At 45.7% G+C, this 72089-nt stretch overlaps 2 protein-coding genes across 2 annotated transcripts in view; both read left to right on the forward strand.

Annotated features, from left to right (window-relative positions):
• The first annotated feature begins 20303 nt into the window (after nucleotides 1-20303).
• Nucleotides 20304-25253, forward strand: LOC121291434 (zinc finger protein 271-like). Its single transcript, XM_041212598.1, has 2 exons — nucleotides 20304-20342; nucleotides 20898-25253. Exon 2 carries the CDS (start codon nucleotides 21376-21378, stop codon nucleotides 22240-22242), a length of 867 nt encoding a protein of 288 aa, XP_041068532.1. The 5' UTR covers nucleotides 20304-20342; nucleotides 20898-21375; the 3' UTR covers nucleotides 22243-25253.
• A 44208-nt stretch (nucleotides 25254-69461) lies between these two features.
• The window catches only part of LOC121291749 (zinc finger protein 271-like), an 8942-nt gene continuing 6314 nt past the window's right edge, over nucleotides 69462-72089 (forward strand). The window contains exon 1 of the mRNA XM_041213266.1: nucleotides 69462-69590. The gene's annotated coding sequence lies outside the window, so the exon portion shown is untranslated. The remainder of the gene's footprint in view (nucleotides 69591-72089) is intronic.

Raw genomic sequence — 72089 nt, forward strand, 5'->3', positions numbered from 1 at the left:
GGAAAAGGAAAATCTTTATAATTTATTGGAAAAAAAAGGAAGGGGGAAACAGAAAGGGGGTGGGGATGGGGGAGGGAGCTCACGAACTAAAGTTGTTGAATTCAATATTCAGCCCGGAAGGCTGTAAAGTGCCTAGTTGGAAGATGAGGTGTTGTTCCTCCAGTTTGCGTTGGGCTTCACTGGAACAATGCAGCAAGCCAAGGACAGACATGTGGGCAAGAGAGCAGGGTGGAGTGTTAAAATGGCAAGCGACAGGGAGGTTTGGGTCATTCTTGCGGACAGACCGCAGGTGTTCTGCAAAGCGGTCGCCCAGTTTACGTTTGGTCTCTCCAATGTAGAGGAGACCACATTGGAGCAACGAATGCAGTAGACTAAGTTGGGGGAAATGCAAGTGAAATGCTGCTTCACTTGAAAGGAGTGTTTGGGTCCTTGGACGGTGAGGAGAGAGGAAGTGAAGGGGCAGGTGTTGCATCTTTTGCGTGGGCATGGGGTGGTGCCATAGGAGGGGGTTGAGGAGAAGGGGGTGATGGAGGAGTGGACCAGGGTGTCCCGGAGGGAGCGATCCCTACGGAATGCCGATAGGAGGGGTGAAGGGAAGATGTGTTTGGTGGTGGCATCATGCTGGAGTTGGCGGAAATGGCGGAGGATGATCCTTTGAATGCGGAGGCTGGTGGGGTGATAAGTGAGGACAAGGGGGACCCTATCATGTTTCTGGGAGGGAGGAGAAGGCGTGAGGGCGGATGCGCGGGAGATGGGCCGGACACGGTTGAGGGCCCTGTCAACGACCGTGGGTGGAAAACCTCGGTTAAGGAAGAAGGAGGACATGTCAGAGGAACTGTTTTTGAAGGTAGCATCATCGGAACAGATGCGACGGAGGCGAAGGCACTGAGAGAATGGGATGGAGTCCTTACAGGAAGCGGGGTGTGAGGAGCTGTAGTCGAGATAGCTGTGGGAGTCGGTGGGTTTGTAATGGATATTGGTGGACAGTCTATCACCAGAGATTGAGACAGAGAGGTCAAGGAAGGGAAGGGAAGTGTCAGAGATGGACCACGTGAAAATGATGGAGGGGTGGAGATTGGAAGCAAAATTAATAAATTTTTCCAAGTCCTGACGAGAGCATGAAGCGGCACCGAAGTAATCATCGATGTACCGGAGAAAGAGTTGTGGAAGAGGGCCGGAGTAGGACTGGAACAAGGAATGTTCCACTTACCCCATAAAGAGATAGGCATAGCTGGGGCCCATGCGGGTACCCATAGCCACACCTTTTATTTGGAGGAAGTGAGAGGAGTTGAAGGAGAAATTGTTCAGCGTGAGAACAAGTTCAGCCAGACGGAGGAGAGTAGTGGTGGATGGGGATTGTTTGGGCCTCAGTTCGAGGAAGGAGCTAAGGGCCCTCAGACCATCCTGGTGGGGGATGGAGGTGTAGAGGGATTGGACGTCCATGGTGAAGAGGAAGTGGTTGGGACCAGGGAACTGGAAATTGTTGATGTGACGTAAGGTGTCAGAGGAATCACGGATGTAGGTGGGAAGGGACTGGACAAGGGGAGAGAGAAGGGAGTCAAGATAACGAGAAATGAGTTCTGTGGGGCAGGAGCAAGCTGAGACGATCGGTCTACCGAGGCAGTTCTGTTTGTGGATTTTGGGTAGGAGATAGAAGCGGGCCTTCTGATGTTGGGCGACTGTCAGGTTGGAAGCTGTGGGAGGGAGATCCCCAGAGGAGATGAGGTCAGTGACAATCCTGGAAACAATGGCTTGATGTTCAGTGGTGGGGTCATGGTCCAGGGAGAGGTAGGAGGAAGTGTCTGCGAGTTGACGCTCAGCCTCCGCGAGGTAGAGGTCAATGCGCCAGACAACAACAGCACCACCCTTGTCAGCGGGTTTGATGACAATGTCAGGGTTGGACCTGAGAGAATGGAGTGCAGTAAGTTCAGAGAGAGACAGGTTAGAATGGGTGAGAGGAGCAGAGAAATTGAGACGACTAATGTCGCGCCGACAGTTCTCAATGAAAAGATCAAGTGAAGGTAAGAATCCAGAGGGAGGGGTCCAGGTGGAGGGAGAATATTGGAGATGGGTAAAAGGATCCATTGAACTGGGAGAGGACTCCTGCCCAAAGAAGTGAGCCCGGAGACAAAGACAGCGGAAGAAGAGTTCAGCATCATGCCGAGCCCGAAATTCATTGAGGTGAGGGCGTAAGAGTATGAAACTAAGTCCTTTGCTAAGCACTGAACGTTCAGCGTTTGACAGGGGAAGGTGAGGGGGTATAGTGAATACACGGCTGGGGTTGCGATTGGAAGAAAGGGTGGGGACGGAGGGACAGGCAGGAGTGGAGGGTCCTAGATGGGTGTTGGTGTCGATGAGTTGTTGGAGCTTGCGTTCCTTAGCACTTGAGAGAAAGAGGAAAAGTTTCTTGTTGAGGCGTCGGATGAGCCGAAGGATAAAATGAAACTGGGGGCACGCGCAGCTTTGAAAAAGGGTATGGCGGTGCTGCTGGAGGGAGAGGTCGAGTGTGTTCATATGGCGGCGCATGGCACTGAGTGTGGATTTCAGAATGTGACGGGAACAGCAGTCCGAGAAACGTTTTATGTCCCGGAGATACCTGTAATCCTGGGTGGGTTCGAAACATGAGGGGTGGAATTTCAGTTGAAATCCACGTGGGGTAATTCGGAGACGGAGACAGTCACTGAGAAAGGAGATATGGCTCTCTCTCTCCGCCCCCCACACACACACCTTAAACCAGCTTATATTTCAACTCTTTCTTGGACTCGAACTCAAGTTCTGTCGAAGGGTCATGAGGACTCGAAACGTCAACTCTTTTCTTCTCCGCCGATGCTGCCAGACCTGCTGAGTTTTTCCAGGGAATTCTGTTTTTGTTTTTGTTTTGGATTTCCAGCATCCGCAGTTTTTTTGTTTTTATCTCTGTGTTTAATTGACTGCCACTGCTCTTCAAGAAATGCCTACCTCCTTGAAGAAGTTCTGTTCTTTTCTGCGACAAGATTTCCGTTCCTCTCTTTTGCCCTGCTCACCTTCCTTGCTTTCCATTTCCCTCCTGGTGTTTGACAAGGTGTTTAATTTTTTTTAAAAAGAACACCCCCACTAGAGCTATACCTTGAGTGCCCTACCATCCATTCTTAATTAGCACATTCATTTAGATAATATCACCAATTTTAACTTTAACATCTATGTGTTCTTTTGTACCATTGTTGCTGACATCTTTTGATGATCTGCTTCTATCACTGCTTGTTTGTCCCTACAACCACACCACCCCCCCTCCACCTCTCTCTCTCTCTCTCTCTCTCCGCCCCCCACACACACACACCTTAAACCAGCTTATATTTCAACTCTTTCTTGGACTCGAACTCAAGTTCTGTCGAAGGGTCATGAGGACTCGAAACGTCAACTCTTTTCTTCTCCGCTGATGCTGCCAGACCTGCTGAGTTTTTCCAGGTAATTCTGTTTTTGTTTTTGTATTGGATTTCCAGCATCCGCAGTTTTTTTGTTTTTATCTCTGTGTTTAATTGACTGCCACTGCTCTTCAAGAAATGCCTACCTCCTTGAAGAAGTTCTGTTCTTTTCTGCGACAAGATTTCCATTCCTCTCTTTTGCCCTGCTCACCTTCCTTGCTTTCCATTTCCCTCCTGGTGTTTGACAAGGTGTTTACTAAAACCCGCTTTCACAGCCATATCTCCTTTCTCAGTGACTGTCTCCGTCTCCGAATTACCCCACGTGGATTTCAACTGAAATTCCACCCCTCATGTTTCGAACCCACCCAGGATTACAGGTATCTCTGGGACATAAAACGTTTCTCGGACTGCTGTTCCCGTCACATTCGGAAATCCACACTCAGTGCCATGCGCCGCCATATGAACACACTCGACCTCTCCCTCCAGCAGCACCGCCGTACCCTTTTTCAAAGCTGCGCGTGCCCCGTTTCATTTTATCCTTCGGCTCATCCGACGCCTCAACAAGAAACTTTTTCTCTTTCTCTCAAGTGCTAAGGAACGCAAGCTCCAACAACTCATCAACACCAACACCCTTCTAGGACCCTCCACCCCTGCCTGTCCCTCCGTCCCCACCCTTTCTTCCAATCCCAACGCCAGCCGTGTATTCACTATACCCCCTGACCTTCCCCTCTCCGATGCTGAACGTTCAGTGCTCAGCAAAGGACTTAGTTTCATACCCTTACGCTCTCACCTCAATGAATTTCGGGCTCGGCATGATGCTGAACTCTTCTTCCGCCATCTTCGTCTCCGGGCTCACTTCTTTGGGCAGGAGTCCTCTCCCAGTTCAATGGATCCTTTTACCCATCTCCAATATTCTCCCTCCACCTGGACCCCTCCCTCTAGATTCTTACCTTCTCTTGATCTTTTCATTGAGAACTGTCGGCGCGACATTAGTCGTCTCAATTTCTCTGCTCCTCTCACCCATTCTAACCTGTCTCTCTCTGAACTTACTGCACTCCATTCTCTCAGGTCCAACCCTGACATTGTCATCAAACCCGCTGACAGGTGTGGTGCTGTTGTTGTCTGGTGCATTGACCTCTACCTCGCGGAGGCTGAGCGTCAACTCGCAGACACTTCCTCCTACCTCTCCCTGGACCATGACCCCACCACTGAACATCAAGCCATTGTTTCCAGGACTGTCGCTGACCTCATCTCCTCTGGGGATCTCCCTGCCACAGCTTCCAACCTGATAGTCGCCCAACCTCGGACGGCCCGCTTCTATCTCCTACCCAAAATCCACAAACAGAACTGCCCCGGTAGACCGATCGTCTCAGCTTGCTCCTGCCCCACAGAACTCATTTCTCGTTATCTTGACTCCCTTCTCTCTCCCCTTGTCCAGTCCCTTCCCACCTACATCCGTGATTCCTCTGACACCTTACGTCACATCAACAATTTCCAGTTCCCTGGCCCCAACCGCTTCCTCTTCACCATGGACGTCCAATCCCTCTACACCTCCATCCCCCACCAGGATGGTCTGAGGGCCCTTAGCTTCTTCCTCGAACAGAGGCCCAAACAATCCCCATCCACCACTACTCTCCTCCGTCTGGCTGAACTTGTTCTCACGCTGAACAATTTCTCCTTCAACTCCTCTCACTTCCTCCAAATAAAAGGTGTGGCTATGGGTACCCGCATGGGCCCCAGCTATGCCTGTCTCTTTATGGGGTATGTGGAACATTCCTTCTTCCAGTCCTTCTCCGGCCCCCTTCCACAACTCTTTCTCCGGTACATCGATGATTACTTCGGTCCTGCTTCATGCTCTCGTCGGGACTTGGAAAAATTTATTAATTTTGCTTCCAATCTCCACCCCTCCATCATTTTCACGTGGTCCATCTCTGACACTTCCCTTCCTTGACCTCTCTGTCTCAATCTCTGGTGATAGACTGTCCACCAATATCCATTACAAACCCACCGACTCCCACAGCTATCTCGACTACAGCTCCTCACACCCTGCTTCCTGTAAGGACTCCATCCCATTCTCTCAGTGCCTTCGCCTCCGTCACATCTGTTCTGATGATGCTACCTTCCAAAACTGTTCCTCTGACATGTCCTCCTTCTTCCTTAACCAAGGTTTTCCACCCACGGTCGTTGACAGGGCCCTCAACTGTGTCCGGCCCATCTCCCGCACATCCGCCCTCACGCCTTCTCCTCCCTCCCAGAAACATGATAGGGTCCCCCTTGTCCTCACTTATCACCCCACCAGCCTCCGCATTCAAAGGATCATCCTCCGCCATTTCCGCCAACTCCAGCATGATGCCACCACCAAACACATCTTCCCTTCACCCCTCCTATCGGCATTCCATAGGGATCGCTCCCTCCGGGACACCCTGGTCCACTCCTCCATCACCCCCTACTCCTCAACCCCCTCCTATGGCACCACCCCATGCCCACGCAAAAGATGCAACACCTGCCCCTTCACTTCCTCTCTCCTCACCATCCAAGGACCCAAACACTCCTTTCAAGCGAAGCAGCATTTCACTTGCATTTCCCCTAACTTAGTCTACTGCGTTCGTTGCTCCCAATGTGGTCTCCTCTACATTGGAGAGACCAAACGTAAACTGGGCGACCGCTTTGCAGAACACCTGCGGTCTGTCCGCAAGAATGACCCAAACCTCCCTGTCGCTTGCCATTTTAACACTCCACCCTGCTCTCTTGCCCACATGTCTGTCCTTGGCTTGCTGCATTGTTCCAGTGAAGCCCAACGCAAACTGGAGGAACAACACCTCATCTTCCGACTAGGCACTTTACAGCCTTCCGGACTGAATATTGAATTCAACAACTTTAGGTCGTGAGCTCCTTCCCCCATCCCCACCCCCTTTCTGTTTCCCCCTTCCTTTTTTTTCCAAAAAATTATAAAGATTTTCTTTTTCCCACCTATTTCCATTATTTTTTAAAAAAAACACCCCCACTAGAGCTATACCTTGAGTGCCCTACCATCCATTCTTAATTAGCACATTCGTTTAGATAATATCACCAACTTTAACTTTAACATCTATGTGTTCTTTTGTACCATTGTTGCTGACATCTTTTGATGATCTGCTTCTATCACTGCTTGTTTGTCCCTACAACCACACTCCGCCTCCACCTCTCTCTCTCTCTCTCTCCGCCCCCCACACGCACACCTTAAACCAGCTTATATTTCAACTCTTTCTTGGACTCGAACTCAAGTTCTGTCGAAGGGTCATGAGGACTCGAAACGTCAACTCTTTTCTTCTCCGCAGATGCTGCCAGACCTGCTGAGTTTTTCCAGGTAATTCTGTTTTTGTTTTTGTTCTGCTCATTCTCTCCTCTTCATCCTCCACAGCTGGTTCACTTCCTGTAGGGACTGAAAACTAAGTGAGGAAACTGAGTGAAGGAACAGAATTTATAATAATTACATCACATAATATCCACACTAATGTTCAGGCAGTCTGACTATCCTGTGGGGAATCAGGTGTGAAAATGCCCCTTATGCTGTGTGAGAAGATCCAGCTGAGAGAGCTTTTTACTCGGTGCTTTGTGCTGAACTGTTTGACTGGAGCTGTGTGTTGGATATTGAGTGCTTATTGGAAGCATTTCCCTTCTGGCTTACAGGCTGAGTTTTGTTGCTGGGTCATTACTGAATATGAGAAGGTGAGGTGTAATTATCTGGGAGGTGCAGAGTGTCTGAGGATTCTTACTGATTTCCTATTGTTGAGTTCTGGGTGTGTGTGTATTTGTGTGTGTGTTATTATCTTGTGGACTGTGAATCATCAGTTCTGTCTGTGTGTTGGGATCTGGACTTTTCCTATCTTTTCAAACGCCTCGAACACCTCCCACCCCACTATCTCTGTAACCTCCTCAGAAAAGAAATAAAGAAAGATGTCCCGGAACACATACAGCCAATGAAGTACTTTTGAAGTGTGGTCACTGATGTAATGCAGGAAATGTGGCAGCCAATGTGCGCACAGCAAGCTCCCAAATTATGCCTACTATATTGCAAAGCACCGAGGGACATTGAACTGTGTTAGCGGTGCTATATAAATACAAGTTGTTCTTGTCTATCGTTGTTGTGTAAAAAGTCAGAAAGTGACCAGGCTGTAGGAGCAGCGTGATTTCCCTCATGGTTCACTATCCTACTGACCCTCACTGTGAATCAGTCTCCCAGTGAGGGGGCAGACTCATTGTAAAGGGAGATCGGGTTATAACCTATAACTGGCAGCAGAGCAGGGTAGGAATGGCTGCACACTAGCTCAAACTCAGTGTGTCAAGGAGCACTGAAGGTTGCACCTTCAGGCTGCAGTCCCCCTCACTGCATGGATGGGGTGGGGTGGGGTGGGGCGGGGGTGGGGGGGGGCGGTGTGGTTTTGAGGGTAGTTCCTGATCTCAGCCCAGATAGAGAGGAGGCAGGGGGCAGAGAAGCAAGTGGCAGAGAGGGAGCCAATGCTGCTTCTGACATGTCTATCTACTAGTTTGATGATAATCATGGAATGAGGGATCTGCTGGGCTGTGAGATTGTGATGGAATACAATCCTGTTGCTGCTGATAGTTCACAGCACCTCATGGATACCCAGTTTTGGGATCTGTCCTTAGTCTCCTTCCCTAGTGATGATTAACACGGTGAAGTACTCATTCATCAGTTGGGAGGGTAGTTTTCCTTGAACTTGTTTGATCTGAAGCCATGAGACTCCATGGAGTCAATATTGAGACTTCCCCATCTGCCAGTGGGATGGGACATACTCAGGAATAGTGACGGAGGAGTCTGAGATATTTCCAGATTGATACGATTCAGTGAGTATCACTGCTACTTGACCAGTCTGTGGGGCAGCTCTCCTCACATGGGCACTTGTCCCTCAGATCTTGGTAAGAGAGACTTTCTAGATTTCACTGAGCTGAGATCACCTTAATCTTATTCTGAAACAATGCCAGGATTGTGTGGATCCACCTGATTTTCCCCTTATTACTGGACTTTATAGTGATTGTTTATCATCGTTTGCAAGGCCACTTCAGAGGGCAGTTCAAAGTCAACCATGTTGTGTGGGACTGTAGCAGATTCCCTTTCCTGAAGGATAATGATTGGGTTTTTAGAACAACCTGAAAATTTTCATGTTTTTATTTTATTCTATTCCTCAAATTCCAAAACTTATTAAATTCAGTTTCACAACGTGGAGTGGTTGAGGTGAAAGACATAGATGCTTTTAAGGGGAAACTAGATAAGCACATGAGGGAGAAAGGAACAGAAGGATATGCTGATAGAATGAGATGAAGACGGTGAGAGAGGCTCGTTTGAAGGATAAACACCAGCATGGTGAAATTATGCCAAATGACCTATTTCTGCACTGTAATTCTATGTATGCAACTTTCCACAGCTGGATTTGAACTCTCAATCTCTGGATTGTTAATCCAGCAACAGAGCAATTCGGCTGCCACACCTGGAGACACATTTATTGGAATGTCTTTTAATGCCTTCTTTAAAGATTTTACCTGAAGGCCTCGGCTTTTTCCAAAAGCCTGGGCTTGGATTTGATAGTTTTGCCCAGTGCTGTGGCTGATAGCTGAATTTGGGATGTGCAGTCTGAGCGAGTGCAGTGTATCTAATTTCCCAGGATAAACCAGAATGTTTCAATCAGCCACACTGAAGCAATATTTTCCTTGGCTTCTAGCACTTCCTGCCCAGCGTGTCTTCTCCAAATAATTTTGGGAAATAAGGGTAGGAATTTCAAACTTTCCATTGAATCAACATTTCTCCTGAGTGTTTTTTATGTTAAACACATATTCTAAAGGTAAAACTGGTCTTCACCAGCACAAATCGAGCTCATAATGAATTGATAGCCCATTTTACACTCCACCCAACCGTCTTTTCTATTGTCCTTATGGCGCCTGGGAAAATGGGGGTGCTGGGTGGAGGAAAGAAAGTAGCCATGTTGTCTGCTCCTGGTCACTATCCAGTGTCCCTACTGGAAACAAGGTGTGGGACAGTTAAGTTAGGAACTTAATCAGACTTGCATCTGATCCCCACACAGGGGAATAGCAGACTGGTACTCACTGTGGAACAGTCTCTAACTGAGGAGTCAGCCCCTTCAGCAAAGGAGGAGAGGGAGATGGAGGAAATCATGTTTCCTTTTCCTGTTTTACAGAAGGATTGCACCGTACTACAGAGAACTATTCCGTACTATTCTCTGTACAGAGAATACAGAGAGGATAGACACCACAGATAAATTCTGACCATCACCCAAGGCACAACTGTGGGAATACATCCAGTCCCTTCACAGCATTGCTCAACACAAGAGAAGGTTGGGCAGTGAAACCATCATCTGGAAATCGGTTGGATCAGGGGAGTTTTGACATATCATCAGATCTGAAATTGGTCAGTAGAGTGGAACCTTCCATCAGAATCAACCTCTCCGAAGGTTTGGCTGTGGGCGATCGGTCCAGGTGAGGCTGGGCAGAAGTGTGAGTGGGGTCCAAGTGTGGTGAGAGCTTCAATCATTCATCAAGCCTCATGAACCACTGACTCATTCCTACAGGTGAGAGGCTGTTCAAGTGTGAGGTGTGTGAGGAGGTCTTTACAGGCTCATAAGATCTTCTAACATGTGAGGTGCAACTGTTGTCCAATATTTCACACAAGGACAACTTCACGGAAGAGAAAGCATTCAACTGTGAGGTCTGCGATCAAGCCTTAGCACATTCATCAACACTCGTGAAATATAAACACATTCACACTGGGGAGAAGCCATTCAAGTGTGAGGCATGTGACAAGAGCTTTGCACAATCATCATGTCTGATGTATCATCGACGCATTCATACAGGAAAAACTGTTCAAATGTGAGGTGTGTGCGAAAACATTCTCACACTCACCTGACTTCAAGACACCAATGCATGCACACTGGGAAGAAACTGTTCAAGGATTTGGACAGGTTAAGAGAATGGGCAAAGAACTGGCAGATGGAATACAACGTGGGGAAGTGTGAGATCATGCTCTTTGGTAGGAAGAATAGAGGCATAGACTATTTTCTAAATGGGGAGAGAATTCAGAAATCTGGAGTGCAAAGGGACTTGGGAGTTCTAGTCCAGGATTCTCTTAAGGTTAACTTGCAGGTTGAGTCGGTAGATAGGAAGGCAAATGCAATGTTGGCATTTATTTCGAGAGGACTAGAATATAAAAGCAGGGATGTGCTGCTGAGGCTTTATAAGGCTCTGGTCAGACCACATTTAGAATATTGTGAGCAATTTTGGGCCCCATATCTCAGGAAAGATGTTCTGGCCCTGGAGTGGGTCCAGAGGAGGTTCACGAGAACGATCCCAGGAATGAAAGGCTTAACAAATGAGAATGTTTGAGGACTCTGGGTCTATACTCGATGGAGTTTAGAAGGATTAGGGGGGATCTGATTGAAACTTATAGAACACTGAAAGGCCTGGATAGAGTGGACATGAGGAAGATGTTTCCATTAGTAGGAGAGACTAGGACCCGAGGGCATAGCCTCAGAGTAAAGGGAAGACCTTTTAGAACATAGCTGAGGAGAAACTTTTTTAGCCAGTGAGTGGTGAATCTATGGAATTCATTGCCACAGAAGGCTGTGGAGGACAGGTCATTGAGTGTATTTAAAACCAAGATAGATAGGTTCTTGATTGGTAAGGGGATCAAAGGTTACGGGGAGAAGGCAGGAGAATGGGGTTGAGAAACTTATCAGCCATGATCGAATGGCGGAGCAGACTTGATGGGCCGAATGGCCTAATTTCTGCTCCTATGTCTTATGGTCTAAGTGTGTGTTGTGTGACAAAGCCTTCACAAACTCTTCGACTCTCCTGAATCACCAGCGCATTCACACAGGGGTTAAGCTGTTCAAATGTGAGGTGTGTAACAAGAAATTTGCATGATTATTGACCCTGGTGAATCACCAATGCTCTCATACAGGAGAGAAACCATTCAAGTGTGAGGTGTGCAGCAAAACATTCTCACAGTTACCGAACCTCTGCACTCATTAACGGGTTCACACAAGGGAGAAGCCATTCAGGTGTGAGGATTGTGATAAGGCTTTCAACTGATCCGCTGATCTCCTGAGACACCAGAGGATTCAGAGGGGAGAAACCCTTCAAATGTGAGGTTTGTGACCAAACCTTCACACAGCCATCGACACTGCTGCAACACCAACGTGTTCACACAGGAGAGAAACCATTCAAGTGAGAGGTGTGTGGTAAGGGCTTTGCAAAATTATCAGGATTGGTGTATTAGCAACGCCGTACCCTTTTTCAAAGCTGCGCGTGCCCCCAGTTTCATTTTATTCTTTGTCTCATCCAACGTCTCAACAAGAAACTTTTTCTCTTTCTCTCAAATGCTAAGGAACGCAAGCTCCAACAACTCATTGATACCAACACCCATCTAGGACCCTCCACCCCTGCCTGTCCCTCCGTCCCCAACCCATCTTCCAATCCCAGCCCCAGCCGTGTATTCACTATACCCCCTGACCTTCCCCTCTCCGATGCTGAACGTTCAATGCTCAGCAAAGGACTTAGTTTCATACCCCTACGCCCTCACCTTAATGAATTTCGGGCTCGGCACGATGCTGAACTCTTCTTCTGCCGTCTTCGTCTCCGGGCTCACTTCTTTGGGCAGGAGTCCTCTCCCCGTTCAACGGATCCTTTTACCCACCTCCAATATTATCCCTCCACCTGGACCCCTCCCTCTGGATTCTTACCTTCTCTTGATCTTGTCGGGGCGACATTAGTCGTCTCAATTTCTCTGCTCCTCTCACCCATTCTAATCTTTCTCTTGCTGAACTTACTGCACTCCATTCTCTCAGGTCCAACCCTGACATCGTCATCAAACCCGCTCACAAGGGTGGTGCTGTTGTTGTCTGGTGCACTGACCTCTACCTCGCGGAGGCTGAGCGTCAACTCGCAGACACTTCCTCCTACCTCTCCCTGGACCATGACCCCACCACTGAACATCAAGCCATTGTTTCCAGGACTGTCACTGACCTCATCTCCTCTGCGGATCTTCCTCCCACAGCTTCCAACCTGATAGTCGCCCAACCTCGGACGGCCCGCTTCTAACTCCTACCAAAATACACAAACAGAACTGTCCGGGTAGACCGATCGTGTCAACTTGCTCCTGCCCCACAGAACTCATTTCTCATTATCTTGACTCCCTCCTCTCTCCCCTTGTCCAGTCCCTTCCCACCTACATCCGTGATTCCTCTGACACCTTACGTCACATCAACAATTTCCAGTTCCCTGGCCCCAACCGCTTGCTCTTCACCATGGACGTCCAATCCCTCTACACCTCCATCCCCCACCAGGATGGTCTGAGGGCCCTTAGCTTCTTCCTCGAACAGAGGCCCAAACAATCCCCATCCACCACTACTCTCCTCCGTCTGGCTGAACTTATTCTCACACTGAACAATTTCTCCTTCAACTCCTCTCACTTCCTCCAAATAAAAGGTGTGGCTATGGGTACCCGCATGGGCCCCAGCTATGCCTGTCTCTTTATGGGGTATGTGGAACATTCCTTGTTCCAGTCCTACTCCGGCCCCCTTCCACAACTCTTTCTCCGGTACCTCGATGATTACTTCGGTGCTGCTTCGTGCTCTTGTCGGGACTTGGAAAAATTTATTAATTTTGCTTCCAATCTCCACCCCTCCATCATTTTCACGTGGTCCATCTCTGACACTTCCCTTCCCTTCCTTGACCTCGCTGTCTCAATCTCTGGTGATAGACTGTCCACCAGTATCCATTACAAGCCTACTGACTCCCACAGCTACCTTGACTACAGCTCCTCACACCCCGCTTCCTGTAAGGACTCCATCCCATTCTCTCAGTTCCTTCGCCTCCATCGCATCTGTTCCGATGATGCTACCTTCAAAAACAGTTCCTCTGACATGTCCTCCTTCTTCCTTAACCGAGGTTTTCCACCCACGGTCGTTGACAGGGCCCTCAACCGTGTCCGGCCCATCTCCCGCGCATCCGCCCTCACGCCTTCTCCTCCCTCCCAGAAACATGATAGGGTCCCCCTTGTCCTCACTTATCACCCCATCAGCCTCCACATTCAAAGGATCATCCTCCGCCATTTCCGCCAACTCCAGCATGATGCCACTACCAAACACATCTTCCCTTCAACCCCACTGTCGGCATTCCGTAGGGATCATTCCCTCCAGGACACCCTGGTCCACTCCTCCATCACCCCCTACTCCTCAACCCCCACCTATGGCACCACCCCATGCCCACACAAAAGATGTAACACCTACCCCTTCACTTCCTCTCTCCTCACCATCCAAGGGCCCAAACACTCCTTTCAAGTGAAGCAACATTTCACTTGCATTTCCCCCAACTTAGTCTACTGCATTCGTTGCTTCCAATGCGGTCTCCTCTACATTGGAGAGACCAAACGTAAACTGGGCGACCGCTTTGCAGAACACCTGCAGTCTGTCCGCAAGAATGACCCAAACCTCCCTGTCGCTTGCCATTTCAACACTCCACCCTGCTCTCTTGCCCGCATGTCTGTCCTTGGCTTGCTGCATTGTTCCAGTGAAGTCCAACACAAACTGGAGGAACAACACCTCATCTTCCGACTAGGGACTTCACAGCCTTCCGGACTGAATATTGAATTCAACAACTTTAGGTCTTGACCTCCCTCCTCCAACCCCACCCCCTTTCTGTTTCTTCCCCTTCCTTTTGTTTTTTTCCAATAAATTATATAGATTTTTCTTTTTCCCATCTATTTCCATTATTTTTAAATATTTTTAAATATTTTATGCTCCCCCCACGCCCACTAGAGCTATACCTTGAGTGCCCTACCATCCATTCTTAATTAGCACATTCGTTTAGATAATATCACCAACTTCAACACCTCTTTGTTCTTTTGTTCTGTTGTCTGTGACATCTTTTGATGATCTGCTTCTATCACTGCTTGTTTGTCCCTACAACCGCACCACCCCTCCACTTCTCTCCTCCCACCCAACCCACCCACCTTAAACCAGCTTATATTTCACCCCTTCCTTGGATTCACCTAGTTCTGTCGAAGGGTCACGAGGACTCAAAACGTCAACTCTTTTCTTCTCCGCCGATGCTGCCAGACCTGCTGAGTTTTTCAGGTAATTCTGTTTTTGTTTAGGATTGGTGTATTGTTGGCGCATTCACGAGAGAAACCGTTAAAGCGTGAGGTGTGCGACCAAATATTTGTAAACTTATCAATCATGAAACACTGACACATCCACCATGAGGAAAAGATGTTCAAGTGTGAGGTGTGTGACAAAGCCTTCACAAAGTCCACGTTCTTCCTAATAGACCAGACCATTCACACAGGGGAGAATCCCTTAATGTGTGAGGTTTGTTGGAAGGCTTTCACACAGCCATCTGATCTCTTCAGGCACCAGAGGATCCACACAGGGGAGAAACTATTCAGATGTGAGATTTACATTAAAGCTTTGGTGATGTCTTCAACCCTCATGGGGCACTAGAGGATTCACACAGGGGAGAAACTCTTCAGATGTGACTTTGTGACAAAGCTTTCACACAGTCAGTGTCTCTCCTGGTCCATCAATGTACTCACAGAGAGGAGAAATCGTATTGGTGCGAGTTCTGTAATAAAACCTTCACACGTTTTTTGGTATTTTAAACAAACTTCCATTTGGAATATTTGTGTAGTTTTTGTGTTAGTAAAGTGAGCCAGCTCTCAGGAGTGGGTATAGGGTAGAATCAGACCCTGCTTTAATTGGTGCTGTGAATTATAGACAGATCCTCTTCAGGTGATGGGTGTTTGACTAATACCATGGGGAATGTTTGTACTCTCCTGTCTGGGAGGACTACTATCCTGAGTATGGTGAGGGAGTCGGGGTGAGTCTCTACAGGCCTGAGTTCCCTCAGCCCATCATACCTCAACGTAATAACAGTGTGATTTGTTCACCTTACACTCTTCCAAGATTCATTTCATGTTCTGGGAAAGATTTTGAGTCATTTTCAAATGTTTTGTTATTTTGGTCAATTCAAAGTTTGGTGTAAGCCGAATATTATATTGTTTGTCTGCTGTTTTATCAACCTTCTATATAGATTTATAACTGAAAGTAAATTTATTTTTTAGTCAGCATGGTGTGTTCCTATTCATTGAGACACTCAGGAGCCTACAGTAAGAGTCCTATACACAATATATTGGTGAATGTCACTGTGAGCTGGTATACCTTCTCCATCAATGGGTTTATCATTTCCAGTTCAAACAAAGCATAATGTTTCCCTCAAAGAAAGACCTGCATTTATATATCAACTTCCAGAATCTCAGGTTGTCCGTAAGCACTTTACAGTCAATGTAGTGTTTTTTGCTCTATTGTTGTAATATAGGAAACGTGTTAGCCAATGTGTGCACAGCAAACTCCCTCAAACATCAATGTGATAATGACCAGATAACCTGTTTTTGTGTCATTGAATGCAGGATCCATTGGCCAGGTCATCAGGGCTTAAACTTATTGTCTCATCCATACTAATAATTCCTCAGGCTCTGGGCTTCCTGTATAAACCTCTACCATCATTTATTAAAACACAAACATGTTGTAAAATGAGTGAAGAAATTATCCTGTAGATGTTTACACACAGCATTGATCATGAAGCTAATCAGGTCACAATGTACCGCCCTTCAGTAAAACAGCTTCAATTGGTCACACAATTTTTTTTTCTAAGTTTACTTCAGTAAAACGAAAGCAAAATACAGTGGATGCTGGAGATCAGCAATAAAAAACAGAAAGTGCTGGGGAAAACTCAGATCCGGCAGCATTTGCGAAAAGAGAATCAATGTTCCAAATTCAACATGACTCTTCTTCGGAACATGTTGGACTCAAAACAATTCTGAGATTCTCACAATTTGGAAAATGCCCTGACTTACTTTTCTGAGGTTCAAAATAAATAATCTCCCACTTCCCCACATTGAACTCGTTGTTGCAGCTTCGTCCCTCACTTAATCTATCAATGTCCCTTTGCAATTTTCCACTCCCATCGATATGACTTACTGTGTCACCTAACTTACTGTCATCAGTAAACTACCCCATCCTATTCCTCCAACAAAGTTATTGATCAATATAATGAAAAGCTGAGTCTCCTGCACAGATCCCTAGGGATCACCACTGGGCACATCCTGACAATCAGAGAGCATCCCCTTTATCCCTACTCTCTGTCTCCTATCTCCCAAACACATTATCAACCCATGTCACAAGGTTCCCTCCAATTCCCTGCACATTTATCTTGTGAATGATCTCATGTGCAGAACATGATCAAATACCTTATGGAAGTCCAGTTAGACAAACCTCCATCTATCTTGTCCAGCATGTTAATGATCTCCTCAAAATGTTTTATAAAATTGATCATGTTGGTTACAATGACTTGCTGTACAAGAATGCAGTAACAGCTATAACGACCCAGAGAACATGATGAAGATAAGAAATTAGAGCAGGAGTAAGCCATTTGGCCCCTGTTAGCTGCTGCACCATTCAATACGACCAGGGCTAATCTACTACCTCAATCCCAACTTCCCACACTATCCCCATATCCCTTATTCCCTCAGCATCCAGAAATCCATCAATCTCAGTCTTGAACATATTCAATGACTGAGCATCCACAGCTCCCTGGGGGAGAGAATTCCAAAGATTCACAACTCTTTCAGTGAAGACATCTCTCATCTCAATCCTCATTGGCTGACCTCAAATTCTGAAGCTTGAAACAAACCTTTTACAGCAACAAACTTCCAAGCGTCAGCTAGTGAGTGATATTTCCATTGTCACAGTCAGTGCAGTTCCCTTTCCTTCACTCAAACTGGTTGTGCAGTCTCCTGCATCAAACTGAACCCGTTTATAAACTATTGTGATGTCTGATCTCACTGGGATGTACGGTGTGAGGGTGAGGCTTGTCCTGTGATCACACGGTTTGACCCATCCGGTTAAAGGGTCTTCACTTTGATTAAACAGAGCTTGTCAAACCCTTTGGCTTCATTTCAGTGACAATGACTTATCGTGCTTGAATACAATAACAGGTTTCCACTCAGTTACAACCCAGGAACAGGGCACACAGGTGATGGACAGGGATGGGATTGTTTGTCTCCTACCAATGATGTTACATTGTTGTACACATTTACAGCAACAGGAGGAGGCCATTCAGCCCCTTGATCCAGGTCCCTATTTAATTCCACGATGACTGTTCTGTATCTCAAATCCAATACGCTGTCTTTTAATGCTGATCCACTGATAAACTTAGGAACATCAGAATAGGAGGAGGCCATTCAGCCCCTCAAGTCTGTTCCACCATTCAATTCGATTATGGCTGATTAGTATATTAACCCCATCCACCCCACCTGGCTCCATTTTCCTTAATACTATTCCTAACATGAATCTCTCAATATAATTTTACATTTACATTTCAAAGTAGTAATTGGGGTGTTGGGTAAACTGAAGACAGGAGTTAAAGGGACAATATTTGCCTGGAAAGTGGAGGTGACATTGTTCCCTGAGTGTCGGGTTGGTGCAGAGCTTGGGAGAAACATTGCATTTGTTTGTATCAGTGTAAAGCCAGTGTCAGAGTGAGAAGGAGGCTGAACAGGAACTGCCCAAATTGGTTGAGAAGTTAAACAGAAAGCTCCCTGACTGTCACAGAATGTGACACTGTCTGGAGAAAGAGTTTTGACATTTGTTTCTGGACCAAACTTTACTCCACCCCAGATGAGACTTGGACACACAATCCCTGGCTTAGGAGGCCAGTGCCTTATCCATTAGGCCAATGTGGCTGGACATGATGGGGTTTGGTGACCTTAACTTTGACCCTTTGTCTCGATGTAATCGCTGCCAAATTTGGTGCCTTTTTGTGGGCTGGCCCTTTCTTTTCATCCACAACCAGATTGGATCAATTCCAAACATTCCAGTAATGAGCTGACAGGATCGAGATTTGCTTTTTGTGTGTCAGTAATTAATACTGGCAAAGTGTAGATTGTATGTGAGAAACAGTTGTCTTTCCTGAGGTTTCCTTGCTAGCCCTGATTACGATGTTGTAGTGATTTCCCCAACCCAGCTTCCCGGTCACCTCCTTGACCTCACTGTCTCACCTGGTCTCACTACTCTCATTGTACCAATCACAGAGAAGGCCATCTCTGATCACTTCCATGTGTTACTCAGCACCCACAACCCCCTCCCACATTCCAGCTCTACCTCCTTCTGTATCTGTCCCTCAAAAAAACTATTCCTCAAATCACTAACAACTGCACTCTCCAAATCCCAACTGTCTCGGCCTTTGGGCCTCCATGCACCACAACATTTCTGCAGCTCCTGATTTACTCAACCCCACCCTCACCTCCACCTGAGATGCCCGAGGCCCCGATAAAACCATTCCCCTCTCTCACGCTGGCCCTTTCCCCATATCCACTCCCTTAAATCCAAGAGACACAGACTTGAAAGGTTATGGTGGACCATCCACTGCCAGTGGACATCCAGGGACAGTTTAGATGGAGCTTGACTCTGTATCTAACCTGTGCTGTACCTTCTCTGTGAGTGTTTAATGGGACAGTGTCAATGTGGAGAAGTTATTCCTTCAAGTTCATATCCCAGTGTTTTTTAAATGTGATGAGGGTTTCTGCCTCTATCACTCTTTCAGACAGTGAGTTCCAGACCCTCACCACACTCTGGGTGAAATAATTCCTCCTCAACTCCCTTCTAATCCTTCCATCAATGACTTTAAATCTCTGCTCCCTGGTTATTGACCTCTCTGCTCAGGGAAATAAGATTGAAACAATGCCATAGCTGCCTCTGCCACTTTACTCCCTTCCACAAGCCCGCCTGGTCAAACTTCCAGTAATGCTCCCCCTGTCCAAGCCCTGAACTCACATATTTCCCTAGTGTCTCTCCTAACTCCCCTCATGCCTTCCCTGAGCTCATCTTGTCCATGAGACCCACCCTCGAACCTATTTTCACTAAACTGATCACCCGACTTCCCCTCCTGGTCCCCATGTTTGTTGATTTTGTTCACGGTTCCCCCTCATCAGATGTTGTCCCTCTCTCCTTTATATCTGCTGTTATCACCCTCTCTTCAAAGAAACCAACACTTGACCCTTCCTTCCTTGCAAAGTATCGTCCCATCCCCAACCTCCCTTTCCTCTCCAAAGTCCTTGAACATGTTTTCATCTCCCAAAACCTGGGAAGGAAAATGGGGTCAGCTGACAGGTGAGAGGCAGAGCGAGGGGTCAGGCAGGGTGGGATGACATCAGGCAATGGGCGAGAGGCCTCTAGAAAGGTCTGACAAAGACTGAGAAATCACTCCCCTTGTCATTCCCTCAGTCACAGAGTCAATCCCTGAGTACCAGTCCCTCCAAGCACAGGGCATGGCCTGAGCACCGAATCACTCGCTGAGCCTTCTTTCCTGTGTCCCTCTCTCCTGTGCTCCCTCTTTCCGGCTCCCTCACTCCTGTTCCTCCCTCTTCTATGTGCTGATCCCACCACTGCACCCCATTGCTGCCTTGGATGCTGTGGGTCTTCCTCTTCTGATCTGTTGTCAAACACATTCGAGGCTGCACATCCCACACTGATGTTGTCAGTTTGAAAGCCTCCGAAGATAAAGAATGTTATTCCCACACTAGAAATCTCTGTCTAATGTTTACCAGGAGGAACTGAAACAGCAGCTGCAATAAGTGAGGTTTTATTCAGATGGGACAATGACAAGTTTAAATCCCCACCTGATCTGCTGCTCAAAGTCATCCCCGTTTCACTGATCAGTTTCCCAAACTTCAGGAAACTCATGTTACTCCAGAAATATTTGGATTGGCTGTGAGAGACGTCATTCAGAGAGCCCACCCACTCTGCCCATTCTCTCCTCTTCCTCTTCCACAGCTGGTTCACTTCCTGTAGGGACTGAAAACCAAGTGAGGAGATGGTGAGTGAAGGAACAGAATTTATAATAATTACATCACATAATATCCACACTAATGTTCAGGCAGTCTGACTATCCTGTGGGGAATCAGGTGTGGAAATGCCCCTTATGCTGTGTGAGAAGATCCAGATGAGAGAGCTGTTTACTGGGTGTTTTGTGCTGAACTGTTTGGCTGGAGCTGTGTGTTGGATATTGTGTGTTTATTGGAAGCTTTTCCCTTCTGATTTACAGGCTGAGTTTTGTTGATGGGTCATTACTGAATATGAGAAGCTGGATCTGTGTGGGGGCTGCAGACGGTGCTGATCAATGGGGCCTGTGCCTAAAGGGGTTCCTCGATTCATTGGCCAATAGTCTGTCAATCAGGACAGTCATTGTCAAAGCAGCCAATCTGGTGCACAGACTATCCTGATTGACAGTCTACCTGGCTAATGATTGCTCTTATTCTGAACAACAGCTAATCAGGGGCTGCATTGGAGCTACCAGATTGGCCAGTCAGGCCCTTCAGCAAGGGAGGAGAGGGAATTGGAGGAAATCATGTTTCCTTTTCCTGTTTTACAGAAGAATTGCACCGTATTACACCAGAGAATACAGAGAGGATAGACACCGCAGATAGTTCCTAACCATCACCCAAGTAACAACTGCACAACTGTGGGCAGACAGCCAGTCCCTTCACAGCAACGTCCAGCACAGAGAAGGTTGGGCAGTGAAACCATCGTCTGGAAATTGGTTGGGTCAGGGGAGCTTTGACATATCATCAGATCTGAAACTGGTCAATGGTGTGGAGCCTTCCATCAGAATCAGCCTTTCCGAAGGTTCGGCTGTGGGCGATCGGTCAGGGTGAGATTGGGAAGAAGTGTGAGCGGCTCCAAGTATGGTGAGAGCTTCAATCATTCATCGAGCCTCATGAACCACTGACTCATTCCTACAGGTGAGAGGCTGTTCAAGTCTGAGGTGTGAGGAGAGCTCCAAAGGCTCATAAGATCTCCTAACACAAAAGGTGCATCTATTTAACAACTGTTACCACAAGGGTAGCTTCATGGAAGAGAAACCATTCAAGTGTGAGTTGTGTGATCGAGCTTTCGCACAGTCATCGACGCTTGTGAATCACCGGCGCATTCACACAGGGGAGAAGCCGTTCAAGTGTGAGCTGTGTGACCAGGGCTTTGCACAATTATCAGGCCTGGTGAATCACCGGCCCATTCACACAGGGGAAAAACCATTCATGTGCGAGCTGTGTGACAAATCCTTCTCGCAGTCATCGACCCTCCTCGTGCACAAACGCATTCACACAGGGGAGAAACCATTCAGATGCAAAGTGTGTATCAAATCATTCTCTGATTCATCAACCCTACGCCGACACCAACGCATTCATACAGGGGAGAAACCATTCACATGTCAGGTGTGTGACAAATCATTCTCATCGTCATCAGATCTCCGTATACACCAACGGATTCACACAGGGGAGAAACCGTTCATGTGTGAGGTGTGTGACAAGTCTTTCTCATCATCATCGGATCTCCGCGTACACCAACGCATTCACACCGGGGAGAAACCATTCAAGTGTGAGGTGTGTGACAAATCATTCTCGCAGTCAGGGAACCTCCGCACACACCACCGCACCCACACAGGGGAGAAACTGTTCAAGTGCAAGGTGTGTGACAAATCATTTTCTGACTCAACGAGACTCCTGCTTCATCAGAGGATTCACACAGGGGAGAAACCATTCATGTGCAAGGTGTGTGGCAAGTCATTCTCAGTGTCATCGAGCCTCCGTGTACACCACCGCACTCACACTGGGGAGAAACCATTCACATGCAATGTGTGCAAGAAATCGTTCTCGAGGTCATGCAACCTCCGTGTCCATCAAAGGATCCATACAAGGGGAGTAACCCTTGACGTGTAAGGTTTGTGATGAAACTTTCATGCCTCTTTAACCATCCAGGACACCAGAGGATTCACACATGGGAGAAATTCGTTAGGGGCAATGTTTGTGACAAGGCTTCCACCCACTCTTCTGATCTCCTGAAGCACAAGTGAAACCACACTGGTGAGAAACCATTTGGCTGTGAGGTATCTCCTGGTCCATCAACACCATTCAGACAGGGAGAAACCCTATCAGTGTGAGACCTGTAATAAAGTCTTCACTGCTGTTTGACCTTCTGGAACACCTTTGAGCCTACACCTAATAAAGTTACTCCCAATTTGTTGTCAGAATGTGAATCTCAACACAATCTCACTGCAAAGGGTGTTCAGTGATATTGGGGCACAGAACAAGATGCAACTTTCACTCACATCAAACAACTCGTGTCAACAACGCCAATGCTGAGGTACTGTGATGTCATTGATGAAGTCATCCTGCAGTGAGATGCCAGTGAAGCAGGACTTGGAGCAATTCTCATGCAGCAAGGACAATCAGTTGTGTTTTTATTCAATCATTAACACAAACTGAAGCACCCAGATTGAGAAAGAGAGCCTGGCTATTGTCTTTGCTACTGAGCATTTCAACTGGTACCTGTTTGGGAGTGAGAAAATGATTATAGAGTTTGACCACAAGTCATTTCGAAGCATCTTTCTCAAACTATCTGCTCCAAAGTGTTTATAAAGATTGTTACTTCGTTTGCAGAGATATCATTTGGAAGTGAAGTACAAGCAAGGGAAACAGATGTACTTCACCGACATGCTGTCGAGAGCTGCACTCTCTCTGAAGGAAACTGATGATGCTGGTACAGAGTGTGAAATCTTCCAGATTCAACAAGAAGCAATAGCACGGATCTGGAAGTTATCAACCCAGCAGAGACATTGAATCTGACAGACAAGCGTCTTGCTCAGATCAAGAAAACTACACGATGAGATGCAACTCTTCAAATGTTACAGGAAGTTGTGATGAAAGGATGGCCTGAAACCATCAAGGATACACCTGTTGCTGTAAGAGTGTATTGGGCAGACAGAGATGAAGTGATCACACAAGATGGCATCTTGTACAAAGGGACTAGGGTCATTATCCCTAAAGAGATGAGAAAAGTCTGAGGAAGACAAGAGAAGTGCTCTACGAGAAAAGCAAAATAGCAACTGCTCTACTGGCCAAACATGAGCAATGAGATTAAGGACCACATCAGCCAGTGCTGTGTTTGTAATGAACATCAAGCTAAGCAAGATAAAGAGCTGCTCATGACTCATGACCTCCCAGACAGACCATGGATGAAGCTTGGATTAGACCTCTTCACTCTCACTAGAATTGATTATCCCGTCACAGTCGACTACTATTCAGACTTCTGGGAGTTAGACCAGCTGATGTCAACGACTACCAGTGAGATTGTAGAATGCCTGAAAGCACACGTCAGTCATCATGGTATTCCTGACATTGTGATGAGTGACAATGGCCCTGAATTCATGAGTGAAGAGTTCAGGCACTTGATGAATGACCGGGAAATTCAACGCTACACATCATCTCCACACTGTCCCCTGTCAAATGGAAAGGCAGAGGCAGCGATGAAAACTGCCAAAGGATCATCAAATCATCAACTAGACCCAGCACAGATGTGTACAAGGCAATCTTACATTGGAGAAACACACCTACTGAAGGCATGGAAAGTTGTCCAGTCCAGTGACTAATGTCACGCTGCACCCAGACTACTCTTCCAACAGCTAAAAAACTAGAGGCCAGAAGTAGTAACAGGGAGTGATTGACAAGATCAAAGTGAAGCGACAGAAAGATAAATTTCACTTTGATGAAGCTGCCAAATTGTTGCCAGAGCTGAGAGTTGGAGAGCTAGTCAGAGTGAAAACTTTCAATGCACTCAACAAAAGTCAGCTCACTTGACTCGTGTAGAGAAGTTGTCACCTCGATCGTACACGGTGAAAGTGAACAACCAGATCTATCATCACAACCGCAGACATCTACGTGCAACCGGAGAAGCTGCTCCTTCACAGCAGACAGCTGATGAGGCAGATCTGATTTCACCATCTGAGCAAGGAACTGAACGACCATCAGTCCCAGAGGTCAACTGTTCCCCAACAAATGCAATGGATCTGCAGCAAAAATTACCACAGCAACAACACTCGCCACGGCAACAACATTCCCCAGAGAGACAACGTCACTTCAGGAACCAGCAGACACCGGATGAACAGCCAACAACAACTCACACACGTACCATAAGAAGACCTGAACAAATTAAAGATTGTGTATGTAGGGAGAGACAAAATCGGACAAAGTTTTGTGTTCATGTATGATCATTTTCTTCATGGGCTATGTATGTGGAGTAACTTGTAAATGACAATGCATGCAATGTTTTTTCTTTTTCTGAAAAGGGGATGTCTGGATAAATCCCTTTTTACGCTGTGGCTTCTCATATTGATGTGAACACTGATGTCATCACATGCAAATCAAGGTTTGAGAGCAGGAGCCATTTTACACACTACATGGAACATTGTTTAAAATTCACTAATTTTTCCAAAACCACTTCATCCAATTCAGCGTCATGAGGACTAGCAGCCTAACCCAACAGGCAATGGGTGCTAGGCCAAGACAGGACGCAGTCCATCACAGGGCACATATTCACATGCACATACACACACGTGGGGACAATTTACTGTAGCCGATCCACCTAATCAGCATGTCTTTGGATAGGGGAAGATAACCGGAGTACCCGGAAGAAACCCACGTGGACATGGGAAGAATGTGCAAACCCCACACAGACAGACACCTGAGGTCAGAATCAAACCTGGGTCCCTGGAGCTGTAAGGCAGCACTAACTGTGCCCCTGCACTGCCTTTGTTTAAAATTCATATGGCTCCAAATATTTAGTTTTCTGAAGCTTGGGAAACTGACCAGTGAATTGGAGGTGACTTTGAGCAGCAGATTAGTTGGGGATTTCAACTTGTCATTGTCCCATCTGAATAAAACCTCACTTATTGCAGCTGCTGTCTCAGTTCTCCTGGCAAATGTTTGACAGAAATTCCTAGTGTGTGAATAGCATTCTTCATCCTCGGAGGCTTTCAAACTGACAACATGAGTGTGAGATGTGTAGCCTCGGAATCGGATCAGAAGAGGAAGACTGACAGCACCCAAGGCAGTGAAGTTGTGTAGTGTCGGGATCGGCACATGCACAGGAGAGAGGGGCACAAGAGGGAGGACTATGGGAGGGAGGATCAGGGAAGACAGTGGAGAGAATATTGAGTTGGTGCTTGGGAGTAATTCTGTTTCTCGGGGAGTGACTGATTCGGTGAGTAACATTATGACGGGGTGTAACTCTGTTACTCAGGAGTGACTCTGGGACTAGTGGAATTACTCTAACTTGGGGTGTAACACTGTGACTTGTGGAGCGATTCTGCTCAGAGTTGAAACTGTAGGGAGTTGTTCCTCTTGGAGAGTGACTGTGACTCAGGGATTGACTCCAGGGTGACCAGCTCTGAGGAGATAAAATAAGGGACACTTTGACTATGGGATCTTGGGGGGAAGGGGCGGGCCAGTGCCTGACCTGCTGAGCATTTCCAGCATTTTTTGTTTTGATTCTAGCTTTTAAAGCACAGAAACAGACCATTAAGCCCATCTGCCTTCTTCTGGTTCTCATTCTCCACATGAGTTTCTCCCTCCCTATTTTATCTCACCCGATCGGCAGATCCTTCTATCCCTTTCTCCCTCATGTACTTCCTGGCCTCCCATCAAATACATCAAAACCATTTGCCTCAACCATTCGCTGTGGGAGCAAGTTCCACATTCTAATCATTCTCTTGGGAAAGAGGTTTCTCCTGAATTCCCCATTGGATTTATCATTATATTTCTGCCCCTAGTTTTGGAATCCCTTACACAAGTGGGAACATCTCTCTATTTACCCCCAAATTTTTAATTTAATAATTCTTTAATTTTTACTTTAAAGGTTTCCATTGTGTCACCCCCTCAGCCTTCTCTTTTCTAGGGAAAAGAGTGCTAGCTTGTTCAGTTTTTCCTGACAGTTACAATCTCTCAATTCTCAACATCATCCTTATAATTGCTTTTTGTATCTTCTCCAGTTCCTTTATGTCCTTTTTCAATCTGGAGATCAGTACTGTGCACAGCTCTCCAAGTGTGGTCTAACCAAGGTTCTGTACAAGTTCAACATAACTTCTCTGCTTTGCAATTCTATTCCTCGAAAAATGGACCCCAGTAACATTGTTCTATTTTATTAAGAATGACCTTGTTGACCTGCTTTGCTACTTTTAATGATTGATGAATTTGTAGTTCTGCTCTTGCACAACTTGTAAATATGACATTTGGTCCTCCCTAACCTATTCAATTGAATAATTTACCCACAAAAAGGAACAAAAACTGTTGTTACTTAAAACATCTCAATCGCACCATTGTCTACGCTTCCCTAAAGTGCACACACCCAGCTCTCCGAATACAATGGCAAAATACTGTGAATGCTGGAAATCTGATATATATTCAGAAAATGCTGGAAAGACTCAGTTCAGGCAACACTTGTGGAGAGAGAAACAACCTCTCTGCTGCCTTTGACATGCTATCCTCTTCCTCCAACTCTTCTCTGTTGTCCAGTGAGTGGGACTATCACTTGGCCCACTTTTGCCTCTTCAGTTGAAGCCAGAGAATCTCCTGCAATGGTTAATCTTCCCACCCCCATCGCTCTGGAATCTGACCAAGGGTCTATCTTCAGCCACCATCTATTTCTCATCCACACGCTGCCCTTGTGTAAAACCATCTGGTGACCTGATGTCAGATTCACAGAGGTTCTCTTACAACCTACCCAATTTTAAGTTGAGTCAGAAAGAAATGTCACACCACCAGACAAAACAGAAAACTATTAGTAAAGGAATGGCAAGCAGAAAGCTTCAAGAGGGAGAGAAATGATTTGAGGACCATGACATGAAGCGGCGCACCTTAGATCTACAATCTTAACTGGGGCAGGAGCCCTTCAGCAACAGTAAGGGAGATGGATTCAAAACTGGGAGTGTCAAACTTTTATACTTTTACTCCACAGTCTGGAGAAAACAGTCTCTCACCAGTCACAGAAAACCAATGTAGAACGTAGTCCCATGCTATTCATTTAACCATGTTGATGGGTGTCAGAAATGGGGGTGAAAGATGGGGGTTGAAGTAGAGGGGATGGTGGTGAAGGAGGGGGGAATGGGAGGTTAAGGAACAGTGGAACAGGAGTAGGCCATTCAGCCCATCAAGCCTGTGCACCATTCAGTCAGATCATGGCTGATCACCAACCTCAATTTCACTTTCCCAGACTAGCTCCATATCCCTTGATGTCATTGGTCTCCTGAAATCTATCGATATGTCTTGAACATGCTCAATGGTTGAGCTTCCACAGCCCTTGAGGGTAGCAAATTCCAAAGATTTATACCCTCTGAGTGAAGAAATTCCTCCTCATCTCAGACTTAAATGGCTTATCCCTTATTCTGAGATTATTTCGATTCGTTTTAGACTCTCCAGCCAGGTCACAGATTTTATCTACATGTGTCCTGTGAGAATTTTGTAAGTTTCAATTGAGTCACCTTTCATTCTTAGAACCTGGGGAATATAGACCCAGTCTCCTCAATCTCTCTTCATAAAACAATCCTGCCATCCCTGGGATTAATCTGGTGAACCTCAGAGTCACAGAATCACACTGCAGTAGAGGGCCTTTATCCCATCGAGTCTGCACCGACACGTGAGAAACACCTGACCTACCTACTTTATCCCATTTACCAGCAATTGGCCCATAGCTTTGAATGTTATGACATGCCAAGGGCTCATCCAGGTACTTTTTAAAGGAAGTGAGGCAACCTGCCTCCACCACCCTCCCAGGCAGTGCATTCCAAACCGTCACCACCCTCTGGGTAAAAATGTTTTTCCTCACATCCCCCCTAAACCTCCTGCCCATCACTTTGAACTTATGCCCCCTTGTGACTGACCCTTCAACTAACGGGAACAGCTGCTTCCTATCCACCCTGTCCATGCCTCTCAATCTTGTACACCTCGATCAGGTTGCCCCTTAGTCTTCTCTGCTCCAACGAAAACAACTCAAGTCTATCCAACCTCTCTTCATAAATTAAATGTTTCATCCCAGGCAACATCCTGGTGAATCTCCTCTACACCTCCTCCAGTGCAATCACATCCTTCCTATAATGTGATGACCAGAACTGCACACAGTACTCCAGCTGTGGCCTCACCAAGGTTCTATGCAACTCCAACATGACCTCCCTACTTTTGTAATCTATGCCTCGATTGATAAAGGCACTCCTTCTATGGCAAGTATATCCTTCCTTAGATAAGGGGAACAAAGCTATGCACAATACTCCAAGGCACTATATAACTGCAGCAAGACATCTTTGCACTTGTACACAAATCTCCTTGGAATGAAGTGAACAGGGTAATCTGTTTTGGTCAGTAGTGAGGGGCAGGAGGATGTGACTGTCAGTGAGGCAGGTAATGGAACTGAGCAGACAGTAATGGAGGAGACACAGACTTTGCAAATATCAAACAGGTTTGAGGTGCTTACAACCTGTGTGGATGAAAGCAAAATCTGCAAGGTGGGTGAGCTTCCTGGCCATGGCACTGTGGTACAGGAAGCCATTCAACCGGAGAGCAAAAAAGGAATGTAGTGGTAGTAGGGGATAGTATAGTGAGGGGGATTGACACTGTTCTCTGCAGCAAAGAGCGAGAGTCCAGACGACTGTATTGCCTGCCCAGTGCCAGGGTTCAGGACATCTGCTCAGGGCTGGAGAGGAACTTGCAATGGGAAGGGGCGGATCAGGTGTCGTGGTTTATGTAGGCACCAATGACAAAGGTAGGACTAGGAAAGAGGTTCTGCAAAGTCAGTATGAGGAGCTGGGTAACAAATTAAGCAGAACCTCAAAGGTAATATCTCTGGATTATTACCTGAGCCACATGCAAATTTTCATAGGGCAAATAAGATTAGAGAGATAAATGCATGGCTCAAAGACTGGTGTGGGAGAAATGGGTTCTGGTTTGTGGGGCATTGGCATCAGTACTGGGGAAAGTGGGAGCTGTACCATTGGGAAGGCTTGCACCTGAGCCGTGCTGGGACGAGTGTCCTCGCAAATCACAAAACTAGGGAAGTAGAGGGGGCTTTAAACTAAACAAGAGGGGTGAGGGATCAAGCTTGGGTAGAGGGAGAAATTCAAGGTGTAGAGCCAAGATAGGAGAGCAAAATAATAATATGAGAAATGAGGGTCAGAAAATGGCAGGAAGGGACAGAGAGAAAAACCTAAGAATACAACAACAGTCAAGATGAGATATTACAAAGGTAACAAAAAGACAAAACTGAAAGCTCTCTATCTGAATGCATGCAGCATTATGAACAAAGCCCACACGAAAGTAAATAAATATGATCTGATAGCAATTACGAAGATGTGGCTGCAGGACAACAAAGATTGGGTCCTTAATATTGAGGGTTACGTGACATTCAAGAAGAATAGTTGTTAATCAAAGAGGGTATTGGTGCAATAGTTTGAGATGACCTTAGTTCAGGAGGTCAGAATGTAGCATTGGTTTGGATGGAGGTGAGGAATAGGAGGGGAAATAAATCATTAGTGGGAATGCTTTACACGCCTCCTAACAGTAGCCATGGTGTAGGACAAAGTATTCAAAAGAAAATATTGTATGCTTGTGATAAAGGGATGGTAATAATTATGGTGATTTTAATCTACACATAAACTGGAAAAATCAGATTGGCAGTAGTGGCCTGGATGAAGAGTTCTTAGAATGCTTTCGAGATAGTTTCTTAGAGCAGCATGCTCCGGAGCCAAACAGAGAGCAGGTTATATTAGACTTGGTATTGTGTAACATGATAGGATTAACTAATGACCTCAGAGTAAAGGCACCGCTATGTAGCTGTGATCACAATATGATTGAATTTTACATCCAGTTAGAAGTGTGGGTCTAAGACTAGTATCTTAAACTTAAATAAGGGCAACTATGTGGGGAGGAAAGCTGAGCTAGCTGAAGTGAACTGGGAAACTAGGCTGGAGGATGGATCAATAGAGAAGCAGTGGCAGACATTTAAAAGGATATTTCAGAGTATTCAGAATAAGTATATTCCTACTATGAAGAAAAATTCTAAGGGGAGGACTTACCATCTGTGCGAAGTAGATGTGCTGGTACATCCATGTTAACTAAAGAAGTTAAGGAAAACATCAAACTGAAGGAAAAAGTATAGAACTCTGCAAAAGTGAGGTTTGGACAGAATATAAAGAACAGCAGAGAATGGCTAAAAGGGTAATCAGGAGAAAGAAATTAGAGTCTGAGAGGAAGCTAGCTAGAAATGTAAAAACGAATAGCAAGACTTTCTACAGGTATTTAAAAAGGAAAAGAGTAAGTAAAGTGGGTATTGGTCCTCTGGAGGTTGACAGTGGAGAGTTAATAGTAAATAATAAGGAAATGGCAGAAGAAATGAACAAATATTTTGTTTCTGTGTTCACTATAGAGGATACAAAAAACATTCCAGTAATAGCCGCAAATTAGGAGGTGAAAGGAACTTGGTGAAATTGAAATTACTGGGAAAATGATATTGAGAAAATTGATGGAGCTGCAGGCTGGCAAGTCTCCAGGTCCCGATGGACTATATCCAAGGGACTTAACAGAGGTGGCTGATGACGTCAATGTGCTGGTGTTAATTTTCCAAAATTCGCTAGATTCTGGAAAGGTTCCATCAGATTGGAATGTAGCAAATATAACCCCTCTATTGAAGAAGAGAGGGAGGCAGAAAACAGGAAACTATAGGTCAGTTACCTTGATGTCTGTCGTGGGGACATTATTAGAATTGATCATTAAGGAGCTTATAGCTGGGCACTTAGAAGAGCTCAAGGCAATCCAGAAGAGTCAGCATGGTTTTGTGAAAGGAAAATTTATTAGAGTTGTTCGAAGGAGTAACATGCACAGTGGATAGAAGGAAGCCTGTTGATGTACTGCACTTGGATTTCCAGAAGGCGTTTGATAAGGTGTCACATCAAAGATTATTATGCAAAATAGAAGCGCATGGTGTAGGGGGTAACATATTAGCATGGATAGAAGATTGGCTGGCTGGTAGAAAGCAGAGTATGCATAAATGGATCTTTTTCTGATTGGCAGGATGTGATGAATGGAGTTCCACAGTGGTCGGTACTGGGGCCTCAACTTTTTATGATTTACATCAATGAGGGGAGTGAAAACATGGTAGCTAAATTTGCAGATGACATAAAGATAGGTAAGAAAGTATGTTGTGAAGAGGACATGAAGAGGTTGCAGACAGATATAGTTAGGTTCAGTGAGTGGGCAAAGATCTTGCAAATGGTGTTTAATGTGGGAAAATGTGAAGTTATTCACTTTGGCAGGAAGAACAAAAAAGCAGAGAAAAATGCAGAAGAATCTAGGTGTTCTAGTACATGAGTCACAAAAAGTTAGTATGCAGGTACAGCAGAGTAATTAAGAAGGTTAATGGAATGCTATCCTTTATTATGAGAGGGATTGAACATAAAAGTAAGGATGTTATGCTTCAGTTATATAGGGCATTGGTGAGACTGCACCTTGAAAACTGTGCAGTTTTGGTCTCCTTATTTAAGGAAGGACGTAAAAAAAAAAAAAATGTATTGGAGGCGGTTCAAAGGAGGTTTACGTGATCGATACCAGGAATGAGTGGGTTGTCTTATGAGGAAAGGTTGGACAGACTGGGCTTGTTTCCACTGGAGTTTAGAAGAGTGAGGGGTGACTTGATTGAAGCATACAAGATCCTGAATAGTCTTGACAAGGTAGACATGAAAAGGATGTTTCCTCTTGTGGGTGAGGTCAGAACTAGAGGCACTTTTTTAAAATTAGGGATCGCCCTTTTAGGATAGAGATTAGGAGAATTTTTTTTCCCTGAGAGGGTTGTGCGACTTTGGAACTCTCTGTCTCAGAAGGTGGCGGAGGCGAGGTCATTGAATATTTTTAAGGCAGAGATGGATAGATTCTTGCTAGGCAAGACAATCAAAGGTTATTGGGTTAGATGGGAATGTGGAAATCGAAACACAAGAAGATCAGCCATGATCTTATTGAATGGCGGAGCAGGTTCATGGGGCCGAATGGTCTACTCCTGTTCCTATTTCTTATGTTCTTATGAAGGAGGGGGATGGGGGGTGAAGGGGGGGTGGGTGGTGCAGCGGGGGTGGATGGGGTGTGATGGTGTAGAGGAAAGTTAAACGGCTACGAACCTAGGGCTGGGATTTACAGGTGCGCACCTCCAATTCCAGCCCCGCCCACGTGACAGCCGCTTGGGCTCGCGCTTTCGCAAATTCGAACTCCCAAACACTGGGCGCCAGCCACTGCTGTGCGTGCCAGAACTACAGCTCCCATCAGGTTCCGCGAGTGCATGCGCAGATTCCACATTGCCGCTTGTCACTGCGCAGGCGTGTATCGATAATATAATTCCGACTGGGTGAAAGGCTGTCCCCAATGCACCTGTGCAGAACTGGGAGCAGCCGTGAATCAGTGATGTCCCATCCCTTCGGGGTGATTGGATGACCAGATTGATCGACATGTTGATTGTGGGAGAGATTTCAAATTATTCATGTCATCGATTGGCTGTGAGGGACATCAATAAGAGAGCCAGTCCCTCTGTCCATTTCCTCTTCTGCCTCTTCCTTTTTTAAATTCATTTATGGGATATGGGCTTCGCTGGATGGGCTCATCCCTAGTTGCCCTTGAGAAGGTAGTGGTGAGCTGCCTTCTTGAACTGCTGCAGTCCATGTGGTGTCGGTATACCCACAGTGCTGTTAGGAAGGGAGCTCCAGGATTTTGACCCAGCGACAGTGATATATTTCCAAGTCAGGATGGTGAGTGACTTGGAGGGGAACCTACAGGTGGTTGTGTTCCCATCTACCTGCTGCCCTTGTCTTTCTAGATGGTGGTGGGCGTGGGTTTGGAAGGTGCTGCCGAAGGAGACTTGGTGAATTCCTGCAGTGCTTCTTGTAGATGTTATGCACTGCTGCTACCGTGCATCAGTGGAGGAGGGAGTGAATGTTTGTGGATGTGGTGCCAATCAAGCAGGCTACTTTGTCCTGGATGGTGTCAAGCAACTAGAGTGTTGTGGGAGCTGCACTCATCCAATCAAGTGGAAAGTATTCCATCATACTCCTGACTTATGCCTTGTAGATGGTGGACAGGCTTTGGGGACTCAGGAGGTGAGTTACTCATCACATGATTTCTAGCCTCTGACCTACTCTTGTAGCCACAGTATTGATATGGCTAGTCCAGTTTCAGTTTCTGGTAACCCAAGGATGTTGATAGTGGGGGATTCAGTGATAGTAATACCATTGAATTTCAAGGACAATCGTTGGATTCTCTCTTGTTGGAGATGGTCATTGCCTGACACATGTGTGGCATGAATGTTACTTTCCACTTGTCAGCCCCAAGCCTGGATATTGTCCAGGTCTTGCTGCATTTGGACATGGGCTGCTTCAATATCTGAGGAGTCGTGAATGGCGCTGAACATTGTGCAATCATCAGTGAACATCTCCACTTCTGACCTCATGATGGAAACAAGGTCATTGATGAAGCAGCTGAAGATGGTTGGGCCTCAAACACTACCCTGAGGAACTCCTGCAGTGACATCCTGGAGCTGAGATGACTGACCTCCAACAACCACAACCATCTTCCTTTGTGCTAGGTATGACTCCAACCAGTGAAGTTTTCCCCCTGATTCCCATTGACTCCAGTTTTGCTAGTGCTCCTTAATGCCACGCTTGGTCAAATGCTGCCATGATGTCAAGAGCAGTCACTGTCACTTCACCTTGGGAGTTCAGCTCTTTTATCCATGTTTGAACGAAAGCTGTATTGAGGTCAGGAGCTGGGTGGCTTTGGCGGAATCCAAACTGGGCATCAGTGAGCAGGTTGTTGCTAAGCAAATGCTGCTTGACAGCACTGTTGATGACCCCTTCCGTTACTTTACTGGTGATTGAGAGTAGACTGATGGGGCGGTAATTGGCCTGGTTGGATTTGTCCTGCTGTTTGAGTCCAGGACATACCTGGGCAATTTTCAACACAGCCAGGTAGATGCCAGTGTTGTAGCTGTACTGGAACAGCTTGGCTAGGGGCGCAGCAAGTTCTGGAGCATAAGTCTTCAGTACTATTGCCGGAATATTGTCAGGGCCCATAGCCTTTGCAGTATCCGGTGCCCTTCAGCTGTTTCTTGATATCACGTGGAGTGAATCAAATTGGCTGAAGACTGGCATCTGTGATGCTGGGGACCTCCAGAGGAAGCCAAGATGGATCATCCACTCGGCACATCTGGCTGAAGGTTATAGCAAATGCTTCAGCTTTATCTTTTGCACTGATGCGCTACACTCCTCCATCATTGAGGATGGGGATATTTATGGAGCCTCCTCCTCCAGTGAGTTGTTTAATTGTCTACCACTATTCACGACTGGATATGGTAGGACTGCAGAGCTTAGATCTGATCCATTGGTTGTGGAATCCCTTACCCCTGTCTATCACTTGCTGCTTATGCTGTTTGGCACTGTGGTCCTGTGTTATAGCTTCACCAGGTTGATATTTCATTTTTAGGTATGACTGGTGCTGCTCCTGGCATGCCCTCCTGTACTCTTCATTGCACCAGGGTTGATCCCCTAACTTAAGAATAATGGTAGAGTGGAGGATATGCTGGGCCATGAGGTTACAGATTGTGTTTGAATACAATCCTGCTGCTGCTGATGGCCCACAGCGCCTCATGGATGCCCAGTCTTGAGTTGCTAGATCTGTTCAAAATCTATCCCATTTAGCATGGTGGTAGTGCCACACAACATGATGGAGGGTATCCTCAATGTGAAGGCGGGACTTGATCTCCACAACGACTGTGCAGTGGTCACTCCTACCGATACTTTCGTGGACAGATGAATTTGAGGCAGGCAGGTTGGTGAGGATGGGGTCAAGTATGTTCTTCCCTCTTGTTGGTTCCCTCACCACCTGCCGCAGACCCAGTCTAGCAGCTATGTCCTTTACAACTCGACCAACTCAGTCAGTAGTGGTGCTACTGAACCACTCTTGGTGGTGACATTAAAGTTCCCCACCCAGAGTACATTCTGCGCCCTTGCCACCCTCAGTGCTTCCTCCAAGTGGTGCTCAACATGGACAAGCACTGATTCATCATCTAAGGGAGGGTGGTACGTGGTGTTCAGTAGGATGTTTCCTTGCCCATGTTCGACCTGATGCCATAAGACTTCATGGGGTCCGGAGTTGATGTTGAGAATTCTGAGGGCATCTTTCTCCCAACTGTATATCACTGTGCCACCACCTCTGCTGGGCCTGTACTGCCAGTGGGACTAGTTTGTGAGGCAACTCTCCCACTTTTGGCACTAGCTCCCAGATAGTCGTAAGGAGGACTTTGCAGGGTCACCAAGGCTGCGATTGCCATTGCCTAAGTCGATGCCAGGTGGTTTGTCTGTTTTCATCCCTTTTTAGTGACTTTGTAGTGATTTTGTTACAACTGTTTGGTTTCCTAGGCAATTTCAGAGGGTATTTTAAGAGTCAACCACGTTGCTGTGGTCTGGAGTCATGTGTAGGCCAGACCAGGTAAGGACGACAGATTTCCTTCTCTAAAGGGCACTAGTGAACCAGATGGGTTTTTAGAACAATCGACAATGGTTTCATGGTCATCGATAGACTTTTAATTCCAGATTTTTATTGAATTCAATTTCCACCATCTGTTGTGGCTGGATTTGAACCCGGGTCCCCAAAGCATTACGCTGGGTCTCTGGATTACTGGTCCAGCGACTACACCATTGCCTCCCCCATGTCATTGCCTCCCCCACCACCTCCACAGCTGGATCACTTACTGTCGGTACCAAAAACCAAGTGGGGAGACGGTGAGTGAAGGAACAAAATTTATAATAATTACATTGCATAATATCCACACTAATGTTCAGGACTGAATATCCAGTGAGTGAAGGAGCAGAGTTTATGCAGATTGTATCCCATAATATCCACACTAATGTTCAGGACTGAATATCCAGTGAGTGAAGGAGCAGAGATGACCTTAATCTTTTCTGACACAATCCGAGGATTGACAAGATCTACCTGATTTTCTTCTTACTGGACTTTATAGTGATTGTTTATCATCCCTTCAGAGGGCAGTTAAGAGTCAATCATTCATGTGTGGAACTGGAGTCACATGTAGTCCAGACCAGGTAGTTGTAGCAGTTGAACGACAATATTTGGTGTTTCGGACAACTGGAAAGTTTTCATGTTTTTATTTTGATTCTATTGCACAAACTTAAAAATTTATTTACTCTGAGGACAAAATTGGTCCTCGCAAACTCATAGTGAATTGATAGCCTGTTTTACATTCCTGGCTCTCTTTTACATTGCTCTTGGTACCTGGGAAGATGGGTGACTGGGCAGAGGAAAGTAAGTAGCCATGTGTCTGCTCCCGGTCACCATCCAGTGTCCCTGCTGGAAACAGAGGGTGTGTGACAGTCAAGTGAGGAAAAAGAAAGGATTCACATCTGATCCCTCACAGGGGAATAGCAGACTGACAATCACTGTGGAACAGTCTCTAACTGAGCGAAGGAGGAGACCAAGTTGAAGAAAAGCATGTTTTGTTTGTTTTACAGAAGGATTTCACCGTAATGCACCGAGAATAAAGAGAGGATAGATAACACACATAGATCCTGACCATTATCCAAAGAACAACAGTCCCTTCACAGCATTGCTTAACACAGAGAAGGTTGGGCAATGAAACCATCATCTTGAAATCAGTCGGGTCAGGGGAGCTTTGACAAATCATCAGATCTGAAACTGATCGGTGGTGTGGAACCTTCCATCAGAACCAACCTTTCTGAAGGTTCGACTGTGGGCAATCGGTCAGGGAGGCTGGGAAAAGGTGTGAGTGGACTCCATGTTTGGTGAGAGCTTCAATCATTCATTGAGCCTCTTGAACCACTGACTCATTCTTACAGGTGAGAGGCTGTCAAATGTGAGGTGTGTGTGGAGGACTCATAAGATCTCATCACACACAACGTCCATCTGTTGTGCCGCCACATGGAAGGGAAATAATTCAAGCATCAGGTATGTGACCAAGACTTTGCGCAGTGATCGACAACCATGCAACATCAACATATCCATACCAGGGAGAAGCCATTCAAGTGTGAGGTATGCAACAAATCATTCTCATGGTCAATAAGCCTCCTCAAATTCCAATGCGTGTACACAGGAGAGAAACCATTCATGTGCAACATTTGTGATAAAGCTTTTACAACATCTGTGATGGTCCTGATACACCAGAGTATTCACATGGACAAGAAATCCTTCAGATGTGAGGTTTGTGAGATGGCTTTCAACCACTCCCTTGATCTACTGAGGAACCGGAGGATTCACACCAGGGAGAAGCAGTTCATGTGTGAGATGTGCAATATGGGCTTTGCACATTTATTAGAACTGAAACATCAATGCATTCACACTAGAGAGAGACCATTCACATGTGAGATGTGCAATAAATCCTTGTCATATTCATTGACCCTCCATGTGCACCAACGCATTCACACAGGAGAGAAACCATTCACGTGCGAGGTGTGCAACAAATCATTCTTGCTGTCTCGGCCCTGTGTGAACACCAATGCATTCACACGGGGAGAGACCATTCATTTGTGAGATGTGCAACAAATCATCCTCTGCCTCATCGAACCTCCGACTACACCAATGCATTCACACAGGGGAGAAACCATTCACGTGTGAGGTGTGCAACAGATCATTCTCCCAGTCCTCAACCCTCCAGGAACACCAGCATATTCACATAGGGGAGAAACCATTCACATGCAGTGTGTGTGACAAACCATTCTCATGTTTATCATATTTCTGCTCACATGGAAGTATGCACAGTGGAGAAACTGTTCAGATGTGAGGTGTGACAAAGCCTTCACACGGTCATCAACCATCCTGGTCCATCAGAAAATCCACACGGGGAGAAACCCTTCAAATGTGAGGTTTGCAATAAAGCTTTTGCAACATTGCCAACCCCTCCGAGACACCAGAGGGCTCACACAGGGGAAAAACCCTTCAGGAGTGAGGTTTGTGACAAGGCTTTCACCCAATCCTTTGTTCTCCTGAGGCACCAGAGGATTCACACACACAAGAAGCAGCTCCAGTGCAAGGTGTATAACGAGGGCTTTGAACGATCATTGAGCTCGGTGAGTCACTGGTGCATTCAAACAGGAGAGTAACGACTTACGTGCGAGACGTGATACAAATCATTCAACAGTCAGAGAACCTCCACATGGGGAGTAACCTTTCAATTGTGAGGTTTGCGATAAAGCTTTCATATTGCCTTTATTATCCTGGGACACCAAAAGATTCATGTAGGGAGAAATTCATCCAAGTGTGATCTTTGTGACATGGCTTTCCACAGTCAGCTATCTCCTGGTCCATTAATAATTGGCGTGAGTTCCGTAATAAAACTTTCAGCTGTCGTACCTCCTGGAACATCAGTGATACCACACGGTAGACAAACCCTTCCAGTGTGACATGTGTCAGGATTGTTTAACCTACTCCTCTCTCACCATACACCAACGTCTCCACACGGACTTGGAGCCGGATCACCTGCTTCTGTTACACTGAGAGTTGTCTGTGTTGTTTACCCTCCAGTGCTCACACAGGGGAGCTGTCATTCCAAAGCACTGCCTCTATCAGAAGTGTCTGTCTCGAACTGTACCACCATCAGTCCAATTGTTTCAAGAAGGTCAATTTAACCTTTGACCATATTAATAAACATCACCAGAAGAAGACATCAATGTGCATAGAAGCTCCTGTATAAACTCAGCATCCTTTCAGTGCAGCATCAGGTACAAGTCACTCACTGACTCTCACTCTGACCAAGAAGGCAATCAGATACTCAGTGGTTAGAAAGGTTTCAGCTTCTGATCTACCAGCACAAGCACCCAGGGGACGAGCCATTCCTGGGGTACTAATGGAGGGACTTCAATTAGCATTAGGATCTCTGGTCAATGGAGGGGGAGAATCAGCCAGGAATCCCGTTCAGCAACAGTGACCCCAGCTGGGAAGTCAGAGGGAGGGCAGGATGTGTCTCGGATGTGACAGTCTCCATTGTCTCCCAACATTCACTGTATCTACACATGCTGAATGGCCACTTGAACACAGCACTAGAGGCCAATCAATGTCCACAGTCTGTACTCCAGGTCAGTACCTTGAGGATTGGAGGGAATTGGAGGATTGGAGATATTAGGAGGAGATGACCAAAAATATGGTCAAAGAGGTGGGATTTAGGAGGGTTCTAAAGGAGGGGTGAGAGAGATAAAGATGTGGAGAGATTTAAGGAGGGAATTCTCAAGATCTCTTAACACTCAATGTGCATCTGTTACAAGCTCTGTTAACACAAGGACAGCCTCGTGGAAGAGAAACCCTTCAAGTTTGAGATTTGTGTTAAAGCTTTTGTGGTGTCTTTGAGCCCCCTGAGATATCTGAGGAATCACACAGGAGAGGAACCTTTCAAGAGTGAGGTGTGTGAGTGAATCTCCCCAAAGCACATTCTTCCTTTTCAGATAATACTCTTGAGTGCCTCGATAGAATCTACTTTCACCACATTCTTGGGCATTGTATTGGAGATCCTACCCACTTGTTGTGTGAAAAGTTTATCTTCCTGTCGCCATTGCTTCTTTGCCCAGTTATCTTAAATCTGTGCCCTCTGGTTCTCGATCCTTCCAACAATGGGAACAGTTTTTCCCTATCTGTTCTGTCCAGACCCGTCCTGATTTTGAATATTTCTATCAAATCTCCTCTCAATCTTCTCTTCTCCAAGGAGAACAATCCCAACTTCTCCATTCTTTCTACATAGCTGAAATTCTTTATCCCTGGAACCATTCTTGTGAATCTTTTCTGCACCCTCTCTAATGCCATCACATGTGTCCTCAAGTGCTGTGTCCAGAACTGGACACAATATTCCAGTTGAGCCTGAACCAGTGTTTTTTACAAGTTTAACATAACTTCCTTGCTTTTTTACTCTATGCCCCTATTGATAAAGCCCAGGATGCCGTATGCTTTATTAACCATGCTCTCAACCTGTCCTGTCACCTTCAGTGATTTTTCACACATACACCCAGGTCCCTCTGCTCCTGCACGAACTTCAGAATTGTGCCCTTTATTTTATATTGTCTCTCTGCATTCTTTCCACCAAAATAAATCACTTTACATTTCTCTCCATTAAGTTTCATTTTCCATTTGTCCGCCTATTTTACCAGCCTCTCCATGTCCTTTTGAAGTTCTTCACCATTCTCCTCATAGTTCACACTACTTCCAAGTTTCGTATTGTGTGCAAATTTTGATATTGTGCCCTGTACAACAAGGTCTCGGTCAGTAATCTGTATCAGGAAGAACTCTCAAGCATCAGCATTCCTCCAGGTCCAGAAACATCCATCAATCACATCTCTACCTCCCTTATGTTCCAAAGAAGAGTCATATTGGATTTGAGACATTAACTCTGTTTCTCCCTCCACAGATGCTTCCAGCATTTTCTGTTTTTATTCCATCAATCATTATTCTGTTTCTTGTCACTAAGCTAATTTTCTGTCCATATTCAATGAGCTCTAACTTTGTCCACAAGTCTGTTGTGCGGCACTTTATCAAATGCCTTTTGGAAATCCATGTACATCATATCAATAGTGTTACCCTCATCAACCCTCTCTGTTATCTCATCAAAAAATTCAAAGCATGTTAACTAAACATGATATGCCCTTTATAAATTGGTGCTGCCTTTCCTAAATCAATCCAATTTGTGCAAGTGGCTCTTCATTTTGTCCTGAATTATTGTTTCTCGAAGCTTCCTCATTACCAAGGTTAAACAAATAGGCCTATTGCTGGCCTTATCTTTACACCCTTTTTGAACAAGAGTGTAACATTTGCAATTCTCCAGTCCCCTGAGTGTGAGGAAGACTGAAAAAGTATGGCCACTGCCTCTGCAATTTCCACTCTCACTTCCCTCAATATCCTTGGATGCATCTCATCTGGTCCTGGTGCCTTATCATTGTTAAGACAGCGTATCCAATACCTCCTCCTTATCAATTTTAAACCCTCCCAGTGTCTGACCTAACTCTTCTTTCACCATGACCCGTGCAGCATCCTTGGTAAAGACAGATGCAAAGTATTTGTTTAATATGTCATCTATACCCGCTGCTTCAATGCAGAGATCTTTTGTTGGTCCCAATGGCCCCACTCATCCTTTCACCACCATTTTACTATTTATATTCCGATAGAAGACTTTTGGATTCCCTTTTATGTTAGCCTCCAGAATCTTCTCAGACTCTCTGTTTCCACCTCTTACTTGTTTTTTCAATTCCACTCTGAACCTCCGATATTCTCAATTGTATTCTCCACCTGACATTAGTCATAAGCATACTTTTTCTTCATTATCTGAACTTCAATTTCTTTTGTCATCCAGGGAGCTCTGGATTTCTTTGCCCTGCCTTTCCCCTTTATGGGATTATCCCTTGACCCTGCCTGATTTATCTCCTCTTTAAAGGCAGCCCATTGTTCATTTATCATTTTTCCTGCCAACTTTTGATTCCAATTTATCTGGGTCAGATCCATTCTTACCCCTTTGAAGTTGGCTTTCCCCAAGTTAATTATTCTTCCTCTGGATTGTTCCTTGTCCTTTTCCATAGTTAACCTAAACCTTATGATACAATGATCACTGTCCCCTAAATGTTCTCCTATTGACACTTGATTCACTTGGATCCCTCATTCCCAAGAGCCAGGTCCAGCAATACCTCCTTTCTCATTGGAGTGGAATCATACCGCAATGGAAAATTCTCCTGAACACACTCTAGGAAATCTTGTCCCTCACTGGCCTTTACACCACTACTATCCATAGTTTGTGACTTATGGATTACACTGAGCAATGTAATTGCACCTTTTTTGTTCCTTACCTTGAGACAAATAGATTCTGTGCTTGACCCCTCTGGAACATCCTCTTTCTCCAGCTCTGCAATGTTCTCCTTAATCAATACTGCAATGCTTCCTACTTTCCTTTCTTCCCTATCTTCCCTGAGCAATTTGTATCCAGGAATATTTAATACCTAGTTTCACCCTCCTTTGAGCCACAACATCATATCACTTGGCATTCTGCACCAGCAGCTCACCAATATTATTTACCACATTCTGCACATTCACATACATGCATAGTAACCCTAAATTAGACTTTATTATTTTCTCTATTAGTCTGAAACCAACTAATATCTTGCTATTTATCTGTCTCTGTAAATACTCTGTGCACCTTGGTGTTCGTCTTTAATATGACCTCCTTATTCTCACACCCCTGCCAAGTTAGTTTGAATCTTCCCCAATAGCACCTGCAAATCACCCTGCAAGGAAATTGGTCCCAGCTCTGTTTAGGCATAACCCACCCAAACTCTACAGATCCCATCTCCCCCAGAACTGATCCCAATATCCCAGCAATCTAAAGCCCTTATCCTACTCCATCTCTCCAGCCACACATTCATCTGCTTGATTCTCCTATTTCTAAACTCATTTGAACCTGGTACTGGAACTAATCCAGAGATTACTCTTCCAAGATTCACTTCATGTTCTGGGGAAGATTTGGAGTTATTTTAAACTGCTTCATTATTTTGGTTGATTCAATGTTTGGTGTAAGCTGAATATTGTGTTGTTGTTTGTCTGCTGTTTTATTAATCTTCTGTATAGATTTATAACTCCCAATAAATTCACTTTTAGAACCTAACCCAAACTACCTGATATGTCAGTATGGTGTTTTCATGTTCACTGAAACACTCAGGAGCCTACAGCAAGAGTCTTGTGTACAATTTATTGGTCAATGTCACTGTGGGCTAGTATATGTTCTGCATCAAAGGGTTTATAATTTCCAATTCACAGAGAGCATAACAATTTCCTAAGAAAGACTTGCATTTACATATGCAAGGTTATATTAGACTTGGTGTTGTGTAATGTGACAGGATTAACTAATGATCTCAGATCAAAGGCAACCCTAGGTAGCAGCAGCCACAATATGATTGAGTTTTACATCCAGTTTGAAAGGGAGACTAGCAGGTCTAAGATGAGTATTTTAAACTTAAACAAGGGCAATGATGTGGGCATGAAAGCTGAGCTAGATGAGGTGAACTGGGATACTAGGCTAGGGGATAGAACAATAGAGAAGCAGTGGCAGACATTTAAGGGGATATTTAAGAACACACAGAAAAGGTATATTCCTCCTATGAATAAAAATTCTAAAAGGAGGACCCACCAGCCGTGGTTAACTAAAGAAGTTAGGGAAAGCATCAAACTTAAGGAAAAGGCGTATAACTGCCCAAAGGTGAGTGGCAGATCAGATGATTGGTCATAATATAAAGAGCCTTTAGTCATAATATAAATAACCTTTTAGAGAATGACTAAAGGGTTAATCAGGAGAAAGAAATTAGAGTATGAGAAGGCGCTAGCTAGAAATGTAAAAATGGATAGCAAGAGTTTCTACAGGTATATAAAAAGGAAAAGAGTAAGTAAAGTGAGTGTTGGTCCTCTAGAAAATGAGAATGGGAGTTAATAGACAATAAGGAAATAGCGGATGAAATGAACAAATATTTTGCATCTGTCTTCACTATAGGGATATTGCACTTTTTCAAGGAGTTTTTGAGGGCACCCTTAAAGCATTTCCTCTGCCCTCCTGGGGCTCACATGCCGTGTCGAAACTCCGGGTAGAGCGCTTGTTTCGGGAGTCTCGTATCAAGCATGTGGATGATGTGGCCCACCCAGCGGAGCTGATCGAACATGGTCAATGCTTTGATGCTGGGGATGTTAGCCTGAGTGACAATAATGACATTGGTGCAGGTCGTCCTGCCAATGGATTTGCAGGATCTTACAGAGGCAGTGCTGGTGGTACTTCTTCAGAGTTTTGTGGTGCCTGTTGTACATTGTCCATGTCTCTGAGCCATAGAGGAGGGTGGGTATCACTGCTGCTCTGTAGACCACGACCTTGGTGCTGGATTTGAATCTTGGTCCTGGTCTTCAAACACTCTCTTCCTCAGGTGGCCAAAAGCTGTGTTGGCACACTGAAGGCAGTGTTGAACCCTATAATTGATGTCTGCCCTTGTTGACAGTAGGTTTCCAAGGTATGAAAAGTGGTCCACGTTGTCCAAGGTCTCACTGTGGATTTTGATAACCGGGAGGCAGTGTAGTGTGGAGGGGGCAGGTTGGTAGAGGATCCAATTGGCATCTGATGACATTAAGGTCAGTAATACAGGAGCGTTTGAATGACTGAGGCAAGTGGGTCTTGATCCTGATCCTGGTATGAGTGACCTGGGTTAATCCAAGACTCTAGGGATAGTTTAGACGGAGCTTGACTGTATCTAGCCCATGCTGTACCATCTCTGAGAGTGTTTGATGGGACAGAGTCAACATAGAGAAGTTATTCCATTCCCATTTTAAAAGTGGAGAAGTTATTCCTTCAAATTCGTATCCCAGTGTTTTTTAAAATGTGATGAGGGTTTCTGCCTCTGTCACCCTTTCAGACAGTGAGTTCCAGACCCCCATCACCCTCTGAATGAAAAAAATTACTCAACTCCCCTCTAATCCTTCCATCAATTACTTTAAATCTCTGCTCCCTGGTTATTGACCTCTCTGCTCTGAGAAATAAGATTGGAACAATCCCATCAGCTGCCTCTGACACTTCCCTCTCTTCCACTAGCCCGCCTGGACAAACTTCCATTAATGCTCCCCTCTGCCCTCACCCTGAATCTAGACAGGCCTGAGTTCCCTCAGCCCATCATGCCTCGATGTAATAACGGTGTGATATGTTCATCCTGCGCTCTTCCAAGATTCATTTCATGTTCTGGGAAAGATCTTGAGTAATTTTTAAACGTTTTGTTATTTTGCTTGATTCAAAGTTTAGTGTTGTTTGTCCGCTATTTTATCAATCTTCTGTATAGACTTATAACTCACAGTAAATTACTATTTCAGCTGAAACCAAACTACCTGATTTGTCAGCATGGTGAGTTCCTATTCACTGAAACATTCAGGAGCCTACAGAAAGAGTCCTGTACACAATATAATGGTCCATGTCACTGTGGGCTGGTTTACTTTCTCCATCAATGGGTTTATAATTTCCAGTTCACAGGAAGCATGTTTCCCTAAAAAAAAAGCAATAAAAGACTTGCATTCATTTATAAGCATTCACGAAAACACTTTGCAGCCAGTGAAGTGCTTTTTGAAGTGTAGTCCCTGTTCTAATGTAAAAAACATGACAGCCAATTAGTGTACAGCAAGCTCCCACCAACAGCAATATGATATTGACCAGCTAATCTGTTTTCATGATGCTCATTATGGGATCCATATTGACCAGGTCATGAACGATAACTCTCCTGCTCTTCTATAATCGCTCTTACATGCATCTGAGAGGGCAGATGGGGATTTGGTTTAACTCATCTGAAAGATGGTCCCTCTGACAGTGCAGCACTCTGTCAGTGCTGCACTGGAGTGTCAGCCTCAGTGCTCAGGTCTCTGGAGTGATACATGAACCCAGACCTTCTGATTCAGAGATAAGAGTGCTAACAAAGCCATGACTGACAATAACTTATATTTCTGTTGTATTAGATTTCGTTTCTAAGGGATTAAGTTCCAATGCTTTTCCCCCTGTAAACTAGCAACTGAAAGTTTGATTTGATTTAAAGTGGTAACTAGTTAGAGCTGCAGGTGTCAGTGTTGTCTTTGTGTCCAGGTTCCTGAAGCTGTGAAAGGTGGTAAAGTCCCTGTGTCAGCTGGAATGGACATCTTAAGTGATTGTCTTCAATCAGTACTGCTGATTAACCATTCTGCTTTCATTCATTCATGAAAGTTCTATTGCTTCGGCACAGTTCTAACAGTCTGTCAGGAATAAAACTCGAGGAATAACCCACTCTTCCCAGTAAAGGTCAGTGTTGGTTTAAGTGAGGTTTTTGAGCTTGTTTTCAAATTCTTCCATGGCTTCTTCCCTCCCTATCTCTGTAATCTCTTCCAACCCTCAGTCCTGCACTTGAGTGTCAACCATGATTTTTTGTGCTCAAGTCTTGGAGTGGGACTTGAACCCACAACCCTCTGACTCAGAGAACAAGGTTGTGGGTTCAAGTCCAACTCCAGATGGATTATTCCATGAACATGGATTAAAGTTGTTGTCAGGGCCACACGAGTAATTCCTCAGGCTCTGGGCTCCCTGTACAAACCCCACCCACCATTTATTGAAACACAAACATGCTGTAAAATGAGTGAAGAAATTATCCTGTAGATGTTTACACATGCACTGATCATGAACTCACCAAGCAGGAATTCACCAAGTCTCCTTTGACAACATCTTCCAAACCCACTACCACTACCATCTAAAAGGACAAGGGCAACAGCTAGATGGGAACACCACCACCTAGAAGCTCCCCTCCAAGTCACTCACAAGCCTGACTTGGAAATATATCACCGTTCCTTCACTGTTGCTGGGTCAAAATCCTGGAACTCCCTTCCTAACAGCACAGTGGAAGTACCTGCACCACATGGACTGCAGCAGTTTAAGAAGGCAGCACACCACCACCTTCTCAAGGGCAACCAGCGAAGCCCACATCCCATGAATGAATTAAAAAATTGAAGCTAATCAGATCACAATGTGCACCCTTAAATAAAACTGCTTCAATTGGTCATATTTTAAAAAAAATGTTGCTTTATTAAAACTCCTTGGCAAATATGCAACAGCCATAAGCACACAGGCTGTGGTGTGTGTTTTGGCTAGTTTGTGTTGGTTTGATCAGTGTAGTCCACTGATGTGCTGCGGACTGATACACAGTTAGATTGGTACTCAGACTGTAATGCAGAGGTGAGTGATGTGGCACTTGGATACTTAAATTTGCCTACACATGAATATATAGTTCCTAAATCATATTGGAATAAAATAACAAGATAACACTCTGTGTCCATTCATCTCGCTCTGCTCTGCAGCTCGATTGGTCACCATGGCACCGAGTTTAGGAACTTTGGGCAGAATTTTTTCAGCAGTGTGTCATTCCTGACTGCATAACTGGAAGCTTGTGGCCTTTCTGCCATTCTGATTACAATTAAAATTTAAAGTGCTGATGACGTGCAGCGGAATCGAGTGAGTCTGCAGCGGGGGAAGCTTTTCAATTGTGAAACCCGCTGTCAGCTGACAATGCAGCAGCTCCGGGTGTGTTATTAAAGCTGCATCATGGCCAAAACCTTCCTGTCCAACTCCACTGCCATTAACGTAAGACTTATTGAGAGCACAAAGGTGGCACAGCACATTTTTCAAATTGAAATTTCATTTGTAAATATTTCACATTACATTGGTTTCACTTTATTCATTTGTGCATCATCGTTATTAGTTGGGACCAGCTTAGTCGGAAAGCGGAATGTACTAGCACACTGCATGGATGGCACACATTGATGGTTACAGGGGAGTTAGAGACATTTCCTTTCTTGTGGAAGATACAATGTTGTGACTTTTCTTCACCCTTTATTGAATGTTCATGTTAGTGTCCGTGTTGTACTCACCACTCTGTGGGACATGGCTGAACCTGCAGGCTCAGCTGGACTTCCCTTCTATACAGTGTAAAGGACATTGTCTGAGATCTCTCTCATTGGAGATAAGTGAAATATTGTGGGTGAACTCAGAGCCCTGTAATGACTCTGCCAGTCAACACTCTGACCACATTTGGAAAGTACCGACAAGTCCTTTAGGCCACTCATTTTCTCAACTTGACTGACTGTACCCACCACACCCAGGATGTCAGGCCCTTCCCAATTCACTCCTCCATGCTCCTAACTCCACCCACTGTCCCTGCCTAGATCCCTCTTCCCCTCCTCCATGTCCCCAAACCCACCCCTCTGTCCTCCCTCAGAACCCTCTTCCAATCCTCCATGTCACCAATACCACTGTACCCCCCAACCTTCACCACTAACTCACCCTTGCCAGTCCTGAGCCTCATGCAAGCTGCCATTCCCCTGCTCTGCTTCCTTATCCCATAGGAAACCACTGACGTCAGACAGAATGCACCAAGCCGACCGGTGCACGCCATCTTTAAACAAACATGAACCGGGTATCATGGGGTTCTCACACACTGCTGACTCCGTCTTCAATGTAGGACTTTATTTAAAACAGTGTTACGCTGATGAGTACTCATGGCACGCAGATATATGACAAGTATGAACCAGCCACAGGCCGACATGAGGCTCGAAACACCACAAACACACCACTGACTTCATTTCTGCATTTCAACCCACCATTGGAAACTTGAAATTGTCTAATTCAGTCACCTCACATACCATGTTTCCATCTCCTGTGGGCTCCATGTAATTGACTTCGTGGGCTGGAGCTGAAGCTCATCCGGAGATTTCTCACCACTGACATGGGACATGCAGCCCCATACAGAGCCAAGATCATGAAGGCACGGGGCCAATTTAGAAAGATCACTCCAGGCTAGACATTCATCTTGAAATATCTGACAATTGCCATTGATCGATACTGTACCACAAGCACACAAAAATGCTTTGGAATAAATCTGAAGCAACGAATAAATGATGGAAAAGTACTTGTGGCGTCTTCATTTAAATTATGGACATCTTTCCGATCATCGCAGGTTTGGGTTTGAGTCTGAGACAGTCGCTCCACCTGTTTCTGTGATGCCCCTGCCTCACAGCCTCTCCGCATTTTCTGTTTTTATTTCGGATTCCAGTCTTGGACAGGGCACATCTCTTGAGCAGAAAGATGACCAGATTCACATTATCAAGCAAATGAGAAGGAAAGAGGGAGCATGAGAAGATTCTGGAAGCTAAATAAAAGGGAACCCAAAAGTCTTCTCTAGGCATAAAATAGTAAAAAGAGAAGTGAGGCTGATTAGGGACCAAAAATGGGATTTCTGCCTGGTGGCCTGGGGCATGACTGAGGTGTTAACTTAAGTGCATCCATCTTTATCAAGGAAGAAGATGCTGCACAGGTCATGGTAAAAGGGGAGATCATTCAGTCCTTCTAATAGATGCACCTTGGATGTTAAGAGATCTTTAGAATTCCCTTCTTATGCCTCGCTGTATCTTTCTCTCTCTCCCCTCCTTTAGGTCCCTCCTTAAATCCCATCTCTTTGACCATACTTTTCATCATCCCCTTCTAATATCTCCTTCTTTATCTTGGTGTTACATCTCTATGAAACACTTTGGGATGTTTGACTATATTAAAGCACTCTATAAATACAAGCTGTTATTCTCTCACATTCCCTCCAATCCTCAAGGTACTGACCTGGATTACAGACTGTGGACATTGACTGGCCTCTAGTGCTCTGTTTGAGTGGCCATTCAGCATGTGTTGACCCAAACAGTGAATGTTGTGAGACAATGGAGACTGTCACATCCGAGTCACATCCTGCCCTCCCCCTGACTTCCCAGCTGAGGTCACTGATGAGGAACGGGATTCCTGGCTGATTCTCCCCCTCTATAGACCAGAGATGCTAAGGCTAATTGAAGTCCTGCCATTACTATCCCAGGAACGGCACCCCCCTTGGGTGCTTGTGCTGGTAGACCAGAAGCTGAAGCCTTTCTAACCACTGAGTATCTAATAGCCTTCTTGGTCAGAGTGAGAGTCAGTGAGTGACTTGTACCTGACGCTGCACGGAGAGGATGCTGAGTTTATACAGAAGCTTCTATGCATATTGATGTCTTCTTTTGGTGATATTTGGCGATCTGGTCAAAGGTTAAATTGGACTTTTTGAAACAATTGGACTGATGGCGGGAGAGGTTCAAGACAGACACTGCTGAGACAGACAGTGCTTTGGAACAACAGCTCCCCTGTGTGAGCACTGGGGGGTAAACAACACAGACAGCTCTCAGTGTAACAGAAGCAGGTGACCCGGCTCCAAGTCCATATGGAAGTGTTGGTGTGTGGCGAGAGAGAGTAAATAAAAACAATCCTGTCACACACCACACTGGAAGGGTTTGTCTCCCATGTGGATTCCCTCTTGTTCCAGGAGCTCCAACACCTGTGCTAAGGCTTTATTACAGAACTCACACTGAAAGAGTTTCTCCACTGTGTGAGTGTGTTGATGGACCAGGAGACACTATGTGTGAATGCCTTGTCACACCTCACACCTGAATGGTTTCTCACCAGTGTGGATTTGCTGGTGCTTCAGGAGACTCAAGGAATGGGTGAAAGCCTTGTCACAAACATCTCACCTGAAAAGTTTCTCCATGTGTGAATCCTCTGGTGTCCCAGGAGGTTGAAGATGCACAAAAGCTTTGCTGCAAGCCACACACTCAAGGGTTACTCCCCTGTGCGGATTGTCTGATGGCACAGCTTTATCACAAACTTCACACCTGAAAGGCTTCTCCCCTGTGTGAGTGCGTTGGGGTCCACGGAGAATTGTTAAATGCGAAAATGATTTGTCACACACCTCATAGGTAAATGGTTTCTCCCCTGTGTGAATATGTTGGTGTGCACGGAGGTTCGATGACTGCGAGAATGATTTCTTGCAAACATCACACAAAAATGGTTTCTCCCCTGTGTGAATGAGCTGGTGTGCACGGAGATGTGTTAACTGCAAGAACGATTTGGCACACACCTCACACTTGAGTGGTTTCTACCTGGTGTGAATCCTCTGGTTTATCAGAAGCTTCGTAGATGTCGTGAAAGTTTTATCACAAACTTCACATTTGAAGGGTTTTTCTCCTGTATGGATTCTCTGATGGACCAGGAGGCTCGATGACTGTGTGAAGGCTTTGTCACAAACCTCACATGTGAATGGTTTCTCCCCTGTGTGAGTGTGTTGGTGTACACGGAAGTTTGATAACTCGGTGAATGATTTGTCGCACATCGTGCACGTGAATGGTTTCTCCCCTCTGTAAATACGTTGGTGCGCACTGAGATGTGCTGATCACAGGAAGAATTTGTTGCACATCTCACATGTGAATGGATTCTCCCTTGTGTGAACGTGTTGGTGTTTCAGGAGTCTCTAAGACCTTGGGAATGATTTGCCACACACCTCACACACGAAGGTGTTCTCCCCTGTGTGAATACATTGGTGTCTGTGGAGGGTTGATGACTGTGAGAACGATTTGTCGCACACATCACATGAAAATGGTTTCTCTCCTGTGTGAATGCGTTGGTGTTTTTGGAGATTAGATGACTGTGAAGATGATTTGTTGCACACCTTGCATGTGAATGGCTTCTCCCCTGTGTGAATACGTTGGTGATTCACCAGACCTGATGATTTTGGGAAAACTCGGTTGCACACCTCACACTTGAATGGTTTCACTTCCATGTAGCTGCCCTTGTATTAACAGCTGTACAACAGATGCACCTTGTGTGTTAGGAGATCTTATGAGCCTTGAGCAGCCTCTCACCTGTAGGAATGAGTCATTGGTTCATGAGTCTTGATGAATGATTGAAGCTCTCACCACACTTGGAGCCACTCACACTTCTTCCCAGCCTCACCCTGACCGATTGCCCACAGCTGAACCTTCAGAAGGGTTGGTTCTGATGGAAGGTTCCACATCACTGACAAGTTTCAGATCTGATGATATGTCAAAGCTCCCCTGACCCAACAGATTTCCAGATGATGTCCAACCTTCTCTGTGTTGAGCAATGCTGCGAAGGGACTGGATGTCTTCCCATAGCTGTGCAGTTGTTCCTTGGGTGATGGTCAGGATCTGTCTGTGGTGTCTATCCTCTCTGTATTCTCTGGTGTAGTACGGTGCAACCCTTATGTAAAACAGGAAAAGGAAACATGATTTCCTTCAACTACCTCTCCTCCTTTGCTGAAGGGTCTGACTCCTCAGTTAGAGACTGTTCCACAGTGAGTGCCAGGCGGCTATTCCCCTGTGTGGGGATCAGATGCAAGTTCTTTCTTTTTCCTCATTTGACTGTCACACACCCTCTGATTCCAGCAGGGACACTGGATAGTGACCAGGAGTAGACAACATAACATGGCTACTTTCTTCCTCCACCCAGACTCCCATCTTCTCAGACACCATGAGGACAATGGAAAAGACAGTCAGGTGGAGTGTAAAATGGGCTATCAATTCACTATGAGCTCAGGACGTACTGGCATGGACCAGTTTTACCTGTAGAGTATGTCTTTAATATAAAAAGCACACAGTAGAATTCAATGCAGATTTTGAAATTTCTCCCCTTGTTTTCCAAAGTTACTTGAAGAAAACTGTAGTGATTATATGTAAAACCTTTCAAACTGTTTTGGGGATCACGCAACTTTAAAAACAAATCAGCCCTAAGCGTGGATAATCTTGGAATGAAGCTTTCTAGTCGTAGACCTGGTTCAAGCAAGTAGCTTTTTCATGAGCTCTGTAAATAAAGTTTACTGTTTCTAACAAGAAACCTGTCGGGTACACCAAGTTACACAATTGCTGACAAGGATAACTATCTCTGATGCTGTGCCTCACCTCCTGAATGCGAGTATTTCACTTTTTAAGGGAATAAAGAAAAGAATATTCACCAGTCATGCCACTCCAGCAGAATCGATCCATACGACTCGTCCATGGAAGACTGGAGTCCGTACATACAGTGCCTAAGTTTCTACTTTGTGGTGAATGAAATAACAGCGGAAGAGAAACAGAGAACAATTCTTCTAAGTGTCTGCGGGAGCAAGACACCTAACCTCATCCGTAGTCTGATAACTCAGTATGTGCCCAATTCCAGATCTTTTAACAAGCTAATAGGCCTCCTGAAGACACATTTTCAGCCTAAGCCATTGATGATAATGCAAAGATTCAAGTTCAACTCTAGAGTAAGGGCCGCAGGTGAGTCAATCTCAACATATATCGCAAAGTTAAAACAGTTAACTGAGCACTGCGACTTCGGAGATACTCCCAATGACATGTTGCAAGATTGTTTGGCCTGCAGTGGACAAGATGAGGCCATTCAGCCCCATTTACTTGCAGAAGTTAATATTGATCTGAAGCGTGCCATGGAAGCAGTGCTAGCAATGGAGAGTGCTGAGAGGGACTCACAGGCTTTGCAGTGTGTGCAACATGGCACCTTTCTTCAGTTGAGGTGGGAACTTACGGCAGGGTGTGGCACAAAAACCAGGGAGACAACAGTGAAGCAGGATTCATTCCTTACCAATCGAAAATAGGGAAGTGTTGTTGCAACTGTACAAGGCATTGGTGAGACTGCACCTGGAGTACTATGCACAGTTTTGGTCTCCTTACTTGAGGAAGGATCTAGTGCACTGGAGGGGGTTCAGAGGTTCACTAGATTGATTACAGAGATGCGGGGCTTGTCTTATGAGGAGAGATTGAGCAGTTTAGGCCTATACTTGCTAGAGTTTAGAAGGATGAGAGGAGATCTAATTGAGGTATAAAAGATGCTAAAGGGGATAGACAAAGTAGACGTGGAGCAGATGCTTCCCCTTGTGGGGCATTCCAGAACGAGAGGCCATAGTTTTAGGCTAAGGGGTGGGGTAGGTGTAAATCAGAGATGAGGAGGAATTACTTTTTCTCAAAGGGTCGTGAATCTGTGGAATTCATTACCTCAGAGTGCAGTGGATGCCGGGACGCTGAATAAATTTAAGGAGGAAATAGATAGATTTTTAATTAGTAATGGGTTGAAAGGTTATGGGGAGAGGGCGGGAAATTGGAGTTGAGGCAGAAATGAGATCAGCCATAATTGTAATGAATGGCGGGGCAGGCTCAAGGGGTTGAATTGCCTATTCCTGCTCTTAGTTCTTATGTTCTTATGAAAAACAAAAAAGAATGCTGGAAGCATTTTGCCTGCGATTCAGAAATTAATTTGTTACCAATGTGGGGGTAACCATATACCGGAAACCTGCAGGTTTAAAGAGGCAGAATGCCACTACTGTCACAAAAGAAGGCATGTTATAGAGCAATGCAAAGACAGCCAATCAGACAACAGACCAAGATGATTGAAGTGCACAGTATAAATGAACCAGAAGCTGCTGATACTGATATCTATTCCCTTTACAGTGTCAAGGCAGTGAAAACTGAACCAATCACCATCGCCCTTCAAGTAAATGGGAAGCCTCTGGTAATGGAGGTTGACACAGGAGCAACAACCACAGTGGTGGGAGAAGACATCTATAAATGCCAAAGCGAAGGTACCCAGCCACTGACTCTGGAGCAAGCCACGGCTCAGCTGAAGACGTACACTGGAGAAGCAATACTGGTGAAAGGCATTGCCTCTGTACCTGTATCCTACAGGCAACAGACAGCCCAGCTGCCAGTGATTGTTGTAACTGGTGAAGGACCCAACATTCTGGGCCGCAATTGGTGAAAAGAAATTAAGCTCAACTGGTCAGAAATTTTTCAAGTTAGAGCAGGAGGAAATCCTGAGCTGGTAAAAAAGTATGACAATGTATGCTGTGATGAATTAGGAAAGATAAAAGGCCTAGAAGCAAAATATATATATAGATTCAGAGGCAACACCCCAGTCTTTTAAGGCCAGATCTGTGCCTTACACCCTAAAGGAGAAGGTGGATGCAGAATTGTGCTGCTTAGAGAAGTCAGAAATAATCCAGCCAGTCCAATTTTCAGAATGGGTAGCACCCATAGTCCCTGTGATGAAACCAGACAAAACTATTCACATTTGAAGAGACTACAAATTAACTGTGAACAAGGCTACTTAATTAGACCTATCCCGAGGAATGAAGATCTGTATGCTAAGTCTGCTGGAGGAAAATCCTATACCAAACTGAACATAAGCCATTGAAGAAGAACTATAGATGGTCATGAAAAGCGCAACAAGAAGAAGCCTTCATAAAAGTCAAGAAGCTGTTACACCCATCATGTCTGCTATGATCCATCAAAAGAATTAATATTAACCTATGATGCATCTCCCTACAGTGTGGGAGCGGTGTTGTCACACAAAGTGGAAGATGGTTCTGAAAGGCCAATAGGATATGTCTCCAGAACCCTCTCAGTAGCTGAGAAGGTTTATTCACAACTTGAAAAAGAAGGCTTATCCATAACATTTGGGGTAAAGAAGTTCCATCAATATTTGCATGGCCGACACTTTACCATAGCGTCAGATCATAAATCACTAATGGGTTTATTCAGTGAAGATAAAACAATCCCGTCGATAGCCTCTGCCAGAATTCAAAGATGGGCTTTGATTTTGTTGACATGGGTACACTTTTATGCACCATCCGGGTGTGCATATAGCAAATGCAGACATCCTCAGACATCCAGATAGCATTACAGAATCAGAAACACAGTGCAGAAGAGGCCCTTCGGCTCATCGAACCTGTACCGACACGTGAGAAACACCTGACCTACCTACCTAATCCCATTTACCAGCACTTGGCCTTGAATGTTATGACTTGCCAAGTGCTCATCCAGGTACTTTTTAAAGGATGTGAGGCAATCTTCCTCCACAACCCTCCCAGGCAATGCATTCCAGACTGTCATCACCCTCTGGGTAAAAAAGTTTTTCCCCCCTCAACATCCTGCCCCTCACCTTGAACTTATGTCCCCTTGTGACTGACCCTTCAAATAAGGGGAACGGCTGCTTCCTATCCACCCTGTCCATGCCCCTCATAATCTTGTACACCTCGATCAGGTCGCCCCTCAGTCTTCTCTGCTCTAACGAAAACAACCCAAGTCTATCCAACCTCTCTTCATAAATTAAATGTTTCATCCCAGGCAACATCCTGGTGAATCTCCTCTGCACCCCCTCCAGTGCAATCACATCCTTCCTATAGTGTGGTGACCAGAACTGCACACAGTACTCCAGCTGTGGCCTCATCAAGGTTCTATACAACTCTAACATGACCTCCCTACTTTTGTAATCTATGCCTCAATTGATAAAGGTAAGTGTCCCATATGCCTTTTTCACCACCCCACTAACATGCCCCTCTGCCTTCAGAGATCTATGGACACATACGCCAAGGTCACTTTGTTCCTCAGAACTTCCTAGTGCCATCCATTCATTGAATACTTCCTTGTCAAATTACACCTTCCAAAGTGTATCACCTCACACTTTTCAGGGTTAAATTCTATACGCCACTTATCTGCCCATTTGACCATCCTGTCTATATCTTCATGTAGCCCAAGACACTCAACTTCACTGTTAACCACCCAGCCAATCTTTGTGTCATCTGCAAACATACTAATCCTCCCTCCCACATAGTCATCTATGTTGTTTATATAAATGACAAATAATAGGGGACTGAGCACAGATCCCTGTGGTACGCCAATGGACACTGGCTTCCAGTCATTAAAGTATCCTTCTGTCATCACCTTCTGTCTCCTACAACTAAGCCAATTTTGAATCCACCTTATCAAATTACCCTGTATCCCATGTGCATTTGCCTTCTTTATAAGTCTCCCATTTGGGACTTTGCCAAAGGCTTTGCTGAAATCCATATAGACCACATCAACTGCACTCCCCACATCTACACATCTGATCACACACCTGGTCACCTCCTCAAAAAATTAAATCAAATTTGTTAGGCATAACCTCCCTCTGACAAAGCCATGCTGACTATCCCTGATCAAACCTTGCCTCTCCAGATAGAGATAGATACTCTACTTCAGAGCTTTCTCCAATAGTTTCCCTAACACTGACGTAAGACTCACTGGCCTGTAGCTCCCTGGCTGATCTCAACAACGCTTCTTAAATAGCGGAACTACATTTGCTGTTCTCCAGTCCTCTGGCACCTCCCCCATGGCCAGAGAGGAATTAAAAATTTGGGTCAGAGCGGCTACGATCTGCTCCCTTGCCTCCCTCAGCAGTCTGGGACACAAATCATCCGGACCTGGAGATTTGTCCCCTTTTAAGCCTGCCAACACCTCCAATACCTTGTCACTCTCTATATCAATTTGCTTAAGAACCCCGCAGTCTCTCTCCCCGAGTTCGATACCTTCATCCTCATTCTCTTGGGTGAAGATGGATGTGAAGTATTCATTCAACGCTCTGGCGATGTCCTCTGGCTCCAGCCATAGATTGCCTCCTTGTCCCTACTCTTTCCCTGGTTATCCTCTTCCCACTGATATACTTATAGAATATCTTGGGATTTTCCCTACTTTTACCAGCCAGAGCTTTCTCATATACCCTCTTTGCTCTCCTCATTGCTTTCTTAAGCTCCACCCTGCATTTTCTGTACTCCACTAATGCAGCTGCTCATTTGCTTTCCTTGACCTGCTAAAAGCCTCTCTTTTCATTCTCATCATAACGTGAATATCTCTGGTCATCCACGGTTCTCTGGGCTTGTTACATCTTCTTATCACCCTAGAGGGAACATGTTGAGCCTGTACCATCCCCATTTCCCCCACTGCTCCTCTGTAGATTTCCCCACAACTAGCTGTTCCCAGTCTACCTTGGCCAGATCCTGCCTTGTTTTACTAAAATCCACTCTCCCCAAAGCCAAAACATTTTTTTGCAACTTGTCTATTTCTTTGTCCATAACAAACTTAAACTGTACCATGTTGTGGTCGCTATCACTAAAATGCTCGCCCACCATCACCTCAGCCACCTGTCTGGCTTCATACCCCAGAATTAGGTCCAGCACTGTGCCGTCCCTTGTTGGACCCTCTACATATTGACCTAAAAAGTTCTCCTGTACACATTTCAAGAAATCCACTCCATCCAAGCACTTAATAATATGTCTATCCCAATTAATGTTGGGAAAGTTGAAATCACCTGATATAATTAGCCTATTGTTATTGTTTTTACACACCTTCGCAAATTGTGCACATTTGCTCCTCAATTTCCCGCTATGTGGGGGTCTATAATAAACACCTAACAATGTGGCTGCCCCTTTTTTATTCCTAAGCTCTGCCTACAAAGCTTCATTCAATGCCCCCTCCAAGATATCATCTCTCCTTACTGCAGTAACTAACTCCTTAACTAATAATGCAGCACCTCCTCCTTTTACCCCCCCTCCCCTGTCTCGCCTGAAGATTATACATGCTCCAGTGCCTCAAGAAGTTATATTTGTGTTAAATTTCCTGGACTCCTTGCCAGTCTGTGTGAAGCAGATAAAGAATAGGAGAAACCAGGATCCAATTTTATCAAGGGTCCGAGAACAGATATTGCAAGGATGGTCGAATGCACAAGTCTCAGAAGAATTAAAATCATTCTATGCTCGTAAAACTGAATTAAGCTATCAAGATGGAATCTTGTTCTGGGAACAAGAGTCGTCGTCCCTTTGCAAGAAAGGGAACCACTCTCGGCAGAGCTTCACAGTGCGCATCCAGACATTTCGAAAATGAAGACATGTGTGCGAAGCTATACCTGGTGACCAGGTATAGACAGTATCACAGTTTCTTTACAGTGCAGAAGGAGGCCATTCCGCCCGTCAAGTCCACACTGGCTCTCTGAAAGAGCATTCCACCTAGTTCCACTCCTCTGCCTTATCCCCATAACCTTGCACATCCTTTCTTTTCAGGTAGTCATCCAATTCCCTTTTGAATAGCTTGAGCAAACCTGCCTTTCAGGAAGTTTGTTCCAGACTCCAAGCACCCTCTGGGTGAAAATTTTTTTCCTCACATCACATTTACTCCTTCTGCCAATAATTTTGAATTGTGCCCTCTAGTTCTTGATGTTCTCTTGAATGGGAACAGTTTCTCAGTATTTACTCTGTCCATACCCCTCAGGATCTTGAATACCTCTATCAAGTCTCCTCTCAGCATTCTTTTCTCCAAGGAAAACAGTTCCAACCTCTCCAATGTATCCGCATAGCTACAGTTCTTCATCCCTGGAATCATTCTTGTGAATCTCCTCTGTACTCTCTCCAATGCCTTCACATCCTTCCTCAAGTATGGTGCCCTGAATTGGACGCAGCACTCCAGGTGAGGCCTAACTATGGTCTTATACAAGTTCAGCATGATCTCCTTGCTCTTGTACTCAACGCCCCTATCAATGAAACTGAAGATACTATATGCTTTATTAACTGCTCTCTCAACATGCTCTGCCATCTTCAATGACCTATGTACATATACACTGAGGTCCCTCTGTTCCTGCACCTCCTTTAGAGGCTCTCCCTTTATGTTACACTGTCTCACCAAATCTTTCCTGCCAAAATGAATCACCTCAAAATTCTCTGCATTGAACTTCATCTGCCACTTGTCTACTCAATCTGCTAACATGTTTATGTCCTTTTGAAGTTCAAGACTGTCTCCATCACAGTTGACGTTTCCAATCTTCATATCATCTGCAAATTTTAAAATCATGCCCTGCACACCACAGTCTAGGTCATTAATATGTATCAGGAAGAGCAAGGGTCCCAATACTGACCCCTGAGGAACTCCACCACAAACCTTCCTCCAATCTGAAAAACAACCATTTATCACCACTCTCTAGTTTCCTGTCACTCAGCCAATTTCTTATCCAAGTGCCTACTTTCTCTTTTACTCCATGACCGAGAATTTTGCTCATGAGTCTGTTGTGTGGCACTGTATCAAATGCCTTTTGAAAATCCATATGCACCACATCAACAGCGTTTCCTTTATCAACCTTCTCTGTTACCTCCTCAAAAAGCTCCAGCAAGTTAGTTAAACATGATTTTCCTTTGATGAATTCATGCTTGCTTTCCTTAATTGTCCTGCACTTGTCAAAGTGATTATTGATTTTACCCGATACAATAGTTTCCAGAAGTTTCCCTACCACTGAGGACAAATTGACTGGCCTGTAGTTGCCAGCTTTATCCTTGCACCCCTTTTGAACAAGAATGTAACATTCACAGTTCTCCAGTCCTCTGGCACCTCCCTTGTGTCTAAAGAAGACTGGAAGATCATCACTAGTGCCTCTGCAATTTCCACTCTCACTTCCCTCAGTACCCTTGGATGCATCTCATCCAGTCCTGGTACCTTATCTATTTGAAGTAAAGATAGCCTTTCCAACACGTCCTTCCTCTCAATTGTAAGTTCTTCTAGTGTACCAGTTACCTCCTCTCTCTCCTCAGCCTGGGTAGCATCATCTTCCTTTGTAAAGACAGATACAAAGTATTCATTCAACACCTGCGTTATTTCTCCAGCCTCCACATGCAAGTACCCTTTTTTGTCCCTAATCGGCTCTACTCTTTCTTTTACCATTCTTTCATTATTTACATGCTTATAGAAGACCTTGGGATTCCCTTTTATGTTTGTTGCCAGCCTCTTTTCATGCTATCTCCTTGCTTTTCTTATTAGTTTCTTCACTTCCCCTCTGGTCCTTCTACATTCAACCTGGTTTTCTATTGTATTTCCTACCTATCATCTGTTCTACACGCACTTCCCTCCTTTTTATCTTTACCTCCATCTCTCTATCATCCAGGGCACTCTGGATTTATTTGTTCTACCTTTCCCCTTCAAAGGAATAGACCTTGACATTGCTTGCCATACTTTTTCTTTGAAGGTGGCCCATTGTTCAGCCACTGTCCTTTCTGCCAACATTTGATTCCAACTCACTCGACTTAGATGCATTCTCATTCCATCGAAGTTGGCTTTCCCCTAATTAATTATCCCTGCTCTGGATTGTTCACTGTCCTTTTCCATGATTAACCTAAACCTTATGATATAATGATCACTGTCCTCTACAGGCTCTCCCATTGATATTTGATCCACTTAAGCCAACTCATGCCCCAGAACCAGGTCCAAAAGTGCATGTCTTCTTGTTGGACTGGAAACATACCGCTGTAGAAAATTATCTTGAATACATTCCAGGGAATCTCACCCCTCTTGTCCTTTTGTACTATTCCTATCCCAGGCTATATTTGGATAACTGAAGTCCCCCATTATGATCACTCGATAACTCTTACACCTCTCTGTAATTTCTTTGCAAATTTGTTTCTCCGCATCCTTTCCACTAGTTTTTAGTGATCGTCAACATGCATTCTAAGTGAATGGATGTGTATGAAGTTAGATTATCGACATCGTGTGCAACTACTGAAAAGCTGCACCAGTGTTTTAGTGTACATGGCCGACCAGAAGTCATTGTTTTGGATAACGGTGCTGCTTTTGTTAGTTCAGAATTCCAGAGATTCATGAGCTTAAATGGGATCAAACCTATTAAAACAGCAACATATCATCCGTCATCCAATGTGATAGCAGAAAGAGCAGTATAAACTTTTAAAACAGGGATGAAGAAATTATCCGAAGGAACATTAGAAACACGAATTTCACAATTTCTTCTCAAATATCGCATGACTCCTCATACAGCTATGGGTTCAACATCTTCTGAATTACTAATAAAACACCATCTTTGTACAACCACCTCAGACAGTTAATCTACAACTGCATGAACTGTGTATATTTGTCTATGTTATGGATTGAGATATTCTTGTAAATATGTAAATCAAAATTAAAGGGGAAGGAATGTAGTGATTGTAAGTAAAACCATTCATACTGTTTTGGGGATCACATGACTGTACAGGCAAATCAGCCCTAAGCGTGGGTAATCTTAGGGATGGAGCTTTCTAGTCGTGGATCTGGTTAAAGCATGTAGCTTCTTCTGGAGCTCTGTAAATAAAGTTCATTGTTTTTAACAAGAAACCTGTCAGGTACCACGTTATTACAAAAACACACTGGGCAGGAAGTGCGAGAAACTAAGAAAACTGAGTATCCATGAGGTGCAGTGAGCCATCAGCAGCAGCAGGATTGTATTCCACCACAATTTCACAGCCCAGCACAGCCCTCATTCCATGATTATCATCAAACCAGTAAATAGATATGTCAGGAACAGCATTGGGTATGCCTTAGAGTCCAGGTTGAACCTTGTGAACATACAGAGGTCAACATGCAGCCGAAACACCAAGCATAACAGATAATAAAGAGAGTTAAACAGCCCCAGAGCTAACAGATCAGAGCAAAGCTCTGTAGTCCTGTCACATCTAATCAAGGTTGTGGACAAGCAGTTAAGTAAGAGAAGGCGGCTCCATGAACACCTCCATTCTCAACCAAGCAGCAGAATACTGAAATCGCTGGAAAACTAAAATAAAGACAGAAAGTGCTGGAAAAAATTCAGCACATCTGTCAACATTTGTGTAGAGAGGAAAACAGAGTTCAGGTTTCAGGTCTGGGAACTGAGAAAAGTTGAGAGATGTAATAGGTTTTGAGCAAGGGGTGGGTGGGACAAGGACAAAAGGAAGGTCTGTGATAGGGTGGAAGACAGGAGAAATTGACTGACAGAAACGTGATTCCCCCAGGGACAAAGAAAATGATGATGGGGCAAGAGAAGACACCAAGAAACAAAAGATTCCCAAGAGCTGGTGAGTAGTTAGCTGAAAGGAAAAAAACAAGGGAAACAAAGAAATGGAAACAAAATGGGGGCATAAGTTTACAGTCTGAAATTGTTGAGCTCAAAGTTGAGTCCAGGAGGCTCTGCTGCCAGTTATAGGTTATAACCCGATCTCCCTTTACAATGAGTCTACCCCCTCACTGGGAGACTGCTTCACAATGAGGGTCAGTAGGATAGTGAACCATGAGGGGAATCACACTTTTCCTACTGAACACCTGGTCACTTTCTGACCTCTTACACAACAACAATACACAACTTGCATTTATATAGCACCTTTAACATTGTTCCGTGCCCAGGTGCGTGCAAGAGTGTTAGATATTTGACACTGAGGTAAATAAGGTAACATTAGTACAGGTGACCAAAACTTGGTTGAAAAGGTAGATTTTAAGGACTGTCTTACAGGAAGAATAAGCAGTAGAGATATGGAGAGGTGCAGGGAGGGAATTCCAAAGCTCAGGGCCCAGGCAGCTGAAGGCACGGCCACCAATGGTGGAACAATTGAAATCGCAGATGCGCATGAGGTTAAAATTGAAGGAGTGCAGAGTTCTTACAGGGTTGTAGGGCTGAGTTGATTGTCACCTTGGCTCAGGAAGGGGAACAATCATCTTAGAGACAAAAGATTGTGGGTTCAAGTCCCACTCCAGGAGTTGAGCACTGAGGCTGACACTCCAGTGCAGTACTGAGGGAACACTGTGCTGTCAGAGGTACCATCTTTCAGGTGGCATGTGAAACGGAGGGCCCTTCCACTATTTTGAAGAAAAACAGGGGAGTAAACCCAGGTGTCCTGGCCAACATTAATCCCGCAATCAACACCAGTCAGAAACAGATAATCTGGACATTATCACATTGCTGTTTGTGGGAGCTTGCTGTGCGCACAATCACTGCCACATTTCCTACATTATTACAGCGACCAGACTTCAAAAGGAATTTATTTCTGCAAAGCACTTTGGGCCATCTGGCAGTCATGAAAGGCTCTATATAAATGCAGGTCTTTCTTTTATTTATTTTCTGAGGAGGTTACAAAGCTAGGGAGGGTGGGAGGTGTTGGAAGGAGCTGAAAACATAGGAAACATCCAGATCCCAACACACAGACAGAACTGAACATTCAGTCCACAGGATAATAATCAGCTCCCAACACACACACAGAACTCAACAATAGGAAATCAGTAAGAATCCTCAGACACTCTGCACCTCCCAGATAATTACACCTCACCTTCTCATATTCAGTAATGACCCATCAACAAAACTCAGCCTGTAAATCAGAAGGGAATTGCTTCCAATAAACACACTCAATATCCAACACACAGCTCCAGTCAAACAGTTCAGCACAAAGCACCCAGTAAATAGCTCTCTCAGCTGGATCTTCTCACACAGCATAAGGGGCATTTCCACACCTGACTCCCCACAGGATAGTCAGACTGCCTGAACATTAGTGTGGATATTATGTGATGTAATTATTACAAATTCTGCTCCTTCACCCATCGTCTCCTCACTTGGTTTTCAGTCCCTACAGGAAGTGAATAGGCAGAGTGGGTGGGCTCTCTGATTAACGTCTCTCACAGCCAATCAGGGATTGAATCCGTTGCCATCCCACCCATAATCTGACTGTTAATCACTCTGTGCAGCCAACCGCAGAGGAGGGAACGAAGATGCCAAGACACGGCTCTTCGCAGCTGCGCGCACACACCCGGGAGACAGACTCTCACCCAAATGCCAGAAGGTTGCGCGCCTGCACAGTAACGAGCAGCTGTATAGAATGAAGGGAAACCCAGACCGCGGGACCTGATGGGAGTCCTGGTTCTGACGCGCGGTTGGCGACCAGCGTTCGGGAATTAGAGTCTAAGAAAGCGCGAGCCGAGCGGCTATCACGTGGGCGGGGCTGGAATTGGAGGTGCGCACCTGTAAATCCCAGCCTCAGGCGGCGGGAGCCAGGATCGACCCCCCATCCACTTGGTTAAATGGATAACATGGGACTACATTGGTTTTCTGTGACTGGTGAGAGACTGTTTTCTCCAGACTGTGGAGTAAAAGTATAAAAGTTTGACTCTCCCAGTTTTGACTCCATCTCCCTTACTGGTGCTGAAGGGCCTGTCCTCCATTTAGACCCTGCCCCAGTTAAGATTGTAGATCTAAGGTGCTCCGCTCCATGGCCCGGTCCTCAAATCATTTCTCTCCCTCTTGAAGCTGTCTGCTTGCCATTCCTTTACTACTAGATTTCTGTTTTGTCTGGTGGTGAGGAGCATTTCTTTCTGACTCGAGGTAAAATGGGACAGATTGTAAGAGACCCTCTGTGAATCTGACATCAGGTCATCAGATGGTTTTACACAGGGGCAGCGTGTGGATGAGAAATAGGTGGGGACTGAGGATAGACCCTTGGACTCCAGAGCGATGGGGGTGGGAAGATTAACCATTACAGGAAATTCTCTGGCTACAACTGAAGAGGCAAAAGTGGGCCAAGCGATAACAGTCCTACTCACTGGACAACAGAGAAGAGTTGGAGGAGGAGGATAGTGTGGTCGGGCATCACAGACTCTCACAGTGCAGAAGAGGCCCTTCGGCCCCTCGACTCTGTACCGACATGTAACACCTGACCTATCTACCTAATCCCATTTACCAGCACTTGGCCCATAGCCTTGAAAGTTATGACGTGCCAAGTGCTCATCCAGGTACTTTTTTAAGGATGTGAGCAACCCGCCTCCACTACCCTCCCAGGCAGCGCATTCCAGACCATCACCACCCTCTGGGTGAAAAAGTTTTTCCTCACATCCCCCCTAAACCTCCTGCCCCTCACCTTGAACTTATGCCCCCTTGTGACTGACCCTTCAACTAAGGGGAACAGCTGCTCTCTATCCACCCTGTCCATGCCTCTCATAATCTTGTACACCTCGATCAGGTTACCCCTCAGTCTTCTCTGCTCCAACGAAAACAACCCAAGGCTATCCAACCTCTCTTCATAACTTAAATGTTTCATCCCAGGCAACATCCTGGTGAATCTCCTCTGCACCCCCTCCAGTACAATCACATCCTTCCTATAAAGTGACGACCAGAACTGTACATAGTACTCCAGCTGTGGCCTCACCAAGGTTCTATACAACTCCAGCATGAGCTCCCTACTTTTGTAATCTATGCCTCGATTGATAAAGGCAAGTGTCCCATATGGCTTTTTCACCACCCCACTAACATGCCCCTCCGCCTTCAGAGATCTATGGACACATACGCCAAGGTCCCTTTGTTCCTCAGAACTTCCTAGTGCCATGCTGTTCACTGAATACTTCCTTGTCAAATTACACCTTCCAAAGTATATCACCTCACACTTTTCAGGGTTAAATACCATCTGCCACTTATCTGCCCATTTGTCCATCCCGTCTATATCTTCCTGTAGCCCAAAACACTCAACTTCACTGTTAACCACCCGGCCAATCTTACTAATCCTACCCCCCACATAGTCATCTATGTTGTTTATATAAATGACAAATAATAGGGGACTGAGCACAGATCCCTGTGGTACGCCTCTGGACACTGGCTTCCAGTCACTAAAGTATCCTTCTGTCATCACCCTCTGCCTCCTACAACTAAGCCAATTTTGAATCCACCTTATCAAATTACCCTGTGTTCCATGTGCATTTGCGTTCTTTATAAGTCTCCCATGTGGGCCCTTGTCAAAGGCTTTGCTGAAATCCATATAAACTATCAATTGCCTTACCCTCATCTACACACCTGGTCACCTCTTCAAAAAATTCAATCAAATTTGTTAGGCATGACCTCCCTCTGACAAAGCCATGCTGACTATCCCTGATCAAACCTTGCCTCTCCAAGTGGAGATAGATACTCTCCTTCAGAAATTTCTCCAATAGTTTCCCTCATGTCAAAGGCTGCAGAGAGGTTGCGTCCGTCTCCACAGATGTTGCCTGACCTGAGTATTTCCAGAATTTTCTTAATTTATATTAGATTTCTAACAGGGACTGAAAACCAAATAGGGAGAAGCTGTTTGACTGTGATGTGTGCAACAAATCATTCTCGCAGTCTTCGAGCCTCTACTTAAACCAAGGCATTCACACATGGGAGAAACCATTCACTTGTGAGATATGTGACAAATCATTCTTGCCATCGTCGGATCTCTGGAAACACCAACGCACTCACTGAGGGAAGAAACCGTTCACATTTGAGGTGTGAGAGAAATCATCCTTAGTATCCGGGAACTTCCAGAAACACCAACACACACACGAGGGAGAAACCGTTGATATGTGAGGTGTGTGACAAATCATTCTCAACCTCATGACATCTTGTGGAGCATCAGAGGATTCATGCAGGGGAGAAGCCATTCATGTGCGAGGTACGCGACAGATATTCTCAAGTTGATCGGATCTCCACATACACCAACGCATTCACGTTGGGGAGAAACCATCGAGGTCTGAGATGTGCAGCAAATCATTCTCAAGGTCATCGAACCTGCTATTTCATCAGTGGATTCAAACAGGGAAGTAACGTTGAAGTGTGCGGTTTACGATAAGGCTTTTATGATGTCGACAACCCTCCTGGGACACCAGAGGATTCACACGGGGAGAACTCTTCAGGGGAAATGTTTGTGCAGTGGCTTTCAACCAGTCTGCTGATCTTCTGAAGCAATAGCAGATTCACACTGGTGAGAAAGCATTCAGGTGTGAGGTGGATGATAAGGCTCTTGCACAGTCAGCATAGCGCCTGGTCCTCCAACTCAATCACACAGAAAGAAACCCAATTGGTGTGAGTTCTGTAATGAAGTCTTCACACAGTTGTTGGACCTCCTGGAACATCTGTGAACGTACATGGGGACTACCTAACAAAGCTGTTTCCCAATTTGATCACAGAATGTGAATCTCTGCACAAACTCACTACAATGGATGTTCAGTGATATTGGGGCACAGAACAAGGAGCAGCTTTCACTCACCTCAAACAACTCGTGTCAACAACGCCAATGCTGAGGTGCTATGATGTCAATGATGAAGTCACCCTGCAGTGAGATGCCAATGAAACAGGAGTTGGAGCAACCCTCATGCAGCAAGGACAATTAGTTGTGTTTGTATCCAGAGCCTCAACACGAACTGAACAACGCTGTACACAGATTGAGAAAGAGAGCCTGGCTATTGTCTTTTCTTGTGAGGATTTCAACCAGCATCTGTTTGGGAGAGAGAAATTGATGGTGGAGTCTGACCACAAGCCACTTTAAAGCATCTTAGTCAAACTGCTTCTATCTGTTCCACAGCATTTACAAAACCCAGCACATTACTCATCCCATGATTATCATCAAACCAGTAGATCAACATGTCAGGAGCAGCATTGGCTCCCTCTCTGCCACTTGCCTCTCTGCCCACTGCCTCCTCTCTATCTGGGCTGAGATTAGGAACTACCCTCAGCCCCACCCACTCATCCTGTCCATGCAGGGAGGGGGACTGCAGCCTGAAGGTGCATCCTTCAGTGCTCCTTGACACACTGAGTTTGAACTAGCATGCAGCCATTCCTACCCTGCTCTGTTTCCAGTTATAGATTATAACTCGATTATAATGAGTCTGCCCCCTCACTGGGAGACTGCTTCACAGCGAGAGTCAGTAGGATAGTGGACCATGGGGGGAAATCATGCTACTCCTACTGAACGCCTGGTCACTTTCTGACTTTTTACACAACAATAGACAACAACAACTTGCATTTATATAGCACCTTTAACATAGTTCAATATCCCAAGGTGCTTTGCAAGTGTTAACAATATTTGACACTGAGGCACATAAGGTAATATTTGTACATATGACTAAACATATGGTTCAAGAGGAAGATTTTAAGGAGTGTCTTACAGGAGGAAAGAGAGGTAGAGAGACGGAGTGGTTTAGGGAGGGAATTCCAGAGCTTCAGCCCAGGCAGCTGAAGGAATGGCCACCAATGGTGGAACGATTAAAATTGGGGATGCTCAAGTGACCAAGATTGGAGGAGTGCAGAGATCTTAGAGGGTCGTAGGGCTGAGTTCATTTCAACCTTGGCTCAGGTGGTCACACTCTCACCTCTGAGTCAGAAGGTTGTGGGTTCAAGTCCCACTCCAGGACTTGAGCCCTGAGGCTGACACTCCAGGGCAGTAGTGAAGGGGGTGCTGCACTGTCAGAGGTGCCGTCTTTCAGATGGGATGTTAAACAAAGGCTTCTGCTCTCTCAGGTGGGTGTAAAGGATCCCATGGTACTATTTTGAAGGGGGACAGGAGAGTTATCCCTGGTGATCCCTCAATCAACACCTATTAAAAAACAGATTATCTGGTCAATATCATATTGCTGTTTGTGGGAGCTTTCTGTGCACACACTGCTGCCACGTTTCCTACATTATGAGTGGCCACTCTTCAAAAGTACTTTATTGGCTGTAAAGTTCTTTGGAACATCTGGTAGTTGTGAACGGCTCAGTGTAAATACCTTTTTTTACAAGAATGTTACAGAGATGGGGAGTTGGGAGGTCTTGGAGGGATTTGAAATGACGGGAAACTTCCAGATCCCAACACACAGACAGAACTGACCATTCACACTCCACAGGATAATAACCAGCTCCCAACACACACACAACTCAACAGTAGGAAATCAGTAAGAATCCTCAGGCACTCTGCCCCTCCCAGATAATTACACCTCACCTTCTCATATTCAGTAATGACCCATCAACAAAACTCAGGATAGATACCATCTGTATGAATTCTGCTCCTTCACTCACCATCTCCTCATTTGGTTTTCAGTCCCTACAGGAAGTGAAGCAGCTGTGGAAGAGGAGAGATAAAAACAAAAAACTGCGGATGCTGGAAATCCAAAACAAAAACAGAATTACCTGGAAAAACTACTTCTGCTGAAGGGTCATGAGGACTCGAAACGTCAACTCTTCTCCGCCGATGCTGCCAGAGCTGCTGAGTTTATCCAGGTAATTCTGTTTTTGTTGTGGAAGAGAAGAGATTGGGCAGAGTGGGTGAGCTCTCTGATTGACGTCTCTCACAGCCAATCCAAATATTTCTGGAGTAACATGAGTTTCCTGAAGCTTGGGAAACTGACCGGTGAGACGGAGGTGACTTTGAGCAGTAGATCAGGTGGGGATTTAAACTTGCCATTGTCCCATTTGAATAAAACCCCACTTGAGTATTGCTGAAAAAAAGAGACTTGTCTAAGCTTGTCATCTTGCACTCATCAGGACGCTTACAAGAAACCAATATAAGGGGGAAAACAACAATTTTTGGCAAGTGACGTTGCCATGGAAAATGCAACAGTGATGGGGACTGACAGTTAACTGCCAAGCATAGTTTGAAATTTAAACCAGGCAGCTTGACACTGATTGGTGAAGGCATTACCCTGAGGAATGAGTCAGCAAATGGCCGTCACTAATTTTGTTTAGCTGAAACAGGCGCAATGTTCTTTCCGTCTGTAAAGAAAAGGGCCCCATGTATTAATTTATGTAGCTTCAGGTACACACAAATGTGCCACACTGTGAGCCCGACTGACAATCTTAAGTTGGTTGTCAGTGTCATTCTTAGCACCTTCAGGATTATCTAGCAAATGTTATCCAGTCGTGGGATCACATCTAATGTTGGACACTGTGTTTTGAGTTTTGCAAACATGGGCTGGTGAAACATTGGTGGTGAGAGAGAGATAGGGCAGACAGAGTGGTGCTGGTGAAAACTGGCAGTGGGGTGGTGCACTCTGACAATTAGAAGAGCCACCCAACATCCAAACTAGTTTCGGGTGTAGGGTCATCTCGAGCTGAAATATTAACTCTGTTTTTCTCCACAGATGCTGAATATTTCCAGAACTTTTTATTTTCATTCTAGCTTTAAAAGCACAGAAATAGATCATTCGGCCCATCTGCTTTCTCCCAGGGCTTGTGTCCAGTGAGTGGGACTGTTATCACTTGGCTCGCTTTTGCCTCTTCAGTTGTAGCCAGAGAATTTCCTGCAATGGTTAATCTTCCAACCCCCATCGCTCTGGAGTCCGACCAAGGATCTATCCTCAGCCCCCACCTATTTCTCATCCACACGCTGACCCTGGAGAGGAAGTGAGAGAGAGAGAGTGGGAGGGGGGTGTGGTCAGGGGAGAGAGAGAGAGTGGGGGGGTGCGGGCAGGGGAGAGAGAGAGTGGGGGGGGGGCGGGCGGGAGAGAGAGTGGGGGGGTGGCTGGGGGAGAGTGGGGGGGGTGGGTGGGGGAGAGGGGGGGGCGAGTGGTGGCACTGGGAGAGAGAGTGTAGGGTGTGGGGGACAAAGGGAGAGTGCAGGGGTGGGGGGGGAGAGAGTGCGGGGGTGGGGGGGGAGAGAATGCAGGGGTGGGGGAAAGAGGGTGTGGGGGAGAGAGAGTGGGGGGTGGGGGACAGAGAGTGGGGGAGAGAGTGTGGGGGAGAGTGTGGGGGCATGGGGGAGACAGTATGGGGGCGTGGGGGAGAGAGGGCGGGGGTGTGGGGGAGAGAGGGCGGGGGCGTGAGGGAGAGAGGGCGGGGCCGTAAGGGAGAGAGGGCGGGTGCGTGGGGGAGAGAGGGAGGGGGAGAGAGGGTGGGGTGTGGGGGAGAGAGGGCGGGGCCATGGGGGAGAGAGAGCGGGGGCGTGGGGGGGATAGAGCGGGGGCGTGGCGGTGAGAGAGTGGGGGAGAGAGTGTGGGGGCGTGGCGGAGAGTGGGGGCATGGTGGAGAGAGAGTGGGGGAGGTGGGAGAGAGAGTGGAGGAGGTCGGAGAGAGAGTGAGGGAGGTGAGAGAGTTGGGGGGTGGGGAGGAGCGACAAAGAGTGGGGGTGTGGGGGAGAGAGATTGGGGGGGTGGGGGAGAGAGAATGAACGGGGTGGGAGGGAGAGTGAGGGGATGGGGTGGTGGGGGAGTGAGGGGTTTGGGGGAGTAAGAGTGTTGGGGGGGTGGGGGAGAGAGAGTAGGTGGGAGACAGAGGGGGTGGGGGAGAGATAGTGGGGTGTGGGGGAGAGAAAGGGGTGGGGGAGAGAGAGTGAGGTTTGGGGAGAGAGTTGGGGGAGAGGGAGAGTTGAGAGAGAGTATGGGGGTGGGGGAGAGAGATTGGGGGGTGGGGGCAAGAGAGAGTGAGGTGGAGAGAATGGATGGGGTGGGAGGGAGAGTGAGGGGATGGGGCAGTGAGTAGGGGGTGGGGGAGTGAGTGGGGGTTTGGGGAGTGAGTGGGGGGCTAGGAGAGTGAGTGGGGGGATGGGGAATGAGAGTGTGTGGGGGGGTGGGGGAGTCAGTGTGGGGGAGTGAGTTGGGGGTGGTGGTAGTGGTGTGGGGGAGTGAGGGATGGATGTGGGGGCTGGACTTAGCGGAGGGTCAGAGTGGTGTGGGGGAGTGAGTGAATGAGGGAGGGGGAGTGAGGGGAGTGAAGGGTTTGAGGGAGGGCATGGGTTGAGGGAGGGAGGGTGTGGGGTGTTAAGGGAGGGAGAGACGTGAGGGGTTGAGGGAGGGTGTGAGGGGGTTGAGGGAGCGTGTTAGGGGTTGAGGGAGGGAGGACGTGGGTGAGAGGGGAATGGGGTGTGAGGGAGGGCTGTGGGGGGGGAGTGAGGGAGTGGCATGGTGGGAAATGAGGGAGGGAGGGGCATTGGGGAGGAAGGCACTGT

The sequence above is a fragment of the Carcharodon carcharias genome, chromosome 19 (assembly GCF_017639515.1).
Source record: "Carcharodon carcharias isolate sCarCar2 chromosome 19, sCarCar2.pri, whole genome shotgun sequence".
In the NCBI taxonomy this organism is placed as follows: Eukaryota; Metazoa; Chordata; class Chondrichthyes; order Lamniformes; family Lamnidae; genus Carcharodon; species Carcharodon carcharias.

Excerpts from the sequence above, each read along its gene's own strand:
- LOC121291434 (XM_041212598.1), top strand. The coding sequence starts at position 21,376 with ATGGAAGAGAAACCATTCAAGTGTGAGTTGTGTGATCGAGCTTTCGCA.